General features: G+C 33.4%; 1 long non-coding RNA gene and 1 other non-coding gene across 2 annotated transcripts; both read left to right on the forward strand.

Moving 5' to 3' along the window:
* Nucleotides 1-9,617: 9,617 nt before the first annotated feature.
* On the forward strand, nucleotides 9,618-47,012 carry LOC143242775 (uncharacterized). The gene is made up of 3 exons (XR_013023226.1): nucleotides 9,618-10,475; nucleotides 20,325-20,493; nucleotides 45,067-47,012. It is a non-coding gene; the product is annotated as an uncharacterized LOC143242775 (long non-coding RNA).
* A 4,014-nt stretch (nucleotides 47,013-51,026) lies between these two features.
* On the forward strand, nucleotides 51,027-51,118 carry TRNAI-UAU (transfer RNA isoleucine (anticodon UAU)). Its single transcript is given in 2 exon segments — nucleotides 51,027-51,064; nucleotides 51,083-51,118. It is a non-coding gene; the product is annotated as a tRNA-Ile (tRNA).
* The last annotated feature ends 20,971 nt before the right edge of the window (nucleotides 51,119-72,089 follow it).

A 72,089-nucleotide genomic window follows, 5' to 3' on the forward strand; every position in this document is an offset into this window, starting at 1 on the left:
AGTAAATCGGGCATCTTTTATTGATTCTCTTTCTTTTGGCAGCAGCATCTATGCTGACAGTCAAACTTTCTAGTTTCTTAACAACACCATCTATAGAAGTTGCTATAGCAAGTTTATACTGAGATTTCTGCTGTTGCTTGTTAGTTATGGACTTCCATTCCTTCGCAACGTTAAATATTTTATAAATAACATTTCTTTACCCATTTGTCTGTTAACCCCATGTAACCTTTGGTAGACTCCTGTTTCTAGTCAACTACCAATTTTTGTTTTAAATAATAATCTCTTCAAAATGAGACAAACGTATGAACAAAAAATATTTACACCATGAAATATCACAGTTGTATCCAAAACTCTAAATAATTAATCTTTATTTTCAAATACCCACCTGGGCTGATTCAATTACTTAAGAATATAATTGACAATATAAACTATTTTTCACACAGTACTTTCTTTTACTCACAGTACTATTAGTAAATTATTCACTCAGTAAGTACCTCATGGGTTACAACAGTTATATCATAACTTTAAGAAAATTGTCTACTTCTCATCAAAATCCACAGAGAATGGTTCAATTAATATAGATCCCCTTTACAATACAAATTATTATATTTATTAAACTTTGAAACTAACTTTATCATATCGCCAGATATGGTTAATTATTCTCACACGAGCTAACTTCACGTTTTTTCTCATTGACTAATTATCTGAGAAAATTCGTAATCTGAGGGTCGCGGGTTTGCATCCCCGTTGCGCCAAACATGCTCGCCCTTTCAGTCGTGGGGGCGTTATAATGCGACGGTCAAACCCACTATTCATTGATAAAAGTGTAGCCCAAGAGTTGGCGGTGGGTGGTGATGACTAGCTGCCTTCCCTCTCGTCTTACACTACTAAAATAAGGGACGGCTAGCACAAAGCTACTCGAGGGCTATCAACGTGGTAAGTGTGTTTGTTTGCCACGTCATACAACTAAACTTAAATAATCACTGTTATTTTTTTTAAATCATTAAATATTAACTCACCAAATGAATTGAATAATAACTCTTAAACTAAACAGTTTTGTATATCCAAAAAATATTAATTACTAATTTGAAATCATTCTTTCCCCAACTTGTGTGTCTGTAGTGAAGTTATAATTTATAAAGCTTCTGTAATAAATAATCATTTTCTTTGAAACAAACGTGGATTTTAAAGCGATAAAACAGGCAATTTTAAATACTCTATAACTTTTATTTTCTATTTACATACATTTTATTTTAAATTTTTTATCGATGTTAAGTTTGTGAAAATTCGGGACAAGAAAATATAAATCGAGTTCCACTGTCTCTTATTAGTGAAGAAAATCGTACGATCACAGAAGTTCTTCTGTTGTTGTCTTGCATCTGGCTTTCTACTTCGGTTAAACACTAGTCAAAAAATTCTTGTGGATCTAAATATGTTTCAGGAGCTTACGTTTCTCAATTTTTCTATCTACTCTAGTCCTCTGAACATTCTGACTCTGATGATTTACTTTCCTGAAACAAATCTCGCAGTTCTTTGAAGTAAACAGGTCTCATTGATTTATATTTCGTAAATTTGTTGTGACGTCTACAATGTGAAGGTACCTTCTTCCTTACAGTTAACAGAGTTTCTGATATATATGAGATAATTGGTTTATATTTATGAGGCTGTGTTGGTATAAAATATTTGGCATGTGATCCTTCCAGACTTGTGATAATGTTTGTTATTTCACTTGAGGCATTGCAATTTTGGATGACCTTCCTATTGGTGAAAACATTCGCCTTTGTTTCTTTCTAAAAATAACAAGAATCAGGATAGGTTGATGTTAGTTATCATTATATCGAAATTACCTCTTGGAAATTAATACAACGAAACTATCGATAACTGGGCTATATAAATTTAGTGGATATCAATTAAAATACGTTTTCGAACAACACTAATTGACTCTATAAATTGATTTCTAATTAGTAAAAAGGGAAGGGTATGTTAATCTTATGCATATCGAAATATTTACAACTTTACTTTGGGGAAACACTCTGTAGAAAGTATCATATTTTTCTAGTACTAAACAGAATAAAATGTAAACAATTACTAACAAGCGTTATTAGAAAATTGAGAATTTCAAAAATAATCAAACTAAAAAAGAAATTGAAATAAAAAAACGTTGGTACTAACAACTATACTTTTGAGAATGATAAATTGCGTGATGAATATTTTAATTTAGTTGCTGCAATTATCGAGAATTTCACTCTACGTTGTTTTGTTGGTTTTTTTTTATCAGAAAACATCAAAACGGACTATCTGTGTCTGCTCACCAAGAACATTAATACCAGACTTTTAGAGTTATAAGTCTTCGGCCGTATTACTGAGCTCCACCAGATGTCCTTAATCTATGGGTGCCTTTGTACTTAAAATTCGAATATTTTAATATTTGTTTGGAAGCAGTTTAACATCGAGATGGCGCTGCGAAACTCATCAATATCGATTTGAACTAAAGCGCAAGGAGAATACAAACACGATAATAATGATGCTTCATAAAAAGTAAAATAAAATACATTTTAACTCTATGTGGTGCGTAAATGAGTTTTATTTTATACCTCTTTAAAATTAGCTTCAGTTTCTATATTTAAAAAATCGAAATTTTATTTTTGGAAACCAAGTTTCTTTCTCTACACTGTAAATTAGACATTTATTCACTTTCGAATGGAAACAAAAATTAGTAAATCGTAAATATCGCAAAAACGAAAGACAATTCCAGAATCATATTATACTGAAACTCTTCGCAATTTGATTGCAAGGAATAAAATAAGATAGAATACGGTATCAAAAGCTAAGACTAAATGTACTTTCCTTAATAAGAGAACTTCAAAAGTTTCCGATAGAGGGCAGCAGTCACTCTGGTCATATTCTAAAATATACGTTTGTTTGTTCGGAATTTCGCGCAAAACTACGCCAGTATTGTCTACGCTAGCTGTCCCTAATTTAGCAATGAAAGACAGCTACGGAAGGTAGATAGTTCTCACTACCCATCGCCAGCTTTGACTTACTTTTTTACCAACGAGTAATGAAATTGAGTACAACATTATAGCGTCCCCATTATAATGGCTGAAAAGGGCAAGCATGTTTGGCTGGGACAAGATTTGGAGCCCGTGACCTTCACATAAGGAGCCACGTGCCCTAACTACCTCGCCATCATTTTAATACATTTTACAATTATTAGACTCCATGACATGTTCCATACGGAAGTGAAAATGCACAACCTGTGTGTATGGTATTAAAAGTTTCGTTTTCAATTCTTGGGTACGAATACTTTTTTAAAATATCAGTTCCCATAAAACGTGATATTAATAACCAATGATTGAAATAGATAGCTCAGTAATTTTATTGTGTTCTTGGAGTTAGCTCAGAAGTTCTTTTGTAATCCTTCATGAAACTAAATGAAAAGTTTTGCTATATTCTCCAATTAGGTTTGCTTGTTTTGAATTTTCGCGCAAAGCTACACGAGGGCTATCTGCGCTAGTTATTCTTAATTTAGCAGCGTAAGACTAGAGGGAAGGCAGCTAGTCATCACCACCCACCGCCAACTCTTGGGCTACTCTTTTATCAACGAATAGTGGGATTGACCGTCACTTTATAACGCCCCCACGGGTGAAAGGGCGAGCATGTTTGGTACGACGGGGATGCGAACCCGCGACCCTCAGATTACGAGTCGAACGCCATAACCCGCCTGGCCATGCCGGGGCCCTCCAATCAGGTTAAACGCTTCTCTCTAAACAATGATATTAACTAATATTTACTGTCTACCCCAAAGTAAAACTCTACCAAACTGTATCTGAACTAATATGTCTAAATCATGTGGTAATGTTTATAATATCCACTGGTTCTGAAGAGTTTCATAACAATAAAGTTAAACGATATAGTGTTTTATTTCTCTGATATGACAGAAATAATTTAAATATTTTAAGACTATTTGTTTGTTGTGAGAATAAAGCCATATCGGTTTGTCGGCTGTGTTCACTAGGGAAAATACACCGGATTTTAATGTTCTAAGTACTTAAACCTATCTCTGTGCCATATGGGACTATGTGAAAGCGTTGAGTTGGCTGATTTAGAATTTAGCTCATGAATTAAAAAACAATAGTAAAGATAAAACGTTTGTGTTCAACCTTACCTTAACACTTAACGGCAATAGCAAAACTTAACGACTTGGAAATCAAAATGTTTGGATGAAGACAAAATGTTGATATAACGTTTTGTGTTTATCGAAGAAACACTAAAGTTAGTTCTCACCCTTCCTAATGTTTAATTACTGACGGGAATAAAGCCAGGCAGAAGCACCTTACATTCACACTGAATGATTGACTGTCATTCTCGTATGGCATTAATAACTTATAGAGACGAGGAATTAGAAATGTACGATCATTATATGTCACCCAACAGTGGAGAGTTTCTTTAATTTAAAAATAAAAGTTTTAGAGAAAGTCAAACTTTTCCAAGTCTTGGTTGCACTTAAAACTATATAAAATGTATATTTAAGCATGTTTTTCAGGATGTCTCTCATAGGATAAGTGGTGTAGCAGCTCTTGAAATTTTATTAGAAATATAAAATAATTTAAATATTTAATGTACTGGGTATGATTAGTCTCCGATTTGTGATTTATAAAAGAAAAGATATGTAAAACTTAAAATATAATGATATTTGTAGTATGAAAAATACACAAACATTCAATACGTTGAAAACAGTACTGGCAATCTGCCAAGAAACAAAGGGTTGAAAGACATGTGTTGTAAATGATATACCAGGAAGAAAAGCAATGTGTTGAAGAAAACAGATGAGGAACAATTGAAAGAATAATTACAATACGTATAAATAAAACAGTCGAATCGTATGAGTTAGATGTGCGTTTACATGTATTATTTTGGCTAACGCAAGAACTGATGAAACATTTATTTAAAAGTGTGGGTCAAACTGTAGGTTAAAAAATAAAATTAGAAGAACGAGATAGATTACACGTTGAATAATACAACAGTGGATCATATAGAGATAGTTAGATTACACATTGAGTTATACAACAGTGGATCATATAGAGATAGTTAGATTACACGTTGAGTTATACAACAGTGGATCATACAGAGATAGTTAGATTACACATTGAGTTATACAACAGTGGATCATATAGAGATAGTTAGATTACACGTTGAGTAATACAACAGTGGATCATATAGAGATAGTTAGATTACACGTTGAGTTATACAACAGTGGATCATATAGAGATAGTTAGATTACACGTTGAATAATACAACAGTGGATCATATAGAGATAGTTAGATTACACGTTGAGTTATACAACAGTGGATCATATAGAGATAGGATACATATAGAGATAGTTAGATTACACGTTGAATAATACAACAGTGGATCATATAGAGATAGTTAGATTACACATTGAGTTATACAACAGTGGATCATATAGAGATAGTTAGATTACACGTTGAATAATACAACAGTGGATCATATAGAGATAGTTAGATTACACGTTGAATAATACAACAGTGGATCATATAGAGATAGTTAGATTACACGTTGAGTAATACAACAGTGGATCATATAGAGATAGTTAGATTACACGTTGAGTAATACAACAGTGGATCATATAGAGATAGTTAGATTACACGTTGAGTAATACAACAGTGGATCATATAGAGATAGTTAGATTACATGTTGAGTAATACAACAGTGGATCATATAGAGATAGTTAGATTACATGTTGAGTAATACAACAGTGGATCATATAGAGATAGATTACATGTTGAGTTACACAACAGTGGATCATATAGAGATAGTTAGATTACATGTTGAGTAATACAACAGTGGATCATATAGAGATAATTAGATTACACGTTGAGTAATACAACAGTGGATCATATAGAGATGAGTAATACACAACAGTGGTGTTAGATCATATAGATATAGATTAGATTACACGTTGAGTAATACAACAGTGGATCATATAGAGATAGTTAGATTACACGTTGAGTAATACAACAGTGGATCATATAGAGATAGTTAGATTACACGTTGAGTAATACAACAGTGGATCATATAGAGATAGTTAGATTACACGTTGAATAATACAACAGTGGATCATATAGACGGTGAACCATCTCCAAGAACGATCATTGATTCCATTTATTAGGACCTGTTTAATACACTCAGAATTAATGAAACCGTAAATGATATGATGAAAAATGTCTGACAACGCTCGCTCTTCCCTAATACATATAACGTTGTGACTGATTGTCATTCAGAATCTGGTGACAGTCAAGAAGTGTTTTTCTGTTCTAAAAGCTGGATTCAATATCCATAGTTGGTACAGCTACAACAAAAATTAATTTCATAGAGTATGTAATTGTTTGTAATTAATACAGTACAGTTAATTACTTGTATTCTTTAAGTACAAACTGTACAATTTTAATTTTCGACAACCAATAGATTAATATGAGACAATGTTCTAAGGAAATTAATTTTGCTTGAACACTTGCATGAAGCTTTTGGACTGTGCTGCCCTCTACCCCTTAATACAATTTGTACTGTGACCTAAGGGATTTCCAGTAATTCCCAAGACTGTAAAATCTGGAATTGACTATTTATTAATGTGTTACGAACAACTTTTAAATTATATGAAATAAAATATTGTACACGAATTACTGTGTTATAAAATATAAACACACACGTAATAGGCAAGTAACCATCAACTCCATGATGATGTCTATCTTCATGTCAGTTCTATGTGGTAGTTCCTTCAGTTGTTTTGAAGTTGAAACATTTCAGCGACTCCTCGGTGGTGAAGGGACCTCCCAGGGAAAGTCCAGTTTTCAGTTTACCTCCTCTGGGATCTAAAAAGCCACCCACATGTTTGCTGCGTGTGTGGTGACACGTGAAGTGGAGGAGAGGATCTTGGGGGTTAAGTGGTCCAACATTAACATACCACTTGGTCTTGAATTCCTGTAGACGGGTGGCCTTGGGGTGCCCTCCCAAGGGTCAATCGGTTCGTCCACTTGGGCTAGTGTCAAACAACTACCAGTGTTGTATGTTCTCAACAGGTGTTGTGGACATTGTACTTGATGCTGATGTTTGGTAGTAGTGCTCACGAAACCTTGGCGTTGCTGCGGTGTCCTTGTTTGGCATTGTACTGCGTCCCCTAGTAGGGCTCCACGGTGGGTGGGGTAAGTGAGCACCGAAAAGTTTTTTTACTATTGATCCTCCAAATAATAATTAAATAAAATAGTGAGAAAACAGTTCAAAGGTAAACGACCATGACTTGTAGATTCTGAGAAGTAATCTTCAACATCTTTAACACCTGTACTTCATTTTCTTATATTACATTATATTTCAGATAAACGTTTCGGGCAAATGTCTTCTTTTTTATTTAAAAAGGACTATAGGGACTTGCTGGTCAGTCAAAAAGCGTCGCTATAATGACATATTGGTTGAAACATCCATATGAAAACACAGCAAACTCTTCTTACATTCAAAGGTGATTAGTAATATACCTATTGAGATTACGCCTCATGATACTTTGAATTCGTCATGAGCAGTTATTGTTAAGAGGGTTTGACGAACATTCCCAAGCCGGAGATTCTTGCTGGTTTCTCCCTCCAAGGGGTTTCGTCTCTCCACTCACAAAGACAGAATTATGAATCCAACCAATGTCCTCATTTTAACATTCACATCACCGTGGCCACCTGCCACCATCAAGGCAGGTTATCTTTATTGCAAGGTACGAACATACATTCCAAACCCTCTCAGATGTTTCCAGTGTCAATGGTTCGGTCACTCGAAGACATCATGTCGTGGTTCTTTGATGTGAGTTTGTTGTAGTGACAAGGAAAACGATGCCAATGAGTGTGAAACGGACCCATATTCTGTCATTTGCAATGGCTCTAACTTATCCTACTTCTGCTAAATGGTTGGAAGAAAAAAATCTTCCTTCAAAAAAAAAAAAAAGAATTGTTCGAAAACAGAAGGACTCTCCAACCAATTTGCCTAAACATAAATAAAACGGCCACGTTGATACAATGGAACTGTTGAGATTTATGTTCTGATCTGGATGACATCAAGGCATTAATTGCTTCCTACCATTTTGTATGTATTTCCTTACAGAAACAAATTCTGAAACCAGCAGATACATACATTTTTCGGCAGTTTTTCTTGTACAGAAATGACAGTTTGTGTGATGGACGAGTGCATTGAGGGATGGCACAGCTGGTTGATCAGCATGTGCCCACCCTATCTTTGTAATTCGATACACTCTTGAAGACCGTAACCCTCTGTTTTTCCTTTGGTCGTACCATCATTCTCTGTTCTCTTAACCTCTCGCCTGGAGATACCCATGATGAATCAGACCACGATACTTTTATTAAACAGTGGCCATCTCCCTTTTAATCCTGGGGAATTCAGTGGATATAGTCCCCTCTGATAAAGTGCTGATATATATGGAAGGGTTTGCTTTGTAGAGCTTGTGCTCTCATATCACTCCTTTTCTCTTTTCAATTCTGGTTCTTATATTTATTGTCATGCACCTAATCAGTCCTTTAGTGCTACTGATCTTACGATGTTTTCCTTTAACTGTTCCCCCACTTTTCATGGTAGGTTGACAATAATCCACAAGGCAGTAATCATTTTCCAATAATTCTGAGAGAGACTGGTCGTGTTCGATGCCACCCAACCCACGGGCTCCAGTGGAAGCTGGATAAAACCAATTGACTCTCTTTTACTGTTCTAGCAGAATTTGGTCATACCATTGTTTGTACGCCACCAATAGACGACTGTGTGGCAGCAGTGATTGACTGTATCATACAGACAGTTGCTCAATGTAAGCATAAATGGTCGAAACGTTTTTACGATATCCTAATCAGTGGTGGAATCTTGCCTACCACATGGAATGAAAGCTCAAAAACAGGCCTTGGTTATAACTACATTATATTGATAACTTCTTCATGTATAACATGTAAAGACTACATACTTTATTTTTCTCTAGACTTTCTGCAGATCAAGTAGATGTTTGTTAGGTATGACCTTACCATACATGGATGTAAAGAATAATTTTACAGTTATTGGTTATGAAGAGGTATCATACCAAAACCATGATTTTATTATCCATAGAAAATTATACAAGGCATATTTTTCTTCTTTTTTTATTTTTTGTTGCACTTTACATAATTTATCCTGCTTTTTATATAAACGTTTATTAGCTTATAACTTTTAGATATCTGACCTTTGACCTTATCATATGGTTGTTTCCACTGTTCTAAGGCTTGAATAAAGTTTATCCACAAAATGACAGACCACAGACAGTTTGTTCTTGAGTAGAGAAAGAAATGAAAATGATTCTCAACTGAGTGTCCTACAGACAAACAAGAAAGATAAAATACAAGGACCTACTTACTTTGTATTTCCACACTTATGTCTAAAGTTTATAAAACACTTTGAATCTGTTTAAGTAACTTCATTATCTCAATTAATTGATTCTAATTAAAAAGTCCAAAATAGAAATTTTACAATTAAGAAAAAAACTGTTTACTTAGTGTTGTCTCATAAAATGTTATGCCACATTGGCTGATATGGATTTACAATGGTTTTTGTCTGATGCCAGAAAGCAAAAGCAAAGAAACAAGGCTCATAAAAAAAACTAATATCACTGTAGATGACTGCTATAATATAAAGAAACACTGGATGTAGTTTTTAACACTCCAGAAATTTTAAAATGTATTCTGTTCCTGATATCCTATTAGTAAAAATAGGACAATAAAATATGTTAAATTCAAAATTCCATACAAAATATTGTTGGTTTACAGAATAATAATGATGATGCACAAGATAAAAGCAAATACTGAAATTAACAGTTCTGTAAATGTTAAATTAATTTACATGGCCTTGCATTAACTTCTAACCATTAATTTATAGACACAACAAAACTGACAGTACTTAATGTAAATTTCAGTGTACATTACATGTCCCTTGTAAACAAAACAAAAAATCCCAGTCACACCAAACATGCTCGTCCTCCCAGCCGTGGGGGCGTTATTATGTGACGGTCAATCCCACTATTCGTTGGTAAAGGAGTAACCCAAGAGTTGGCGGTGGGTGGTGATGATTAGCAGCTTTCCCTCTAGTCTTACACTGCTAAATCAAGGACGGCGAGCGCAGACAGCTCTCGAGTAGCTTTGCGCGGAATTCAGTAAGCAACCTACTCTTTCACGTACGTCATATATTTATAACAATTCATTGGTCCTACGCTTCTAACCAATACAAACTGAGAAAGACAACAATAAAATGGGACCATAATATTATAAAATATTTGCATATTAACTAAGGTGACAACGTATTAAAGTTGGAACCGAACTGTGCAAAGAAGAAGAACAATTTTATATTCGAACGTACCTTGCATTTCATGGGTATTTCGAACAGTACAATTTGTAAGTATAAAGCTTTATATAAATAATTTAAATGTATATTCACATAAGGTCATTATATAACTCTGAATTAAATTCTTGAATGAGAAACAAAAGTTAGAAAGTTTCTAAAAGTTAGACAAGTTTCTAACTTGAATGTCACGAGAAGTGACATTCATGTTACTCTACAACCTGAGAGAGGCTTAGCAATTAGGGTTAGCAAATATTGGGCTGTTTTAGATAACGCCGTGCTGGAAAATTTAGAAAAAATGAACATTTTCTACGAAAAAAAAAAGATTCTTTTAACGGCAAGTACAGCAAGGGAAAAGTGTTGGGACCGCGTTGATATAAACGGTCATTTTCTATCTATTAAACGTGCTACTGTTTATTGACAAAACGTTTTTTCCTTTTAAACTCCATTTCTTAAAACTATAAATTTCATCAATAAAGATACAATCAAACCTTTAGGTTCAGTCCTGGTGAAAGCTGGGTTCTTGTTGCAAGAAGAGTACTTAACATTATATATGTAAAAAAAAAGGAATGTTATACGTATCGTATTTATTTTTATAACTGTCTGAATCTAGAATACCAAAAGTGGGAATATTAAAATAGATTTTTGTTTGTGGTGTCATTTGATAGATATGCCATAATGTATTTATTGTTTCGGTAGATAGATACAGACACAAACGCCATATTATAGTTAGATTAGAAAATATGACGTAATTCTATATATTGGATTTTCCAAAAATATATATCTTCAACAATATATCATGCTACAATCGTTAATATATAGCCTATATTATGTTGTTATATTATTATTTAACTTTGCTTGTAGTTCCTGATTTTAATAAACTTTGATAATTATATAACCCACAATAACTTAATATACTGTGATGGTTCACCTGGTGTTGTATCATCATTACTATTGTTTGTTTTGTTTTTCTTATAGCAAAGCAACATCGGGCTATCTGCTCAGCCCACCGAGGGGAATCGAACTTCTGATTTTAGCGTTGTAAATCCGGAGACATACCGCTGTACTAGCGGGGTTCGTCATTACTCACAACAACTTAATATAGTGATGGTTCACCTGGTGTTGTATCATCATTACTAACAACAACTTAATATACTGTGATGGTTCACCTGGTGTTGTATCATCATTACAAACAACAACTTAATATACTGTGATGGTTCACCTGGTGTCGTATCATCATTACTAACAACAACTTAATATAGTGATGGTTTACCTGGTGTTGTATCATCATTACTAACAACAACTTAATATACTGTGATGGTTCACCTGGTGTTGTATCATCATTACTAACAACAACTTAATATACTGTGATGGTTCACCTGGTGTCGTATCATTGTTGAAACATTCAGTTAAAGTGAAAACCAACACTGCTGAAACATACCATGAAATTGATGACGTACTCTTGAAATAGTCGTTAAAAGTGAACACCAATTGTGTTAAAAGACAGTAAAAGTGAAAACCAACACTCTTCAATCAGACTGTGAAATTGAAGACAGACACTACTGAAACAGTCATTGAAAGTGAAGACCAATACTGCTGAAGCACAGTGAAATTCAACACCAACACTGTTCAAATCGTCAGTGAAACCAAGACCAATAGTTCTGATAATGTCAGTGAAATTGAAGACGTACACACACTATTGAAACATTCAATAAAGTTAAGACATTGAGTGAATGTGAAGACCAACACTGTTGACACAGATCGTAAAATTGAAGACCAATATTGAAACAGTCAATGAAAGTTAAAACCAGTAGTGTTAAAATTTAGAGTGAAAGTGAAGATCAACACTGTTGAAACTGACTGAAAATTAAGACAACAGTGTTGAAACAGTGAAATTGAAGATCATTAGTATTGAAACAAACACTGAAACAGAAAAATAATAATGTTGAGACAGACAGTGAAATTGAAGATCAATAATGTTGAAACAGCGAATGAAAGTGGATACCAACAGTGTGAAAACAATGGCTGAAACTGAGACCAGTAGTATTGAAAGAGAAGTGAAAGAAAATACCAACAACGTGAAAAGAGATTGATACTAAGAACCATTAGTGTTGAAACTCCGTGAAAGTGAAGACAAACACTGTTAAACCAGTCATTAATACTGCAGACCAATAGTTTTAAAACAGTCATTGCAATTGAATATAGAGTGAAACTGAAGACTAATAATGTTGAAACAGAGAGTGAAGTTGAAGAACAACAGTGTCGAAACAGTCAGTGAAAGTGAAGACAAATAGTACTGAAACAGAGAGTAAAATTGAAGACTAACATTTTGGAACAGTCAGTGAAAGTGAAGACCAATAGTGTTAAGGAAGTCTGTGAAACTGAATATAAAGTATTGAACATAGAGTGAAACTGAAGGCCAATAATGTTGAAACAGATGGTGAAATTGAAAATAAACAGTGTTGAAGTAGACAGTGAAAGTGAAGACCAACAGTGTTGGATCAGTCAATGAAAGTGAAGACCAACAGTGTGAAAACAGTGAAGAAAGATGGTGTTGATGCAGACTTTGTTTTGAATTTCGCACAGAGCTACTCGAGGGCTATCTGTGCTAGCCGTCCCTAATTTAGTAGTGTAAGACAAGAGGGAAGGCAGCTAGTCATCACCACCCACCGCCAACTCTTGGGCTACTCTTTTACCAACGAATAGTGGGATTGACCGTCACATATAACGCCCTCACCGCTGAAAGGGAGAGCATGTTTGGCGCGACGGGGATGCGAACCCACGACCATCAGATTACGAGTCGCACGCCTTAACACGCTTAGCCATGCCGGGCCTTGATGCAGACAGTGAAATTGAAGACCTACAGTGTTGAGGCATTCAGTAAAACTGAAGACAAACAGTGTTAAAGAGTCAGTGAACCTGAAGATCAACAGTGTTGAAACAGAAGTAAAAGTGAAGACCACTACTACTGAAACAGTGATATTGAATACAAACTGTTGAAACAGTCAGTGAATGTACAGACCAATAGTGTTGAAAGAGTGAAGTTGTAGACCAAGTGTGTTGAAACAGTCAGTCAGTGTGAAAACCAGAAATGTCGAAACAGTCAGTGATATTGAAAACAAATAGTGTGAAAATAGACAGAGGAAGACAACACCAATAGTATTGAAATGAAACTGAAGGCAAACAGTGTGAAAACAACAGTGGAACTGAAGACCCACAGTCTTGAAACAGTTAGTGAAGGTGAAGATCAACAGTGTTAAAACAGTCAATGAAAATGAAGATCAACAGTGTTTAAACAGTTAGTGAAATTGAATACTAATAGTGTGAAAACAGTTAAAATGAAGGTCAGCACTGAGGAAACAGTCATTGAAACTGAAGACAAGTAGTATTAAATATATTGTGAAAGTGACGGCCAACTCTGTTCATACAGTCAGTAAAATCGAAGACCAATAGCGTTGATACAGATTGCGAAATTGAAGACTTACAATGTTGAAATATTCGTCAAAGTGAAGACCAGCACTGCTGAAACAGACCGAGAAATTTATGACGTATTCTATTGGAACAGTTGTTGAAAGTGAAGACCAGTTGTGTTAAAAGAGGGTAAAAGTAAAGACACTTTATTGAAACAGTCAAATTACAGACCTACACTGTTAAAAAAGAATTGAAACTGAAATCCAACACTGCTGAAATTGACAGTGAAATAAATGATCTCCACTGTTGAAACATTCAGTGAAAGTGAAGACCAACACTGTTGAAACAGACCATGAAATTGACGACTGGCACTAATGAAAGACATTGAAACTGAAGACCACTAGTGTTAAATATGTAGTGAAAGTGAAGACCAACACTGTTGAAACAAAGTGATATTGAATACCAACACTGTTTAAACACTCAGTGTAATCGAAGACCAATATCGTTGATACAGATAGCGAAATTGAAGACTTACAATGTTGAAATATTCGTCAAAGTGAAGACCAGCACTGCTGAAACAGACCGAGAAATTTATGACGTATTCTATTGGAACAGTTGTTGAAAGTGAAGACCAGTTGTGTTAAAAGAGGGTAAAAGTAAAGACACTCACTACTGAAACAGAAGAACACTAATGTTGAAAGAGATAGTGAAATTGAAGATTAACAGTGTTGAAACAGTCAATGAAAGTGAAGACCAGTAGTGTTTAAACAGACAATAATCTTGATGGCCAACAGTGTTGAAACAGCCAATGAAAGTGAAGACAAATAGTGTGAAAAATTCGGTGGAAGTGACGACCAATAGTGTGAAACATTCAGTGGAAGTGAACGCCAATAGTGTTGAAATGGAAGTGAAAGTAAAGACCAATATAGTTAAAACAAAACATACCGTAAAAGCGAAGACGTACAGTGTGAAAACAGTCAGTAAAACTGATGATCAATTGTGTTGAAACAGACAGTGAAATTAAAGACTAATAATATGAAAACAGTTAAAATGAAGGTTAGTTCTGAAGAAACAGTCCTTGAAACTGAAGACAAGTAAAATTAAATATATAGTGAAAGTGAAGGTTAACACTGTTGAAACGTAGTGAAACTGAACAGCAACACTGTTCAAACAATCAGTGAATTCGAAGACCAATAGTGTTGATACAGACCGTGAAATTGTTGAAACATTTAGTTAAAGACCAACACTACTGAAACAAACCGTGAAATTGATGACGTACTCTTCTTAAACAGTCGTTGAATGTGAAGACCAGTTGTGTTAAAAGAGAGTAAAAGCGAAGACACTCACTGTTGAAACAGACAATTAAATTAAAACCAACACTGTTCAAAACAGACATTGAAACTGAGAAATAAAAGACCGACACCACTGAAAGTCATTAAAGGTGTAGACCAACACTGTTGAAACACAATGAAATTGAACGCCAACACTGTTCATGCCGTCTGTGAAACCGAAGGCTAATTGTGTTGATACAGTGAGTGAAACTGAAGACATACACTATTCAAACATTCACTGAATATGAAGACCAACACTGTTGACATATATTGTGAATTTCAAGACCAACACTATTGAAACAGTCGTTGAAATTGAAAACCAGTAGTGTTAAAATGTAGAATGAGAGTGAAGATCAACCCTGTTGAAACAGACCAAAAATTAAGACTATACTGTTGAAACAGTCAATGAAATTGAAGATCAAGAATGTTAAAACAGCCAGTGAAAGTGAAGACCAACAGTGTTTAAACAGCCAATGAAAGTGAAAACCAACAGTGTTTAAACATTCAATGAAAGTGAAGACCAACACTACTGAAACAAACCGTGAAATTGATGACGTACTCTATTGAAACAGTCATTGAAAGTTAAAACCAGTAGTGTTAAAATGTAGAGTAAAATTAATATAAGTACTGTTGAGACAGACAGTCAAATTAGAGACCAATGCTGTTCAAACAGACAGTGTGACTGAAAACCAACTCCATTGACACAGTCATTGAAATTGAAGACCAGTGGTGTTACAATGTAGAGTGAAAGTGTAGATCAACACTGTTGTAACAAACTGAAAATCAAGACAACATTGTTAAAAGAGAGTGAAATTTTAAACCATTAGTGTTGAAACAGTGAAACAGAAGAACAGTAATGTTGAAACAGATAGTGAAATTGAAGATCAAAAATGTTAAAACAGCCAGTGAAAGTGAAGACTAACAGTGTGTAAAGAGTGAATGAAACTGAGGACCAGTAGTACTGAAAGAGAAGATCAACAATATGAAAAGAGACAATGATACTCAAGACAGTTTGTGTTGAAACAGTCAGTGAAAATGAAGATCAACACTGTGAAAAGTTAGTTAAAGTAAACAACAAAAGTGATGAAAGAGACTGAAATTGATGTCGAACACTGTTGAAACAGTCATTGAAACTGTAACCAATAGTTTCAAAATAGACATTGAAATGGAATACCAATAGTGTTGAACATACAGTAAAACCAAAGACCAATAATGTTGAAACAGACAGTGAATTTGAAGACCAACAGTGTTGAAACAGTCAGTGAAAGTGAGGACCAACAGTGTGAAAACAGTAAGTGAAAGTGAAGAGGAATAGTGTGGAAATAGAAATGAACGTGAATACCATCAGTGTGGAAACAGACAATGGAAGTCAAGACTAGTAGTATTGAAATGGAAGTGAGTGTGAAAACCAAGATAATGAAAACAGGCAGTGAAATTGAAAACCACTAGTGTTGAAAGAGACAGTGAAATTGAAAACCAAGTGTTGGAGCATACAGTAAAAGTGAAGACCAAAAGTGTTGGAACAGTCAGTCAAAGTGAAGACCAACAGTGTTGGAACAGAAGCTAAAGTGAATACCAGAAGTGTTGAAACAGACAGTGAAATTGAAGATCAACAATGTGACTGTACAGTATCATGTGTGCTGATTAAGTTGTGTAGGCTCATACATTGGAAAATAATGTGTGTGTTTTAGTTTCTCTTTTAATGCTCAGCTAAGAAAATTTGTAATTCAATAACATAACTTTATCTTTACGATATAATATTTATTTTGCATGTAAAGTATATTTATTATAAAGAACAACACGAGCTACAAAATATATAAAACCGAAACTCATACTTCAGATAATACAGATCATAATGTTATGAAACCAAGCATACATAAAATATTACTGTACATTTCTCTGTAGATCACTAATAAACATGAGGCTCAGGAATCTGACTGTGTTATTTATTAGTAGCAGTTATTTTGATTGTTATTAGTTTTATATTTCTGTGGGTCTTATGATAGGCTTGTTCCCATTCCAAAATATTAGCTTGACCAATTGTTGGAAGAGTAAGTTACATCCATGTCACGTGAGATCTTATCAATGCAATAGAGATAGTACTGTACATAGGCTCCACCTTTTAACTGGATCATTCGACTGATCGCAATATAGCATATTAATGCTTTATTCCCATCTATTGGTGTGAATTAGTAATAATTGAAAGAAAACTTTAAGGGAAAATATGAATTTTAGTTTGCTTTATGATTTTAAACATTCAGTTAAGCTATACCTATGGATAATTTCATTAAATTTTTCTTGATTTCATCTTTTATATTGTTATTGTTAGTGTATTTCTATTCGTTATGCTCGTTCAAGTTGTTTTCAGAAGACACCAATGAAAGTGACTTAGGCGTATTGCCAATCATCGCCATTCGACTTATAGTTCATAATAGAAAATTGAAATAGATTGTATTTTAGAAAGTTGCAGACACCTACAAAACCTAACCTAACCTAAACCTAAACCTAAACCTAACCTAACCTAACCTAACCTAACCTAACCTAACCTAACCTAACCTAACCTAACCTAACCTAACCTAACCTAACCTAACCTAACCTAACCTAACCTAACCTAACCTAACCTAACCTAACCTAACCTAACCTAACCTAACCTAAACCTAACCTAACCTAACCTTACCCTAACCTAAACTAAACTAACCTAACCTAACATAACCTTACCCTAACCTGACCTAATCTTAACCTAACCTAAACCTGACCTGACCTGACCTAACCTAAACCTAACCTAACCTAAACCTAATCCTAACCTAACCTAAACCTGACTTGAAAGTTCTCAACAGGTGTTGTGGACTTTGTGTCTGATGCAGGTGTTTGGGTGTAGTGCTCACGAAACCCTGTCGTTGCTTGACATTGTAGTCCGTCTCCTCATAGGGCTCTATAGTGGGTGGGGTCAGAGGGCACCAACAAGTGGAAGGATGTAAATTTCATCACCCTATTCCTCATCAGAAAATAAGTAAAACATTTTGCAGAAGTATAATGTCTCAGTGCTGAAATAAAGTTGTTGAGCTTCGACCTGTAGTTTGTACGATCGATAGAACTGACATTTTAATATATTTAAATACTTTTATCAACTTGTTACGCTGTTAGCCCCACGTATAAACTAAAGAGTGCATCATTGCCAGTCCTCTCTTGTTCTGGCAGTATGTCTTGCTCCATTGCCCCAGGGTAGCATAACCTAATTCTTGTTTTCCCTATATAACCATAGACTATTCGATGCACTTGTGTCAAGGAATCATCTAAAACTATAACATCTTTAAGTTCATTATTCATTTACTTCTCTATTCCTTTTGCTTTTCTTCCCTCCAATAGCTCCTCTTCAGTACAACTCACAGGGTTGAATTTGCTGATCAATGGAGTCATTACAGTTAATTTCACTACCCTCAACCCTAATACTACAGTTTCTAATTTCCTGAATGTCATTGTTAACCTGAGCTGATTCCGCCGTAGGGGCGTTATAAGTGACGGCTAATCCCACTTTTCGTTGGTAAAAGAGTAGCCCAAGAGTTGGCGGTGGGTGGTGATGACTAGCTGCCTCGAGTTAATACGCTCGAGTTAATTTTGATAAAAGTTTAACAATGCAAATAGAAGGCCTCATTAACTGTTAGAGTGTAGAGTAATTGTGTGAGTAAACTTTTCCAACGCCAATAATAACCCATTATTTATGTTGAGTATTTCATAATATATGTGTAAGGCTTTATTAATTAATTCTTGTGTATTATTTAGAGAGATAATCAGTCCATCGTAGTAATAAAAACATGTAGATCAATCTGTTATCCGTTTTAACATTCTTTCGCTTTTTCAGCCGTGGGGGCGTTATAATGTGTTGGTTAATCCCACTATTCGTTGGTAAAAGAGTAGCCCAAGAGTTGGCTGTGGGTGGTGATGACTAGCTGCCTTCCCTCTAGTCTTCCCTCTAGTGCTAAATTAGAGACGGCTAGCACAGATAGCCCTCGACTAGCTTTGTGCGAAATTCCAAAACAAACAAACAAATAAAAATTCTACTTTGAGGTTTTTCGTCCAATAACAAAACGAAAAGAAGTTCGAGTTGCCAACAGAAGGGTAAATTATTATTATAGCGACGTGAAACGTACATAGAAAGACTTTAAACGAAATGCAAGTCTTTTTCTCTTCAGTTTTGGAATAAAAAAACTTGTTTCTAGCCCAAAGGAGTGTAATTACATATATAAATAAACAGGATATGGCCCCTATTTATCACGTGACTTGAAGGTAATATTAAGCTCCATCTGTCATTCTATTAAAACTCGAAAATAAAACACAAATTAGTATATACCATTTCATTTAGCTCCGTCATATTTTCTTTATAAGCTTGACATAATTTTTTATGCTGTTGTTTCTGTAAAGTTAACCTGATGATAAGAGCAAACTTTACTCATAAATTGCCGGACCAAAACTGTTGCCAAACGTACTCGTTCTTTTGGCAGTGAGGCGTTATAATATGACAGTCAGTATCGCTATTTGTTGGTAAATTCGAGTGACGATTGTTGCATTATCTTCCATATCAAATACCTTGGCTCAAAATTCAACAACCGATCTACCAAAACCATAAATGTTTTATTCATTACAACGTAAAACTTGTTTATGTTAGTTAGAATTCATTAATACATCCAATGCTCTATCATCATAAAATTATTTCACAGACAACTTGTCGAATTAATTAGCAAATATTTTCGTTTGAAAATTATGACATATTTTACTGTAGAACCATAGCCACACTTAAATTTGTGTTTCCAAAAATACGTTAGAGAACCATTTTCACCATTCTTTGTAATGTTAAGGTTTATTGTGTTTTAAATGCGAGACACGAAACCGCATTTTTTATTCTATGTTTCTCTTTTTAATTCATGTTATTAATCTTAATGTACAGAACTTGCTTAAAATGATATCCTTAGTTTATGTTTTTGTTAAGTTTTCTAATATCGCTTTGACATTAGTATACTTGAATTACATGACAAGGTAGGAATTATTTGGGTTCACGACATCTGGTGTTAATATTTGTAAACATCAAAGTAAAATTTGTTTAGTTTCACAAGAAATGAATTAAATACTAGGTATATATATATATATATTTGTTTTGATTTACAGGTGATGCTTAAAATTTACACTCGTGTTTTATGTGCCGATATGGAATACAAAACCCTGTGTATCACCCGTGACACTACGAACAAAGAAGTAGTGCGAGTGTGACATCGAATGAAACATCGAGATCCAAACTTATTTAATCTAACGATGGAAGTTTGGATGAGAAAAACAGGTAAGAAGTGTTTTTTTTGTTTTTTTATGTAACTTTAAACTATAGAAATAAAATAGTCTTGAAAATCAAAAAGAGTTTATTTGTGTTTTTAATTTCGTGCCTAGCTACACGAGAATTATCTGCGCCAGCCGCCCCTAATTTAGCAGTGTAAAACTACATGAAAGATAGCTAGTCATCATCACCCACCACCAACTCTTTTGCTACATTTTACCAACTTAGTTCAACTACCTGTTTAAGTAGTGAAACTTCTTCAAGAACTCGTTCTTAATCAGATTAAAACTCAGTTTGTTGTTTGTCAACAAACGATCGATCTCGAAAACACTTTCTTCTTTTAGACCATACATATATACAGTTCACTGTTATTGGATTATTTATTCATTAAATGCTGAAGAGAGGTGAGAAAAAAGGTTGTTCCAGAAATTCCTTACTTTCCATTATTTAATAACAATAAAACAATCTGTTGTTACTGAATTATTTATTTCTGATATTTTCTTAATATATAATTTCTGATATATAAAGTTTATTTTCTTTTCTTTGATGTTCGTGTGCTCACACAGAATATCTACCATCACAAACTAGCCTAGTTCGCGGTGCTGAGCCAATAGCTACTTTTGACAGATTATAGATATTATAGATTGTATAATAAACTAAGCTTTAACTACACACACACAAACACACATAATTTAACTGCATTTCTCATAAGTAAGAAATAATGCATTTTAATGTATGTACATTCAATTATTATACGGGATTAGTCACCTTAAATGCCTATCTATATGAGTGAAAACAAAGACATGTCGCTTTCCGACATGACCTACGTTTCACATGATTACATAGCTATAGTTTTAATGAAAACCAAATTTTAATCACAGACACACGAGAGGTGGTGATAAAAGGAATATCATCCAACAACAGTGTTTTATTTATGTATTTGTCATTGAAATATGGAGTATGTAATCCATAATATTCCCACCAAGATTAGTTTGGAATTCATACTTTTAGATTTTCAGGTGAAAATGTATTATTCCGCTACACAAGGGTTTACTCTACTTGGTAAAGAATGGGATATAAAAAGAAGAAGAAACGTATTTAAGATATTGTGTTCCAGTGTTTCGAAAGTTCGCCAATTAGAATAGAGGTTTTAGTATGGACTCTCATTTATTAGAAATTTCTAGAACATCCAGAACCTCAGTAGTAAAGTCAGCTGCTAATTTTATAGGAAATAAACAGCTTTGCTTGAAAACACTTGTTAACAGTTTTTATACACATCTGTTTCCTTTTCAGTAGCTCATCAGCTTCAGTAGTAGGTTAAACAGATCAGATTTTATCAACAAATCCTGTATTTTATTGTACTGTTTATTTGAGAATAAATGACGTGTTTGAATCTACAGAAAGCAACCCATTGAAAAACGTTGGTTATTAAAATCATAAAATAAAAGTTCCTTTAAGAGATAAAATTAAGAGATAAAATTAACTTCGCCGGAAAATATGCTGAAGGAGAAGAGTGAATTATTTAGTTAAATATACAGTTCCTTTTGTCCGCTTTGAAACTTGATAACAAAATCATAAAATTGAAACAAACATTAAACTCATGTCATGCTGAAGGAGTAGAGTGAATTATTTAGTTAAATCTACAGTTCCTTTTGTCCGCTTTGAAACTTGATAACAAAATCATAAAACTGAAACAAACATTAAACTCATGTCATGCTGAAGGAGTAGAGTGAATTATTTAGTTAAATCTACAGTTCCTTTTGTCCGCTTTGAAACTTGATAACAAAATCATAAAACTGAAACAAACATTAAACTCATGTCATACTGAAGGAGTAGAGTGAATTATTTAGTTAAATCTACAGTTCCTTTTGTCCGCTTTGAAACTTGATAACAAAATCATAAAATTGAAACAAACATTAAACTCATGTCATGCTGAAGGAGTAGAGTGAATTATTTAGTTAAATCTACAGTTCCTTTTGTCCGCTTTGAAACTTGATAACAAAATCATAAAACTGAAACAAACATTAAACTCATGTCATGCTGAAGGAGTAGAGTGAATTATTTAGTTAAATCTACAGTTCCTTTTGTCCGCTTTGAAACTTGATAACAAAATCATAAAATTGAAACAAACATTAAACTCATGTCATGCTGAAGGAGTAGAGTGAATTATTTAGTTAAATCTACAGTTCCTTTTGTCCGCTTTGAAACTTGATAACAAAATCATAAAACTGAAACAAACATTAAACTCATGTCATGCTGAAGGAGTAGAGTGAATTATTTAGTTAAATCTACAGTTCCTTTTGTCCGCTTTGAAACTTGATAACAAAATCATAAAACTGAAACAAACATTAAACTCATGTCATGCTGAAGGAGTAGAGTGAATTATTTAGTTAAATCTACAGTTCCTTTTGTCCGCTTTGAAACTTGATAACAAAATCATAAAACTGAAACAAACATTAAACTCATGTCATGCTGAAGGAGTAGAGTGAATTATTTAGTTAAATCTACAGTTCCTTTTGTCCGCTTTGAAACTTGATAACAAAATCATAAAACTGAAACAAACATTAAACTCATGTCATGCTGAAGGAGTAGAGTGAATTATTTAGTTAAATCTACAGTTCCTTTTGTCCGCTTTGAAACTTGATAACAAAATCATAAAACTGAAACAAACATTAAACTCATGTCATGCTGAAGGAGTAGAGTGAATTATTTAGTTAAATCTACAGTTCCTTTTGTCCGCTTTGAAACTTGATAACAAAATCATAAAACTGAAACAAACATTAAACTCATGTCATGCTGAAGGAGTAGAGTGAATTATTTAGTTAAATCTACAGTTCCTTTTGTCCGCTTTGAAACTTGATAACAAAATCATAAAACTGAAACAAACATTAAACTCATGTCATGCTGAAGGAGTAGAGTGAATTATTTAGTTAAATCTACAGTTCCTTTTGTCCGCTTTGAAACTTGATAACAAAATCATAAAACTGAAACAAACATTAAACTCATGTCATGCTGAAGGAGTAGAGTGAATTATTTAGTTAAATCTACAGTTCCTTTTGTCCGCTTTGAAACTTGATAACAAAATCATAAAACTGAAACAAACATTAAACTCATGTCATGCTGAAGGAGTAGAGTGAATTATTTAGTTAAATCTACAGTTCCTTTTGTCCGCTTTGAAACTTGATAACAAAATCATAAAACTGAAACAAACATTAAACTCATGTCATGCTGAAGGAGTAGAGTGAATTATTTAGTTAAATCTACAGTTCCTTTTGTCCGCTTTGAAACTTGATAACAAAATCATAAAACTGAAACAAACATTAAACTCATGTCATGCTGAAGGAGTAGAGTGAATTATTTAGTTAAATCTACAGTTCCTTTTGTCCGCTTTGAAACTTGATAACAAAATCATAAAACTGAAACAAACATTAAACTCATGTCATGCTGAAGGAGTAGAGTGAATTATTTAGTTAAATCTACAGTTCCTTTTGTCCGCTTTGAAACTTGATAACAAAATCATAAAACTGAAACAAACATTAAACTCATGTCATGCTGAAGGAGTAGAGTGAATTATTTAGTTAAATCTACAGTTCCTTTTGTCCGCTTTGAAACTTGATAACAAAATCATAAAACTGAAACAAACATTAAACTCATGTCATGCTGAAGGAGTAGAGTGAATTATTTAGTTAAATCTACAGTTCCTTTTGTCCGCTTTGAAACTTGATAACAAAATCATAAAACTGAAACAAACTTTAAACTCAAGTCAAATTCTATCTTGAGATCAAATATTCGTTATTTGAGAAAAAAAAAGCGTGCTAACAGTGACTGACAGACTCAGAAATTGTTAACATGATGAATCAGAATCATGTGATGTGTATCACACACATATATATAAAATAGTTAACATGATGCATCAGAATCATGTGATGATGCATCAGAATCATGTGATGTGTATCACACACACATATATAAAATTGTTAACATGATGCATCAGAATCATGTGATGTGTATCACACACATGTATATAAAATTGTTAACATGATGCATCAGAATCCTGTGATGTGTATCACACACATATATATAAAATTGTTAACATGATGCATCAGAATCATGTGATGTGTATCACACACATATATATAAAATTGTTAACATGATGCATCAGAATCATGTGATGTGTATCACACACATATATATAAAATTGTTAACATGATGCATCAGAATCCTGTGATGTGTATCACACACATATATATAAAATTGTTAACATGATGCATCAGAATCCTGTGATGTGTATCACACAGATATATATAAAATTCAACTGCGTTTTTAAAAATAAAAAACATTGCATTTTATTGTATGTACACTGAATTATTATATGGCATTATTTACCTTATATATTATATAATGTTCACTATCGATTATTGGCTGATTAAAAAAGTACAATATATTCCATTCTTGTAAAAAAATTAGTAATTATAGTGACAATTACTACCATTGATTCAAAAATGATGATATATGTCATACAAGTTTGCTGCTCTAGAAGAGTGTTTGTAAATAGTCTGTGGATGTATGATGAATGGAACGTTACTGAGCCATACATATCTGGTTTGCTGCGTATGTGAAGTGATAGCGCTAATGCAAGCGAACGTCGTCTTTACCCGGAAATGTTTCGTCAAATGAATTGACTCACTCAGGAAAGGAGTTTTGACTAGATTAGAGACGCGTCTCTCATTATTAGTTGTTTAATCAAAGTTTATGCGTAAAGGACACTTTATGAAAAACAATGGTCTTCTGTGCTCTACTAACTACAGTATCGAATCCCGATATTTAGCATTATAATTTTAAGACTTGCCTTCAAGCTATCAGGGACTTGAATATGCATCATTCTTAAACAATAAAACTATCATCTGAATTTTAGGTCAACTATAATGTTTATGTTGAATGCTGAATATTCATGTTGATTTATTAGAAAGGTTTATTTTATGACAACTTCGATGACATAACAGCAAAATAGTTTTTAATTTAGAAGTTTATGACACTGAGTTGTAGGAAAAAGCAAAATAAAGTTTGCAAAGTAGTTTTCAGCTAAGCCTTACGTTATGTTTTTGTACTAAACTAGAGGGGCCCGGCATGGCCAAGCGGGTTCGCATCCCCCTCGCGCCAAACATGCTCGCCCTTCAGCCGTGGGGGCATTATAATGTTACTATCAATCCCAAAAAATTTCCACCTGTAATTATTCTTAGATAGAATCTAAGTGTAAGAATTCTTGTTAACGCATTTTAATGTTTGAATTTATATTTTTACATGGAAGCGATTATCTGTATAATATGAATTTTTATGTTTGGATTCCTTTAATGAAGATTATAATTAAACTTCTATCATTACTTTGTATTGAAGTAAATACGTACTCATTTGCTTTCAACAACTTCATTAGCATTACTATTTCTATCATCAATACTTTTAAATTTCCTAATTTGGAATTCCTACTGTGCTCTATAAATGAACATATCCTGGTGTCACATTCTGAAGTTTCATTTCATGGAAGGGATCACTTCTTGTTAGGAGACTATTGATTCTTTTTGTATTTTTACATTTACTTTATTGATAAATATGCGATGCAAACAAATCTAAAGTGCACGTGTCTGTTCGGTGTGTATTTATTATTATTATTTTAATTTTTCGAGTTAAAGTTTCTTGTTTTTCCTGTAACCGGACTTTTGTTTTTTATACATTCATCTTCACTACTAATTTTCCAAGAAGTGAATTTCTGATTAAACTAATCCAAAAACTTCATCCCTCCTTTGTTTTATTGTAAAGTTATCTAAATTTATAATTTACAGATTTCTAAATTTGGTTTTCTGCTGCTCATTTAGTAAATATTCATTGTAAATCCAATCCAAATCTGTATCCATATTTTGGTTTTGGGTGAGCACGTGTTTTGTTTTTTGACAGTTTCATATACTTGAATTATTATATTAGTATCTATATTCTATATTAATTTGGGGTCTCAGTGTATGGTAAAAGAGTAACCCAAGAGTTGGAGGTGGATGGTGATGACTAGCTGCTTTCTCCCTAGGCTTACACTGCTAAATTAGGGATGGCTAGCGCAGATAACCCTCGTGTAGCTTTGCGCGAAATTTCATTATGAGTAACGGGAACTTCTCTTTCTGTAATGGAAGCCACTGAAGAATAATTCCTAATCTGATTCAAGGCAAGTAATCAATTGAGATGCAACTTTTGGTAAGTTATCGAGTTCGGGAAGTAATATAGAAAGGATCTAATTGATCGCTTTAAGAAGTATAATGCGAGTCTGGACCGTAGTGGAAACAGAAGCGGTTTTGAAAAACGATACTGAGAAAGATCCAGCATCATACATAACTCACTTATAAGCTAGCCAGACACACACGCCGTTCATGTTCCTTTTTGGAAAATCTCATTATGAATGAAAGTTTAATGGAATTATTTAGTTAATACTTTTCCTTCTTTAAAAAAGTAATTCCTTTTCAATTTTATGCTGATATTATGTACTTTGAAGTCAGTTTTATAGGTCTTTTCAATGTCATTTTATGACATCAAGGCAGGTTATGAGGTTACAGTTAAACACCGCATTAAGTCTGTGACAGTGACACCATTTCGATGTGACGAGCTTCACGCGCAGTCCACATTTAGAGATCTCACGGATATTATTTGTTTAATAAACAATGAAGTTACATATAACATGGCAAACAAAGTAAAATAGAACCGGGAATATAAATTTTCTCAACTGAAACTAAGAAACGTCAATCATGCTAAGTTTTTGTTCATCTAATAACACAGGTATTCCAATTTAAACTTCAAAAAAGTTGTTTTGTTTTAATAAGGGATTTTCAATGATTCAGTTCTGCAGACATCGATACTAATATCCATCTTTTCTATCACGAAAGTATTTTTAACAAATCAGGGAAAAACCCTCTTACTTAGATCACTTTTATACAAAAATAACAGAATATATTTAGATCATTAATAAAACCTCTTATTACCATAGCAACGAACATATAATATTGAAAACAACAACAACAAATACTATCCAGAAATGATACATCATGCGGCTTTTAACCGTTTATATACTAACTGTGTATTTCTCGTGAGTTTTAGAACGATCGATAAAACATTCACGTCGCAATCGGTGTAGAGAAATCTATAGTTTGTGGTTATCTACATTTCAAGCATAACAAAATGTGATCCGTTTACAATGAAAATGATTTACTTATGTAAAAGTGCATATGACGTTTTGTGAAGAACCTGTAGGTGATGGAGAAATAAAGGTATATTTTCGGATTCAGCGTACATAAGCTACTGTAAAGCATGTAAACATTCCACGACAATGAAACCAATGCAAGCCTGTGCAATCGATCTTATGCAACATAATGTGATTAAAAGTAACATAGCATTGGACATTAAATCAAATACTTGATAATAAACCAACTTATGTATTTAAGTGCCACGTATACGATACTTCCATGAACCTAAATCAAACAAAACAAGAATTGTTTATTTTTATTCTAGCTGGAGTGCCTGTCCTCTGGACGGAAGTTATGTAAATTAATGATTGATAAAAGGTTATTTATCTTAAGCACGAAAAAGACCCTCAGTAGCACAGTGGTACATCTGTGGACTTATACTGCTAGAAACTGGATTTCGATAACCGTGGTGGGCAGAGCACAGACAGACCTTTGTGTAGCTTTGCGCTTGAGAATAAACAACAACGACGTGAAAAGCTCCTTCCTTTTATACGTAATTGTAAAAATTAAAAGATTGGTTCGTTTTTAATTTCGTGCAAAGCTACACGAGGGCTATCTGTGCTAGCCGTTCCTAATTTAGCAGTGTAAGACTAGAGAGAAGGTAGCTAGTCATCATCACCCACCGCCAAATCTTGGGCTACTCTTTTACGAACAAATAGTGGGATTGACCGTCACTTTATAACGCCCCACGTTTGAAAGTGCGAGCATGTTTGGTGTGACGGGGATTCAAACTCGTGACCCTCGGATTACGAGGCGAGTGCTTTAACCACCTGGCCATGCCGAGCCAAAAGATCACAAATACTGCAAAACGTCGGAAAGTGTGTATCTCTATATAGACCCGACAAACCTTCATGTCACATGTTGTGATATCCATGCATGTGAGGTGAGGTAGTGGTAAAAATGCTGAAACATGAATGAAACCACAAAACGCTAAATGCAAAACTGACAATTATATACATGTATATCTCCCCATGGACTTTTATTATATTAGTCACACAAGCCGAAGATTCTTGCTGGTTTCTCCCTCCAAGGGGTTTTGTCTCTCTACTCACAAAGACAGAATTATGAATCCAGCCAATGTCCTCATTTTAACATTCACATCATCGTGGCCACCTGCCACCATCAAGGCAGGTTATCTTTATTGCAAGGTACAAACATACATTCCAAACCCTCTCAGATGTTTCCACTGTCAATGGTTCGGTCACTCGAAGACATCATGTCGTGGTTCTTTGATGTGAGTTTGTTGTAGTGACAAGGAAAACGATGCCAATGAGTGTGAAACGGACCCATATTCTGTCATTTGCAATGGCTCTAACTTATCCTACTTCTGCTAAATAATTGGAAGAAAAAAATGCAGCATTTCAAGAGGATTTAAAACATCACTTACTTTGAGCCTGGAAATTAATTGTTTATAATCTGAAGCTACAGACATCAGATAAGACATGTTAATAATCTGAAGCTACAGACATCAGATAAGACATGTTAATAATCTGAAGCTACAGACATCAAATAAGACATGTTAATAATCTGAAACTACAGACATCATGATAAGACATGTTAATAATCTGAAGCTACAGACAACAGATAAGACATGATAATAATCTGAAGCTACAGACATCAGATAAGACATGCTAATAATCTGAAGCTACAAACATCAGATAAGACATGTTAATAACCTGAAGCTACAGACATCAGATAAGACATATTAAGTCAAATATTGACCTTCACTTTGTTACAAATATGGTGAGTGAATTGGAGGAGAATAGAAAACTTATAGTTGGTGCTTGTAGTCAGTGTTACTACTTCATTCTTAGATCTAGTTGATTTACTTCTAGGAATAATACTTTCTTCAAAAGGTCATGGGTAACCAGTTAACCTTTACAGTTTGCTTGAATATTATGATATCACAGATCAGGTCATGACATTTTGTTGTGACACCGCTTTATCTGAAACAGGTCGAAGGTCCAACATGGCCAGGTGAGATAAGGCGTTTGACTTGTAATATCCAAACATCCTCGCCCTTTCAGCCGCGGGGGTGTTATAATGTTACGGTTAATACCGCTATTCGTTATTTAAAAAGTAGCCCAATAGTTGGCGGTGGGTGGTGATGACTAGCTGCCTTACATTTAGTCTTACACTCCTAAATTATGGACGTCTAGCGCAGATGGCCTTCGGGTAGCTTTGTGTGAAATTAAGAAATACAAAAACAAAACAAGAAAACAAACTGAAAGAGGTCAGGACAATAGAGCGATCGCCACTCTTGATTAGAATTTTGGAAAACCTTTACTGTGAGCTACACATTTCTCAAGTGATGGAGGCTTTGACAGAGCAAAAGAGTAAAGGTCTGAGGAGGAAAATGTAACAACTTTTGAAACAAATTTAGTCTGAAATGTGCCATGATGCAAATAAGATAAAAAATCTTATTAACTTTCTTTGGCACTTGATTCAAACAGGTTCTCAGATGTTTGAACTAGCACAAAATGTCTGAGATTATGTAAGCATGCACTCAGAGTAGACACATTTTATAGAAAAGATTACAAATATGTATGCCAACCTCCTTGTATACATTGTACCAACTGTGCACTAATACTTAAATCTATAGCAACAACATAAATTTCGCATTAAATTTTATATAATGATATACATATGAACTTCAGGAATACATTTTATTGAATAAACAAAGAACTGAACCACACACTACATCACACTTGTTCATACTTTGAAGTTTCAACTAAATACCAAATCCATATATATATCAGTATTTCGTGATAACAAATCAACTAACAAGTTATGTGTCCATATATTTATATATGTTAAGTCAAGTAAAATAAGAGTTTCTTAATGATTGTTTCACTATACAGAACAACAGTGTTTTGTATCGTTTTAATAATTATTTGTTTGATTTTGTTCACAGTGGACTCTTTTTATCTAACGGAAGAATTCTTTATCTTGTACACAGTCAGCTTAATGTTTGTTTTAAAGTAATCCTACATGATTTAAATATTGTCTATTATTCATTATAAACTAAATAAAATTTTTCCTGATTTATCAGGTCATCTCATAAGTGATGTCCGAAATTTCAATACAGAAAGTGCATCATTATTTCTGTCTTTGTAGAAGGCTTCAATGACTTAAATATGAACTAGGACGTGCATAAAAATGCTCAGACAAATAAAAGAAACTGTCCAAAATTTACTTTTTCAGATCATTTATCAAATAAACCCTCATGAAGATGGATGTGTCTGAGGAACACATCAGACATATTCATTTTAGACTTGATAGTAATTTTGGTTTTAAAGACCTTAGGGAGACCCCTGAGGAAAACCAGGGGCGTTCAGAAACTTTTGTTTCTCTTCAGCCCGACATTAGACATATTAATACTTTATGAGTTTAAAAAATGCAATAGTGCAGCAGAAACCACAAAACAACATTCAAGGTGTTTATGGTACGGATTCTCTAAATGAAAGTAAACGTCGAACGTAGTTTCAGAAGTTTATATCAGGTGATTACAGTTTAAGTTTAATGATGACTTGCTGCTGGCTGCACTTGATGAAGACTGTACTGCAGCATTTGAAGAACCAGCACAGAAGATTAATTCTACAGTTCACCGTCATCTGCAACAACTTGGAAATGTATCAAAACTTGAAAAATGGGTCTCTATGATTTGACAGAAGCCAACCTTAGAGCAAGAATGGACATTTGCACTTCTCTGCACTCGTGTGAACGTAACTCACCTTTTTTGGACAGGTTAGTGACTGGAGATGAAAAATGGATATGTTATAAAAATGTTAAGAGCCGCACACAATGACTCAGTTCAGGTAAACACCTACAGTTATGATCAAATCTTATTGCAAAAATATATACATTATTTCAATTATTCGTATCAATAAATAATCTGAACATGTGGATATAGTCTCTTTGAATCTCTTCTGAATATCATGTTTCAACAATATCCTTACCATAATTGATGTTTTGGACTACATGGAATCCGATATTACTGTTATATCATTTAAATGTGTCATTGTATCTGCGATCTGCCTTTACAGGTTAAACATACTGATAAGTTATGACGGTAAGTATTTTGCATAAAGAAAACCAAATAATTCTACTTTTGAACTTACAAACAAAAAGACCAATAAATACGTTTATTTATAGCTATTTATATATACACTAGATTATACACATAAAATTTGAATACAGTTTTGATAATGTCGATTTTGAGCTTTGTTTGACATGTGTAGTGTTTATATCTTTTAAAGAAAAAGTTATAGGACGTTGATTGTAAATTTATGAAAACTTAATATTCTCATACACCGTAAATATATTTCCGTTGGATACAACTTCTCATAAGATGGCTTTACCGTTCAGTTTCTGCCGCCACTAGTTCCACCTACCCAAGGTTTCAACAGGAACGTGACTACTTCTACTGTTGCAGCCGCTTCCGAGAAAAGAAATACCAGAAGTGAGAGTCGATATCACGACATCTTACCTTAACTCACACTGACTTGGTTGAGGAAACAGTGATGAGCACTCTTCGGAAAGTGTCCAAATGCATCTCTATTGGAGTGCAGCATCCCAACCTAGAGGAAAACACATGTGGAAGAACGCTCATAACCAGATACAGTCTTCGCCCACGTTGACAGTTCGTTTCACTAAACTGGGTGTCAAAAAGAGGATGACATCCTTAATTGTAGATATGATGGTTGGTCCACCTTTCCCATGGTAATGTGTGATATCCTAGCCAACACAGTGCATCTAGACCAGTCTGTCTCCTTTCTATACCAGACCACCTGAGAATTAACCTTTTGAAGAAGATATGACAGGGGTTTCTTAACCAACTAATACTATTTGGTTGGTCCAGTACTTTTCTAAAACCAGTTTTACCACAAACTAACCAGTAGGAGATTGTACATGTCAGTTATAACATTCTCTAGTATAGTATAGTATAGTATAGTATAGTATAGTATAGTATAGTATAGTATAGTATAGTATAGTATAGTATAGTATAGTATAGTATAGTATAGTATAGGAAAAATGATATATAGAAATGAAAAATAAAAGGGCTACATGTACAGTTAATCCAAAAGCCACGTTTCAAACCGGAGAGTGGTGATAGTTGGATGATAAGTTGATACTGAGTTTGATGAATGAGTGATATCTAAGGGGAAGTACTAAGAGGGGGTATTTAATGAAGAAGGATAAGGATCGGAAATTAAGTTTGAGCTGGCTATAAATGTGTTATTAAAAGGACAGATGCAGGTGTGGACTGAGTGAAGAATAAAACCTTGAGTAGGAAACATATATAGGTAACTTGGTCTAACTTAATAGAATTAATTTACCATCTAAGTAAAACGATGTGGTACTGGAGACCAAAAAGTTATGACTGTTCTTTCTGATATTGGTGATAAATGTGTACAGAGGTTGAGTAATTCACTGATTAGATAACTATCAGAACACTTGGGTCTTGAAAGAACACACTGTAGGATCTTATAGGTATTGAGTAATGGATACAAGGTTCCATTGATTCTGTTATACTCAGTAACAGATGTGAAAGTGAGTGTGACTCAAAGGTATAAGGACTTCCATTACTGCTATTACCTTTAGTAAAGAAATTACTTCACTAGTAGACAGATTAAGACTGCATCAATCTAAACGAAAAGAAAGAAAATTCAGACCGATTGAGAAATGTGTTGAAAAATATCCCAGGTGAAAAGTGTATGAACAGTAACACGAAATTTAAGATTCGTGTTTAAATTGAGTAAATTTTGAAACTAGTTACCCAATAACTGTACAAAATAAAAAGTAATAAACAGCATGAAAAACGTTAAAGTAAAACAAGAAGGAAAAATTTTTACACATCATAAAACTATTGTGTCAAATGTAGAGATGAAGATTGGAACCCCCATTTTATTATCTCCAACTGGTTAGTTCAGAAGACATCTGGTTTTGGAAAAAGTTAACATTTTCTTACATGAAAATGTGTTTCCATTAAACGCTTACCATTTCACACAGAGATTATATCTTCTGTGAACATCTGCCTTGAGTATCTGCGTGACACTAGTTTTTAGGCAACTTCAATCTGAACTCACGTGATTCTTATTAATGAATAATGATGTTATTGTTTAATCGCTCCCTCTATACTGCTCCACTCATGAAATTTCATTATTAAAGAGAATATAAGTCGTAATTACCCAAATGAACACATACGCATCAGAAAACTTGTGAGTGAAGCGGCTATTTGATAGGCAGATCATGATACAAATGATCTGTTTTCAAATTAATCGCTTCAAATACATGAGAATCTATACAGCAAATAACTTGGATGGATGCCGAATCATGATGGTCGAGTGTTTTAAAAAAGAATTAAAGATCGGATACCTGCTCTATGATTGATGTAAAAAATCACCACGAAATTATCAGAATGGATCATAATCAAACAATTCACTAGCAGTGGTACGGAATACGAACATGTCCAATAAACAGAACAGAGGTCGGGCACACTGATGTGGAGGAATTGCTTATGCGTATGTTTAAAATGAGATTGTTGTTCAATGATGTATCCAAACCAGTAAACATTAACATTTCTGAAGAGGTGTGAGTTTGGTACAATTCAAAGTGAAGGAACCAAAACAGTGGTAATAGATTATCTAGCCACAACGAGTTTCTCGAGCACAGTAGGAAACAGAGAAAATGGTTGAGTCAAGAGGATAAAGTATTGGGTTGGAGTGAGTAAGGATTTGAACATTTTGTCAATTCATTCAAAACGGGTTTCCACCATCAAAGATATGACTGGAGGACTCTTTCCATGAATATGAAAACAGAAGGCTATCTTGCATGTAATAATGAAACCACAGACAAAGCCAACGGAGATGTAGAGCAAACGATCTGACCACCTGACTGAAATTTGAAACAATAAAATATTACATCAGTGGATGAAGAAAAGGAAGCATCTAGAAAACTCTTCAATGGGAATAGGAAGAAAGGTGTTTGAGATATAGACCTGAATATGGAGAAGAGAAGTGAAGAGAACTTTTCTAAATGAAAACGTTGGACAGATTTGGACGGTTGTAATCCATTTGTTATTTGACATGTGGGATCAGAGGAGTAAAAATTGTATCGAACAAGAGAAAATGTGATGAAATAAAAAACATTCCAAAGGAACCAGCATCTCTATGAAATACTTCTGACATGAAATGAAGACGTAAAGTGCGAAAAGGCAAACAAAGAAGGTTCAGAAAAAGATGGGGGTAATTTTGTACTGGATAGGTGAACTGAACTAAATGGATCAGCTTTCCCAAAATTCAAATTTATACCACAGTTTGTGAATCTAGATGGTGCATTTAAAAATACCTATAATTCTTAATGTAGGAATAGTAAGACTACTAGGACCAGACATATGGTCCTGGAAATGTAGTTGGTCTGAAAAGAAATCAGTATGTATGCAAATGAAAGTAACTGATGAAAAACAAGCAATACATCAGGATTAGATTTATACAAACGGGATTATGAAAGAGGGAATAAGACCTGGAATGGAATATACATGAGAAATTAAACCCACAAAATGAGAGAATGGTCGAATACTGTCCTTAGTGTGAAGTTGACATAGCCTTAGAAATAAATCAACGTAAACAAACAAGCTGACCTCCTGTTAAATTTCATATTGAAATCGAAGGGATGAAAGAGAGTCAAATAGATGTGAATGAACTTACGGACTACATGGTGGTGTTCACTAATATATGAAAAGTGGCTGTCATGTCATGAACACGTGACTTTCATCTCCTCGCCACTGTTGAAATTTCACTTATGTGTAAACATTCTTCTCTCACAAAGGATAGAGAAATAGTAATATGAACCTCTACGTTAATAAATAGAAAAGAATGTGAATCGAGAAACAAAGCAAATCTATGTTATTAAAAACTAGTAAATCTACAAAACAATTTCTAAATACCCCAGAGAGAACTAGAAAATAGGTTAGTGTTTCTAAGATTGTTGGAAGACATATGCTGAATTATGAGAAATCTCATGAGCCAAGATGGCAATTGTCTAAAGAGCAAATCTCTAAGGCAAACGAACAGAGAAGACATCTTAACTGTGTTAAAAGGTTTATCTTGTTTCAGAAGGAACTGTAACAGCCAAAGAACATACCAGTCGGCCGAGAAACTCCATTCATACCATCTCCTGCAGGCTGGTTCTTTGAAGATCTGGTATGGAAAGGAGGTGGACCAGTTTAGATGTATTGTGTTGGCTAAGATGCCCCCCAACCAATCATGGGAAAGAGGGTGAACCACTTTAGATGTAATGTTTTAGCTCGGTTGTTTCCTACCCCATCATAGGAAAGGAGGTAGACCCGTTTAGATGTATCACGTTGGGAAGAATGCTCCCCACCCAATCACGGGGAAAAAGGTGGACTAATTTATATATATTGTGTTTACTAAGATGCTCCCCACTCTACCATGGGAAAGAAGGTGGACTAATTTATATGTATTGTGTTTACTAAGATGTTCCCCACTCTACCATGGGAAAAAAAAAGATGGACAACTTTATATGTACTGTATCTGCTAAGATGTCCCTCCCCCCAACATGGGAAAGAAGGTGGATCAGCCCGGATATCTACGGTTAAAAATGTCATTTTACACCCAGCGTCGTGACCCGTACTTTCAAGATGGGAAAAAGAGTGTACCTAGTTGTGTACGCGTTATCCCACAAGTGCGTTCCTCCAAGAAGAGAAGTCACACTCCGAGGGCATCTTGTGGACACTTTCCGAGGACTGCTCATCTAGGTTCCTCCACCAAGTCAATATGAGCTTCTCAATGTGATTCCTGTTATTTTAGGTAAGATATCGTGTCAAAGTTGATGTTTTCTTACACTGAAAATATATTTCCGATAGATACTTTACTCTCCTCACACTTCTGGTACTTCTTTTCTGTCAACTTTGAAGACTGTGTTCTACAGTAAATAGGAAGCCAGCTTCCAGCTTTGATAGTAGAGTATGTTTCAGTGAAGCGTTGTGCTTGTTTATTTACATGCTACAACGCAGATGAACCAAGTTGAAACGTGTGGTAGATGAGAATTTCAAGGTTAGTGGAACCAAAAATATTTTCGCATATTGAAGACTACACTGAACAATAATAGCTGTTATGTGAGAACAAAAAGATATTCTATCGAAAATAGTATGAAACTAGATATTTCAGACTACGTACAATAATCTGGTATAATCTTCTATGAGTATATAGTTTTAAACATTTTTCAAAACGATGCCAAACAAAACATTTTGCGAATCTTATTACATTGTCCTTCCAAAATAAAGTTTGTGTCTGTCAATCAAACATTTCTAATACTCTGAATTCAACCAATTAATGTGGCAGACAAACAGAAATATCTTTTCTCCTTCGTTTCTTCTTATAGTTTCCATTAACACTTGAACCAGTAATTTCAAGTTATCTCAGATAATTATGCTGCAGTATATTTGGTAGAATTCTGTAAATCAAAACAAACCATTAACTATGAATACAACTATCTAAACAAAACTCAACATTTTACATGACAAATAATAATGTAATAATATCTAAAATCAATATTTAAATAAAATCACGACTATTAACTTTATATCGAGTACAAAATATCTGAATAAAAATATTAGTCAATAATTTGTTGAAAAATATATTGTGAAATAAACATTTTTCCAAGTATAACATTAAATAAAATTAAATTATATTATGTGTGTGTTATTTCTCTAGTAAAGCCATATCTGGCTATCTGTTAACTGATAATAATTTAAACCATGATTTTAACGTTGTAACTCTGTACAATAAGTGCTGTACCATATGGGGAATGAATTATATTAAAATATATGAAGCATAGTATTTGTTATATAATGGTAACGAAATGCTAGGATTAAATGTGTTCAAATTATGTGTATGTAACTGGAACCTAAAGTTGGTAAACATCTCAGATAGAATACGAAACAGAATTTTTCAAACAATCCGTTTTAAAGTTCTCTTTATCTCTTTGCGTGTAGTGTTTCAACAAATGACTTTAATGTCCTTAAACATAAAATTAATTGTTCATTAGACAAAATTCTATATTAATTTGAATGATTGGTATATTTTGGTGTTATTAATCAAACTTTCTGAACCTATATTCCTTATACCAACAACTACAAGAAGTAACGATTGAGTATTTCAGTCATGTTAAGAACCACTCAACAATAACATACCGTTACGTCACGTGTTGATGTGTGAATCAGTGTTATTAATTCATAACACGTTGGTGTAGCTTTTCATTCTCAACATAAACAGGAGACAGATGAACGGATGGACAGACACCACGCTTCACAGTATGTTGTATAAAACGTAGTAGATAACGTTCTCTGTCCAATCTGAATTGGATTTCCTTTTTTCTTTGTGACTAAACACTGAATGGATGTCACAAAATTATAAATTACAAAGTATTTCTGAGTAAAACTGTTCATACAGACTTAGAATTATTTCTTGCTTACAGTTTAATATTTAATATAAAGGTGTGCACTCTACATCTGAAAGTTACTCACAAGTCGTGGTCGTTGTTCAGGTCAAATTCTGTAATATCATAAAAAAGGTAAGATAAAAAGATTGCAGTAAGTAAACCACTAAGAAAATTGTACGAAAAACAAGACATGAGTAATTAGTATGTGAAGAAATGATAATTAGTTAACAACTACAATCATATGATTTGAGTCAAAAATCAATAGGTAGGTTGTCTACTGGAGAAGCTCGTTCACATTTAAACAAACATGAAAGTCTGGATTGGTTTTAATTCTTGACATATACTGAATGAATGATTCATAATTATAAAGTCTAAAGTATTTATGAATAAAACTGTTGGTATACATTTATAATTATGTTTTACTTAAAGTTTAAAATATGATATGTGGGTGTGCACTCAACATGTGAAAGGTGCTTACAAGTTGGTGTTGGATAAAAAAAAAACAGTTAAGTTAAAAATAGGATAAAAAATACAGATCAATATGGTGATAAGTAACCGCTTTTTATTACTCACAAATTATGTTTGAGTTCCAGATTAAGTTTAACCCTATATCATACAGAAGGGAATTCTTCTGACTAAAGACATCCAAATTTATCTTTTTATATGTAAGATATTTTACGTTACACATTAACAATTGCAGCATTATATAACATTCAGAATATATATTTTAGGTAAATCCAATATAAACAATTAATGAAGTTATATTTTCTAATCTCACTATTACATAAACGACATGACGTGCATATCTGTGTCTATTTGACTGAAATAATAAATACAGTGTGTCACTATTTATCAAATGTCTCTATTAAGAAAAAAACTATAAAAAATTCCCACTTAAGCATTCTAAATTCGGATAATTTTAAAAGTAACTATGATACAAACAACAAGCGTTTGTTTTTCCATAGAAATGAATATTAAGTACTCTTCGTATAACAAGAGCCCGACTTTCACTAGGACTAAACCTGAAGATTTGATTATATCTTTTTTTATTGATATAATTTATATATACAGTTTTAAGAAATGGAGTTTAAAACTTATTTTTTCAATAAACGGTACCACATTTAACAGATAATAAAATATAGTGTATATTAGAACAGTCCAGAAACCTTTCCCATGCAGTACGTGTCGTAAAAAGATTCTCTCTTTTTTTATAGAAAATGTTTAATTTTTCTAAACTTTTCAACAAGACTTTATTGAAAACAAACAAATATTTGCTTACATTAATTACTAGGCTTCTCACTGGTTGTGGAGTAAAGTGAATGTTACTTACCAATTGTCTAACTTTTGTTTCTTATTTTAAGAATTTAATTCAGATGTATAAAATGTTTCCATGGGAATATACAATTAAAATATTTATAGAAAACTTTATACCTACAAATTGTGCTGGACGAAGTACCTATGAAATGCAGTGTTAGAAACTTCCATAAGATTTTGTTTTTTCTTCGCACAGTTCGATTCTCATTTTAATATCTTGTCTCTTTAGTTACTATTCGTGGCCGCTCTTTCAGCCGTTGAGGTGTCATTATGTGACCTTCAATAACACTATTCGTTAGTAAAGGAGTAGCCCAAGATTTGGCGATGGTTGGTGATAACCAGTTTAGATGTTACACTGAGTTAGTTTGTCGGTAAATAATTTGATTTAAGTTTAAGTAATGATAATTTCCCACTGTTGTTCTTTTAGTTAGTTCAGGAGGCTTAAGAATTATAGCCAGATAGTTGTAGTTATACATACATTGAGATGCCAGAGAAATGATTAATAAATATTCTGTCAGACAGTTTTCGAACTGTTCCTCCTCCGCTGGTACAGCGGTAAGTCTAGGATTTACAACGCTAAATTCAGGGATTCTATTCCCCTCGGCGGACTCAGCAGATAGCCCGATGTGGCTTTGCTATAAGAAAACACACACACAAACTTACGAACAGTGTAAGATACAGAAATAATAGTAACTGGACGGACCGTAAGGTTTAATATTCAGCACTGTCAAAGACTTGGAAGCGATGTGAAAATAACAGATTTATGGCCAGTAAGAACCACACCCACATTTTTCTGCTTTTCCCGTTCATATAAAATCAGACTTGAAATACTCACTTGGAGGACAACAACAAAGCGTTAGTTACCATGTACTCCCTCTCTTGGTGAGTATCGTCATGAGGACTGATGCAGAAAATAAGTGATTCCGAGTAAACGGAAAAGAAGCGCAGTAGCTTTGATAACTTTCCTATAAAAACAGTTATTTATTCTCTTCTGACATTTATTTTCCTATGGAAAGCTGTTTACATTTCTTTCCAATAAAATCCCAAATACGTTTCGTGGATTCTTTATTCTGGTGAGTCTGAGGCTGTGACTAATTTTTATTTTATATATTTTGAAAACTCCGGTAAATCCTTTAAGCTCTATCTATTTATTTTAATATTTAATCTTATATAACAGTCACAGCCTGACATAAATTTTATTGTAATGAGTTAATGTGTTTTTTTAAGAATACGCAGTTCTATAAATCACTCAACATCTGGGAATTCTGATGTATAGGAGTACATTAAAAGGTTAAGCTATTGGTTAAAATAAAACAAAACAAACCTGAAACTGTTTACAGTTTTATTATCAATGTTCAGGTGTGAAATATGTTGAGAAGTGGTAATTGAAGTAATCAATAAAAATCTAAACAATGCCAAACAGGACAAACACCGGAACATTTTGAATTTCTATGTCACTACTTTTAAAAGATAGAATTACTTATAAAGTAAAAAATACAACAAATACTTCACTAAATATACTGATATTTTCCTATAGGTTTCTAGATACTCATATGCTTATATTTCTTCAAATTTTAAAAGAGTTTTACCATCGCTGAGCTTGTTATTAAATCAGACAACCACTAATATCTACCTGACATGCGCAGTTTCTGAGGAATTGTCCATACGTAGCTTCGTCATCAACATTCGTACAACGTTGACTGAGAAGACAGTGTTACCCTAAAAAAATATCAACATTTCTATTTAAATTCTCGTCCGTCTACATCTATGTACATACGTATATATGTGTATATATAAATACAGTTATCATAGTAAATGGAGTGAGAAAGTGCATGAGAACCTACGTAAATTATTTATATATACATCAACTTGTAGTGATTTGAGTCGAGGAACCAAATGGTGATCCATGTTTGCATATGATGAGATATACACTAACAAATGGTACAAAAGGCCGGTGTACTTCTCCACGCCACACCAAACATGATCGACTTTTTAGCCATGTGGGCATTATAATATGACAGTCAATCCCACTATTCCTTGATAAAATAGTAGACCAAGTCTTGGCGGTTGGTAGCGATGTCTGGTCTTTCTGCTACATTATGGCCGACTAGCGCAAATAGCCCTCGTGTAGCAGTGACTAAAGACAAATTGTAAGATTGTATAATACTGTAGAGTAAGTGTGTTACATGAGTTTTGATTTTCTATGTTTGTATAGTAAGTGTTCTGCTAAGAACAATTTAACAATAACAAACCGTTATGTCACATTTTAAATTCTGATACATAGTGTTATTAATTCATAACAAGTTAGTGTAGAATATCCTGTTTGTTGTTAACATTATTCATACCTGTTCTACTGTTATGTTAATGTTGTACTTTGACTTCATCCATAGCTTTTCACACTCAATATGACAAGTGAAGCCGTTATAAACAGGAGACAGATGAACTGATGGGCAGACACCACGGTTCACAGTATGTATAAAACAAGTAGTACATGATGTTCTCTGTCCAATCACATTCAGATATTGTCCACAGCTGCTTTCAAAGTCGGTCTTCACTGATTGGTGTTAAGATCGAATTCTGTAACATCATAAAAGTGTGAGATAAAAAGTCTGTAGAAAGTAAACCTCTAAGAAAATTGTTCGAAAAACGAGGCTTGAATATTTACGATGTCAAGAAATAAGAATTAGATAACAAATACAACAGTAGAATTTGGGATTAGAAGTTAAAAAAACAATAGGTAAATTGTCTATTGTTAAAACACGTTTTTGCTCTTAGATTAAGGGTTAAAAAAATAGGTAAATTGTATAATGAAGAATCTCGTCAGACTTTACACATAAAAAAAACATGAAAGTCTCGATTGGTTTCTCACATCTTTGTATATCTGAGTAAAACTGTTCGTACAGATTTATAATTATTATTTAAAGTTGTATGTTGTACAGATGTACCAGTAAAGTAGTCAACTGGACATGTATGATGTTCAGTTGTACAGGGTAATTTAGTGAACCAGGTATCTATGTTGTTCAGTTGTACAGGGTAATTTAGTGAACTAGGTATGCTGTTCAGTTGTACAGGGTAATTTAGTGAACCAGGTATCTATGTTGTTCAGTTGTACAGGGTAATTTAGTGAACCAGGTATCTATGTTGTTCAGTTGTACAGGGTAATTTAGTGAACCAGGTATCTATGTTGTTCAGTTGTACAGGGTAATTTAGTGAACCAGGTATCTATGTTGTTCAGTTGTACAGGGTAATTTAGTGAACCAGGTATCTATGTTGTTCAGTTGTACAGGGTAATTTAGTGAACCAGATATCTATCTATGTTGTTCAGTTGTACAGGGTAATTTAGTGAAACAGGTATCTTTGTTGTTTAGTTGTACAGGGTAATTTAGTGAACCAGGCATCTATGTTGTTCAGTTGTACAGGGTAATTTAGTGAACCAGATATCTATGTTGCGCAGTTGTACAGGGTAATTTAGTGAAACAGGTATACAGGGTAATTTAGTGAACCAGGCATCTATGTTGTTCAGTTGTACAGGGTAATTTTTGTTATTTAGTTGTACAGGGTAATTTAGTGAACCAGGCATCTATGTTGTTCAGTTGTACAGGGTAATTTTGTGAACCAGGTATCTATGATGTTCAGTTGTACAGGGTAATTTAGTAAACCATGTATCTATGTTGTTTAGTTGTACAGGGTAATTTAGTGAACCAGGTATTTATGTTGTTCAGTTGTACAGGGTAATTTAGTGAACCAAGTATCTATGTTGTTCAGTTGTACAGGGTAATTTAGTGAACTAGATATCTATGTTGTTAAGTTGTACAGCGTAATTTAGTGAACCAGGCATCTGTGTTGTTCAGTTGTACAGGGTAAATTAGTGAACCAGATATCTATGTTGTTCGGTTTTACAGGGTAATTTAGTGAACCATGTATCTATGTTGTTTAGTTGTACAGGGTAATTTAGTGAACTAGGTATCTATTTTGTTCAGTTGTACAGGGTAATTTAGTGAACCAGGTATGTATGTTGTTAAGTTGTACAGGGTAATTTAGTGCACCAGGCATCCATGTTGTTCAGTTGTACAGGGTAATTTAGTGAACCAGATATCTATGTTGTTCAGTTGTACAGGGTAATTTAGTGAACAGGTATCTATGTTGTTAAGTTGTACAGGGTAATTTAGTGAACCAGATATCTATGTTGTTCAGTTGTACAGGGTAATTTAGTGAACCAGGTATCTATGTTGTTCAGTTGTACAGGGTAATTTAGTGAACCATGTATCTGTGTTGTTCAGTTGTACAGGGTAATTTAGTGAACCAGGCATGTATGTTATTGAGTGGTATCAGTAATGTATGTTTTACAGATGCTTAAGTGGTCAATCAGACATGTATGTTGTACAGATGTACCAGGGGCGGAGACCTTCTCATGGTTTATGACGCTTCCACACACGACACTGCAGATAGCTTTTTTTCCCTAATTTTGACAGTAAAATAAGTATGTTTTGTTTCATCAATGGTTGAATAACTTTCCTTGTCTGTTTCTGTATTTAATTAATTCAAACCCTAAATATTAAAAATGTGTTGGTAAAAGAGTAACATGCGAGTACGTACCATGAAGAGCTCGAGAGGACTGTATCAATACGATTTGTGTATCTGTATGAAATGTGACAAACTTTCAGTGTATATAATATATATTTGTGCTGGCATTTAGTGATTCAATAAAGAGGAACATTGAGTAGTACATGTTGTCTTCATTTGTTTGATAAACATGTTACCTGCAAAGTAAAACTTACTTTGTTAGTAATGCTATTAAACAACATAACAAATTAACAATGACAGAATGGAGAGACAAATATTACGACTGTGGTTTTGAAGCGTGTGTCGTGGACACCTGTGAACATCGATTAAGCAAGCTCTCTAGGGGTGTGATTTGTCCAGCAGTGTCCAGCACAAGCAATACATTCCCGATACTTGATCACAGGATTGATTGCCCCAAATAAAAATTTCAGTCTGCCGGCGAGTGCAGTTCAGGGTGTAAATTAGGCTTTTCTGCTAGCTATAGGTCAACTAAAATTGGGGGAAGACCTTATCGTGGTTTATGTTGTTTCTATACACGACACTGCAGATAGCAGTTTGCCCTTGTTTTGACAGTAAAATAACCATGTTCTATTACACCAATGGTTCAATAACTTTCCGTACCTGTTTCTCCCGTATCCGTGTTTTCTCCCGTCCAAAAGACATGTGTCCGGCAACGGTCACTTACAAATTCTCTTTCTTAACCTGCAGATGACGTATGAAGGTCGAAACGTTTTTCTCTCCTTCTCAATAAAAGTGTTAGTATCCAAACCAGCCATTCTGATATACACTTTTATTTCAAGTGGATTTTTTGTCATCAATAATTTTTGTTTTATTTTGCTTTAAATACTGAAGATGGAATCTGTAAAATATTGAAAACTTTATCTCTGTTCATTTCTGTTGTATGAATCTATTTCCTCATCTTCAATGTAGTTATACTATTAATCGTCAATTTGTTTTCTTTCAGAATGAATTCTTCTACAGGTGATTCCAAAGTTTATCCACTTAAAAGAACCAAATCGAAATGTTCAAAAGTCGATAGATTATCAGATTTGTCTGAAGATACTATTGTTTTGTTTTACATTTCGCTTTAAACTGCACGAGGGCTATTCTCACGAGGGTGAGAATGTTTAGTGGATGAAAAGTTGGATCAAGAATTTCGAACAAAACATCAACAGAACATAAATTTTACTGGAAAATTCTAAGTGTACTGTACTAACCATAGAATTGTTGATACCATAGTAGATTTCACCATTGTGCTAAACAAGTGGAACCAGTGGAACGAAGACAAATTGTTCAGTGTAAACATGTCCAAAATTTGAGGATGAATTGACTGATTAACAGCATTCATTCCTAGTTTCATCCTGACGACCAGATTGTTAACCTAGGTAATTATAACATAAATAATCACTGTAAATCAGTGATAGCTAAAGGTCTTCAGTTCTCTCTTCCACCACGTAAACTCTATGTACCTAATTTAGTTTACACTTTCAAATCACAATACAGACACTAAAAGGACCTTGTTATGAAAGATAAAATAACTCTTTATCGACTCAGTAACTTTTTCATGACGAAAATAAAGAAATCTGCCTTTTTTACTTTTTATAAGTTTATGTCTTATATTCGTCCTTACTGTTTAAGCCCTGAATAAATCTTTTAAAAGAACTACTATTAAATAAAAATATTTGTGTTACATCGTCCGTCAGTTATTCTGACGTCAGTTATTTACTGAAATAATTACTTGATCAAAATGGTGGTTATTCTTGAGAAGTCTACCACATTTAAAATCCTTATCAATGCTTATTCATTGTCATCCAGCGTAAAGAAACATTCCAAAGATGCCTGATGGAGCTTAGAAAGAAAATTGCCGTAGACATTTGACTGATGATGAGACGACACCTGGTGAACCATCACAGTATATTAATTTGTTATTTTGAGTTATATAGGTGTAATTATCATAAATTTACTAAAATAACGAAATAAAAGCACAGTTAATTAACAATACAGCAACATAATATTGGCTATCTATTAAGAATTGCTGCATTATATTATGTTGAAAATAAATATTTTAGTAAATCGAATACAAAGAATTACGTTATATTTTCTAATCTTACTATTACCTAAAGTACATGACGTGCATATTTGTGTCTATGTGTCCGAAATAATAAATACATTATGTCAATATTTATTAAATGGCACCACACACAAAAATCTATAAAAAAAACTCCCACTTTGGTATTCTAAATTCAAACAATTATGATACGTACAGCGTTTGTTTATGAAAGAACAGAATTTTAAAGTACTGTCCTCGTAAGAAAAACCCGACTTTCACTAGGACTAAATCTGAAGGTTTGATTATATCTTTGTTGATGAAATTTATAGATATACTTTTAAGGAGCGGAGTTAAAAATCTGTTAGCTTTTAAATAAACGATAACAAACTTAATACGCCAAAAAATAATGTTTGCTTAGCACAATGAGAACAGTTTTCCACTGCATTAATTTTTCAGTTCGATGTTATGTAAAACAGCGCAGTGTTTGCTAATCCTAATTGTTAAGCCTCTCGAAGTTTGCAGAATAAAGTGAATGATACTATTTGTCTGACTTTTGTTTCTTATTTCAAGAATTTAATTGAAAATTATAGGATCATCTTATGTTAATATACAATTAAAATATTTATACAAACCTTTATACCTACAAATTGTGCTGGTCGAAATGTCCCTGGAATATAAGTTGGGTAATTTTTTGCAATAAAATTTTGTTCTTTCTTCTCAATGTTCGGCTTTTATTTTAATGTCTGGTCTCCATGGTTACTATATGCAAATATTCAGTGATATTGTGGTTTAACATTATTGTTGTTTTTCTTCACAGTTTGTATTGATTGCAAGTGTAACGATACTCTTGAATCAGTTGTTGTGACGAAGTGGCGTCAGCCAAAAGGAAATGATATAAAAATAAAACTGATAAGTGAGGAGGTTGCAATGGGAAAACTGAGATATTCAAAGTTGAGTGATGAAAACGAAATCTTATCATTTAAATCTAATAAAGAAATTGTACTTAGATTATAAATAAAGGGTTTTCTCACGATCACGTGTATGACGATTTGTCGCTGTAGATCTCAGAGCAACAAGTCTTAAATGTGACAAGTTTTTTTGTCGTCTGTAGATTTATTCTCTACATACGACTTTAACCTTTTATATAAATTTATTTATATTCATTATATGCATGTATTATATAAAATATAAAAACTAGAGAGAACCACAAATATTTTAAGATTATATTAAAGTAAACAAATAGATGCTACTTAGAAACAAACGTTTGAAGTTGAAAGGTATACAGAGTTTACTAACAATGATAAAAACAAAATGTAAGATTGTGAGTTACTCATGGTTTTTAAACTGTACTTCATGGAGACCTTGAAATCAATGTATTTCTCATTTACTTTCTATATTTTAAGAAATATAACTAAAATGTAAACATTAATGAATATATAGTGATATGCATGTGTTTATTACACAGTAACGTACGGTAGCCGAAGTAGTATAGTTTTGTAGGCAAATACGTAGTTAGGCCTACTGCATTTGTGTTATTGTTTGAACTGAGATAAATTTAACACCACATTATACCACATTCAAAACTTGACAACTTTATAACAAGAGAACAGTAAATTTTATGAGCAAGTGCACAAATAACACCTTCATACACATATGCTGCGAAATTCGACAGAGATAAAATAGATGAGCAGTAGCACTGAAACACCAGCTTCCTCAGATCCTACAGCAGTTGTTCCCAGCCTTTTTTATGCCCCGCACCCCTCACAGTAATTATTTATTTAAGAATAAAGGTGAAGGTGGCCAAAACAAATTTTATAATTAGTTTTTTAATAATGTGAAAACAAAAACAAAACATTTGGAAAAGAAATTTTACAACAAACTAAAGGTTACATAAACCCCACATGTCTTACAAAAAATATGTTATCTCTGGTTGGGAACCACTTTCCTACAGTGTTTACTAAACCGGCGAAACTTTGAACGATATAATAAATATTTTCACACATTTTAATTACAATTTTATTATCATTGGAAATTTCGTTTGTGAGTGTTGTAAGAAACACAAGCCGCTGAGTTCAATATTCGACTTTTCACTGAGACTGAACCTAAAAATGTGATTATATCTTTAATGGTGTAATTTATATAGTTTTAAGGAATGGAGTTTTTTTTAAATTATTTTTTCAACAAATGATACCGGATTTAATAGATAAAAAATACAGTGTATATCAGTACAATCCGAACACTTTTCGCCTTTAGTACTTGCTGTAAAATAGAATCTTTTTTCTTATAAAATATTCACTTTCACTAGTTTTCAGTATGACGCTATCTAAACCACCCTAATGTTTGCTAACCCTAATTACTTATCTTCACACAGGTTATATAGTGACGTAAATGTTACTTACTAGTTGTCTAACTTTTGTTTCTTACTACAAGAATTTAATTCAGATTTATACAAAGAACTTACGAGAATATACAATTAAAATATTTATACAAAACGTTATACCTACAAATTGTACTGGCTGAAGTACCCATGAAATGCAAAGTGAGAAATTTATGAAGATAAAATTTAGTTTTTTTCTTCGCGCAGTTCGATTCTTACTTTAAGATTTCGTCTCCTTAGTTATGTATGCAAATATTCAATAATATTATGCTTTCATTTTATTGCGGCCCTGTATGGTCAAGTGTGTTAAGGCGTGCGACTGGTAATATGAGGGTTGTGAGTTCGCATCCCCGTCGCACTAAACATGCTCGCCCTTTCAGCCGTGGGGGCGTTATAAAGTAACGATCAATCCCACTATTCGCGCCGCCAGTGGCTCAGCGGTATGTCTGCGGACTTACACGCTAAAATCCAGGTTTCGATACCCGTGGTGGGCAGAGCACAGATAGCCCATTGTGTAGCTTTGTGCTTAATTCAAAACAACAACAACCCACTATTCGTTGGTAAAAGAGTAGCCCACGAGTTGGCGGTGGGTGGTGATGACTAGCTGCCATCCCTCTCGTCTTACACCGCTAAATTAGGGACGGTTAGCACAGATAGCCCTTGAGGAGCTTTGTGCGAAATTCAAAGGAAACAATCATTTTATTGTTGTCTTTCTCAATTTGTATTGGTTAGAAATCAAGCAATACTTGTCAATCAATTGTTATAAAGATATGACGTAAGTGAAAGAAAATGAAACTAAAGACATGTATAAAACAGATAAGCGTGAGGTAGCACTGGGAAAAGACAGAGAATGTTCAAAGTTGAGTTATAAAGAAAGACAATTTCCTCCTTAAAGGTAGTTAACAAATTGTACCTAGGTTATAAATAAAGGGTTGTTCTTCGCGATCACGTGTATAACGGCTTGTTAGTGTAGATTTCAAAACAAGAAGTTTTAGATGTGACAAGTTTTATTTGTCGTCTTTAACCTTATGCATATTATATGTTTGTATTATATGAAATAAAATTATACAGAGAACCACAAAATGTTTTATGATCAAATTAAAGTACACAAATAGATAGTAATAAGAAAGAAAGATTTAATATTGAAAGGATGTACAATTTACTAGCAGTGATAAAACAAATTGTAAGATTGTGTGTGACACTTTAGAGCAGGAACGGCCAACATTGCTTAGTGTAAGAGCCACATACGATAAACTTCAGATGTTTGAGAACGTAATCAAATATTACACACACGTTTTTATGGTACATACACATTGTGTTATATAAACTATATATAAGTATTAATAAATACATGTATGTAATGATATTTATTAATGTGTATAGTTTTCAAACTGTCAGTTTGTATCAGTTTCAATAACCACAAAGTACACACACACATACATATATATATATATATATACCAAATGTTTTCAAAATTCTGGCTGATAATTACTTCAACTATATTGAACGTAATTAACACGGAAGCATCCAAGAACAATATCCAAATTTGCAATAAGAGATATTTTTATCAGATACCACCTTACAAAATTTTAGTCTTGTCATAATATTTTACTGACATAGACATTCACACAATTATCAGGCTATTCACTGCTAGTAGAGGTCTTGTGAGTCGTTGAAATTCTGATTGATATGTTGTCAAAGCTGTAAGCTCTGGCAGGTGTTAATTTATAAGTACTGCACGATGCTTTAACTTCACAAACTTCATTACAGAGTACAGTATTTCACAGTAGTATGTTGTGCTGAAAATTGAGATGCGTCGCACACTGGCTTTCTTCAGGTCAGAATATTTTATTTCTGGAATTGGCTTCCAGAACTCAATTGTAGAAAGGGATTTATGGATCATATTTAGACCTATGTCCTCCAGTAGTTCTATTAGTTCCATTTTCACAATAGATGATTCTGTAACCAGTTCGAGAATTGGATAACCATCATTGATCACATCAACTATGAATGGAGGTACAAGAAAGGAGAAGCAGGGCTTCAACTTCTGCAAGTCCTCAAACTTGTGTAAGATATTATCAAGCAGTCCTTGTAATTTATCTTTAAATTCTTCCAATTTCTGTTTTTTTATTTAAAAATCAAAGAATGTATTTACTCTCCTTTTGAGATTGGGAATGTGAATTTTCCAGAACTCTCTTAGGGTTAACTCTGTATCAGAGATCACTTCAAAGCACCTTTGAAACAGTGCTGTAGTGTAGAGTTTCTTAAAGTTCGATATGACCTTCTGGTCCATGGGCTGTCGTATCCTGAGTAGTCCAAGATTCGGCGATGGGTGGGGATGACTAGCTGGCTTCTTTGTAATCTTACACTAGTGCAAATAGTTCTAATGCAGCTTTTTATGAAATTCAGAAATCAAATAAACAAACTCTTGTCTATCATTTCAAAATTATGGGTGGCTATGCATAGAAACTTATTTTATTAGACATAAGCGTGCAAATCCCCAGTGGCGCAATTGGTTAGCGCACGGTACTTATAAGACAGTACTTGTGGGATATGCCGGGGTTGTGAGTTCGAGCCTCACCTGGGGAAAGTATCTTTTGCCCCCAGGGGCTCAGCGGGGTGTCTGCGGACCAACCACGCTAAAAACCGTGTTTCTGGTAGGCATATCACAAATACCCCATTGTGAAGATTTCTACTTAATTTAAAACAACAACAGCTTTGCGTGAAACCTTCTGAAACAAACGAAATTTTAAATTTTGTGTGTGTACGTGCATGTATCAAAGTTTGAAAATGAAAAACAATTCTATAATTATTAATTGTTTTCAAATCACATAGTTTTTACAGATAAGTTTATTCAAAAGAAACACATTTATTAATTTGTTTTTGATGCTTCTTTAAAATGTTGTCTATGTGGAGTCGTCACAAAAGCTACTTGACTGTCATTGGCCAAACTGATTCAAAGGTGAAAGTTGTGAAAATCAGGAGGCATGCTTGAGTTAGGATACAATTTGTAAGTGTGGTCATTGAAATTTGTAATTAGCGTTAATCATTTGATTCTTGTTAATTAATTTTTTTTATGAATAACCACAATAATATATTATTAATCTGCTATTACTAGAATATCTTCATTATGCGGACATATTTAACACTTAAACTTTGAAGAAAATATAGATTATAACTCAGAATCCAATTCAAACTGAATGAAATTGGATGTCTTATTCGATTTCGAGTCAAATTTAGCTATCTGGAAACAGAAGTGACACACCAGCTTGTTATGTATATGTAGGCCTCTTGTATCCAGGCTTAGATTTAATTATAATTTTAAGTTGTAAATGTACAAATTGTAAGTTATTAGTAATAAAGCGCGAAGGAAGTTGTAGAGTAATAAAGCGGAAGGAACATTGTGATAAAAATGTAGTAATCATTAAGAGTATGTTTGTTTTGAATTTCGCGCCAAGCTACTCGAGGGCTATGCGCTCGTCGCCCCTACTATAGCAGTGTAAGACTAGAGGGAAGGCAACTAGTGATCACCACCGACCGCCAACTCTTAGGCTTATCTTTTACCAACGAATAGTGAGATTAACCGTTACGTTATAACGCCCCACGGCTGAAAGGGCGAGCATGTTTAGCGCAACTGGGATGCAAACCCGCGACCCTCAGATTACGAGTCGAAGGCCTTAACCCACCTGACCATGCCAAGGCACTAAGTGAGAGTAAGACTTAAGATAATTTGAATTAGGTTGGTTAAGAATCCTAGTGGTAGTGATACTATATTAACAATAATCTGAGTAAATGAATACATGTATTGTCTATAATATTTACAGAACCATTTTTCTACAGTTTTATTGTTTGAATTTTGTTAGTTTAGTACTTGTAATTAAACCATGAATTATGATGTTCTTGCTTCATGCTTGAGGTCTAACAAATAGCTTAATATTTAGTATTAAATATTTATACTGACAGTACAATAATGTTTGATACTTAGAAGTTTTTACAAAGTTAATAAAATGTTTATTTTCTTACTAACTTACTAACGCGGCATCCAGATCCTTATTTTTCACCTACCTTTTAACTGTTTCACATCCATATCTTCATTCCCTTACTTAATTAATGTTTGAGATCCAAATTTTTATCCATACCTTTTATAAGTATTTATTCCTCAAATCTCCATTTTGCATTATCTTTCCCACCACTAGACTTGCAGGTCTATATTTTTCATCATCTTTCTCATCTCTAATCACAGTGAAATCTCTATTCTTGCCATTCTATATACCTAACACTCAAATCTCTATTCTTCGTTGTAATACCCACCACTTCCCACCGTCATCTCCATTCTTTTTCGTGTTGCTATTTGAAATTCATGTCTCTATTCTTCATATTTTATAAAAAATCTAGCATCAAGATCTCTATTTCTCATCTACCTTTCAACTGTTTCATATCTCTATTCTTCTTCGTCTTGCTATGTATTTGACATCGTAATCTCTATTCTTACCTTTTTTTCTAAGCATATATTCTTCAGATCTCCATTTTGCATTATCTTACCTACCGCATGATATCCAGGTTTCTATTTTTCAACCTTGCAATTTGATATTCATATGTCTATTATTCATATCTTTATAACTAACTATCTGGCTTCAATATCTTTATTCTTCACCTCTTTTCTAACTATTAATTCTTTAGATCTCCATTTTGCATTATCTTAACGACTGTTTGACATCGTCTTGCCATTTGAACGTCACAAATCTACGCTTCATAATTTTATTACTATCTGACATACAACTTTTTAATTATTTGATATGCAGATCTCTATTCTTCCTAACTATTTGACACTGAAATGTTTATTCTTGTCCTTTTATGTGTTTAATACCCAGATCTCTATTATTTGTTATGTTACTCACAACTTCCCATCCACATCTCTATTGTTCTTCGTTTTGCTATATCAAATTAATATATCTATTATTCATATCTTTATAACTATCTAGATTCTATATTTTTATTCTTCAACTCCGTTTTAACTGTTTGACATCCATATTTCTATTATTTATCGTCTTGTTAACTATTTGACACACAAATCTCTATTTTTGTCCTTCTTTCTATACAACACCCAAATCCCTATTATACATTGTATTAAAGACCACAGTACTGTATTTTTCATCGTCTTGCTATTTGAACTTCATATATCTATTCTTCATATTGTTATAACTATCTGATTTCCATATCATTATTCTAACTTTCTAACTGTTTGACATCCACATCTTTATTCTTCATCGTCTCACTAACTATCTGGCAACCAAATATTTATTGTTCACCTCTTTTCTAACTATCAGATCTCCATTTTGCGTTGTCTTACCGACTGCTTGACATCCACGTCTCTATTTTTAATCGTCTTGCTAACTATTTGACACCCAAATCCCTATTATTCATTGTATTACCGACCACTTCTCACCAAGATCTATATTCTTCATCGTCTGGCTATTTGAACTTCATATATCCATTCTTTATAATTTTTATATATCTGACATCCATATCGTTATTCTTAACCAACTTAACAATTGAGACTAAATCTTTTATTCTCAGGTTGGAAAGAAATGGTATAGTCAAGGCTTCGTGTTATAAACAAAACATGATCATGAAAGAAATGGTATAGTCAAGGTTTCTTATTATAAACAAAACATTATCATGAAAGAAATGGTATAGTCAAGGCTTCTTGTTATAAACAAAACATTATCATGCTTGTACAAAAAATAACTCACAAACTAAATATTTAGTTTACTGTTTTATATTGATCCCGACAAGTTGGTAAGTTTCCATGTTTTGTATTGTTTAGAAACAGGTTTGTTTAAACAACGTTATTGTTGAAAGACCTCATTCAACCAAGTGCTAACAATGTTACTAACTCGGTACAGGATGTTTTAAAGTGAAACAAAAGGATGGCGTTAAATTTATCAGTAATCAAGTGCATTCTAAACTACGATATTTTGTAACCTGCTCAACGCAATACCTTTAACTCAGTCAATAATAAAACAATAATATTGATTTTTTAAATAATAATACCAGTACCTGAATGGCGTTGACCATATTTAATCCTTGAAACATTTGAAAATGTGTCTGAATGTTTGTCGTTTTCAACACCAATAAGTAATGATATTCTACATGATTACAAAGTTTCAACAAATCGGTTCGTTTTGAATAAGATATAAAACAAATGTAGTGTACAAAATCGGTCTCCATGGTGTCAAGTGTGATTATTTTTCGTGAATTCGTTGTAATCTTTGACATCGGCCCTCCAAATAGTCATAGTCCAAATGTATACTAACTTTCGTTCAAATCTACCCAAATGTTTTCGAGAAATATTGCTGATAAACACACACACACACATGGATGCAAACATAACCTCAGTTTACCTTTGGTTTCGGTAATAATAATGATGTTGAAACTGCTTGAACAATAGCAGTATGATGTTTAAGCTCCATGTAACAAGAGCTAAATTGAGTAATTTATATAGTACTACTTAATTAAAGACGTCAACAGCTAAGGTTTAAAACTAAACCCATCGTAACAAGGCACAACAAATAAATAAAATAAGATTCGTATTATTCTCAAATACTTACCTCAACCTATCAAGTAGTAAAGTTTGAGTGGGGCATCCTTACTGAAAACAGAGACTGTGATCCTGGAATGTAGCAGGAGACATTCTATGAACATCCAGTTTTTGCTCGTACATTTTGAGGAATAATATAGTTTTACATAACCAGTCCTGTAAATAAAATAACTCAAGACTCAAAATGCTTACAAATTAGACATACTTTGAATGACGATGAAAATATTTTAGTAAGACACTAGAAATCAAAACGCATCCTTCAGAATTGTGTTGTTCTTTGTGTATCTTAAGGTATTTTAAAATAATACTTTGAAAGATTAGATAAATGAATTAATGGCTGTATTTTCATTCCTTATATTAAATACAAGTGGGTAATAACAATTTTCTTTTAAATTCTACAAAGTTTAAAATATTCTTAGATTACTACTTACACCTATCACACAAATTTGATAAGTAGTAAACATCTTCAACTTGGAAGGTATACGTAAGTGATTAAATTATTATAAATTACACAAAGTCATTGTATTTAATTTACACACGAGCAGTTAAACCACTTAAATGGACTAGACGTAAGGTATTAATTAAACTACAGAATAACTTGCACATAATGTGAAATGTAACTTTAAAAAGTACATCAAGAGCTACACACAAGCTAATAGTTATTAATAATACATACAATAGCTTTGTTGTACAAATTACATTAATATTGACTTAAGATCAAAGCAAGCTACCTACTTAGAGTGATTCTAAAAAAACAACAAATAAACCTTTTAATAAGTATAGATAATTAAATATCTTTTTTTAACGTTTTTTTTTTATAAAAAGTATTATTTTCGGCCTTAATCTCAATAACATCTCAAGAGGCTAGACCAGCCTAGGAGATTCAGGTTAGTCCTAAATACGTATATTAAGTTGATAATGCGAAACAAAATCTATAACTTTTATTTACTAATAAATAAATATTTTAAAAGTAATATAATTAGATACTATAGCTAATATTATTAACGAAACTACCAGTACAGAGACGAAAGAGGGTACGTTATCTATGCAACACGAAACGTACCAACTGTTGTCTCTAGGCGCTCTCCGTTTCACCAAACTTTTACTACACGTTTAAAATATATTAATGAAATCTCATATAATCCTAAACTCCACGAAGGTGCAGTTCATAAAACTTCAAATACAGTACATAATTTATATGACCAGAATTACTGTTACGAAATATTTGAATGTATGTAGCCAAAATTACCGTTTCGTAATATTTGAATTTACATGGCCAACATGACCATTAATAACGTTACGTTAGGTGTCATACTTACCTAAACTACACTCTTGTACACGTGTAGTGCAGTCGTTCAGAAACCACCTTCTGGTTCTACATAACTCGCGTTCGCAGAAGAATCAGGGTTAGGGTAGTAGTATTATCAAATAAATCTGTGGAACAAATTAAAGTTTGTTTATTTTGGAATTTCGCACAAAGCTACTCGAGGGCTATCTGTGCTAGCCGTCCCTAATTTAGCAGTGTAAGACTAGAGGGAAGGCAGCTAGTCATCACCACCCACCGCCAACTCTTGGACTACTCTTTTAGCAACGAATAGTGGGATTGACCGTAACATTATACACCCCCACGGCTGGGAGAGTGAGCATGTTTAGCGCGACGCGGGCGCGAACCCGCGACCCTCGAATTACAAGTCACACGCCTTACGCGCTTGGCCATGCCGGGCCTTTACAAATTAAAGATTAGAAGCATAACTTTACCGATAAAAGATGTGTCGTTAACTACAATTAAGATTTAGAGAGATAACAGAGGTGTTACAACTCTCAACTCTCGTCGATTTGTTTTAACTTCAGAGACAACAGAGATGGTCTTTATGACGCCATTTGTCATCAGTTGTTCTCACTTTAAAGAGTCAATTTAGATCACTTTATAATGGTCTTTGTCATCAATTTAAGTTTAAAGAGACAATTTAGATTACTTTGGTTTAACTTTAAACAAAAACCAATGAAAAATTTCCACTTTGGTATTCAAAATTGAGACAATTGTCAAAATAACTACAATACATACAAAAAAAATTTTGGTTATCATAGAGCAGAATTTTTAGTTCTGTCCTTGTAACAAGCACCCAACTTTCACGAGGGCTAAATCTGAAGGTTTGATGTAATTTATAAATAGAGCTTTAAGAAATGGAGTTTTAAAAACTGTTGTTTATTCAAACATTAGCACATTTAATAAATAAAAAAATGATTGTTTGTATTAGCACAATCCGAAAACTTTTCCCCTGCAGTAGCTGCCGTAAAAGAATCTTTTTCTTATAAAATGTTCACTTTTTCTAAATCTTTCAGTGCCACACTATCAAAAACAACCCCATGTTTGCTAACCCTAATTACTAAACTTCTCACAGGTTGTAGAGTAGCACGAATGTTCCCTACATGTTGTTTAACTTTTGTTTTTCATTTTAAGAATTTAATTCAGATTTATAGAATGACCTCATGTGAATATACAATTAAAATATTTATACAAAACTTTATATCTGCAAATTGTACTGGCCGAAGTACCCATGATATGTAAGGTGAAAAACTTTCGACTACAAAAGTTTGATTTTTCTTCGCAGAGTTCGGTTTCTACTTTAACATCTTGTCTCCTTAGTTACTTTTGCAAATATTCAATAACATAATGGTTCCATTCTATTGTTGGCTTTAACAGTCTGTATTGGTTAAAAGCGTAACAATACTCGTCAATCAATTGTTGTAAATATGTGACGTAATCGAAAGAGAACGTGTGTATGTTTTCTTATAGCAAAGCCGCACCAAACTGTCTGCTGAGTCCACAGAGGAGAATCGAACGCGTGATTTTAGTGTTGTAGATCCGTAAACTTACCGCTGTACCAGCGGGGGACCGAACGAAAAGGAAAATGAAGACAGAAATATAAAACAGATAAGTGAGAGATAGTAGTGGGAAAAATCAGAAGATGTTCAAAGTTGAGTTATAAAAAGACAAATTCTCCTTTAAAGGTAGTTAACAAATTATACCTAGGTTATAAATAAAGGGTAGTTTTAGAGTAGGTGTGTCAAAACAGTTTTAGTTTACTATGTTTGATGTTCCATGTTTGTGTAGGAAGTGTTCTGTTAAGAACCACTCAATAATAACATACCATTACGTCACAGTTTAGCTTATCAGATTTGTCTAAAGACTCTGTTGGTTTGTTTGAATTTGGCTAAATGCTACACGAGGGCTATCTGCTATAGCCGTCGATAATTTAGCAGTGAAAGAAAAGAGGAAAGGTACCAAGTGATCACTACTCACGAAACACTGTTTTACAAGGAAATAATTGGATTGACCGCTACTGCATACCGCCCAGTCACGAGTCATAGCCCATTGTATAGCTTTGTGCTTAATTCAAAACAACAACATCCTACCTAAAATTGTTATTTTAACTAAAATAACTACCTGATCAAAATATTGCTTGTTGTTGTAAACTCTACCACATTATCAATGCCCCATAACTGAGTGTCACCCAACGTGAGAAAATGTTCCATACACAGCTGAGAAAACTTAAGACTCCTACGAAAATTAGGGCCTAATAGGCCCCAGAGCAACTTGAAAGGTTATTAATATTAGGCTAATAATTTTGTATTTAAATGAAATTGCCATTAACTGACCCTATCCCTTTGTATTTTAAGGAGCAATAAAATTTTGACTTTTCAGACATTTGCGAAATAATATTTAAAAAAATTTTTAAACATCCACTAAGGGTATTTTGGGGCCTATTAGGCCCCAGATCGAAAAACATAAAAATAACTTTATTTATTTCCTGAATAATTCTAGAACAGGCCTGGGCAACCGAAAAAAGCAAATTATATTATTATTTTACAACTTCTTTTCAAAAGATTGATATTTAGGATAATAACTCTACTCCAACAATAATTTTAGACGGTCCTGATTATTGCCTAGTTTGCCCACGCCTGTTCTAGAACATTCTAGAAACTTTACAGAAGCATTTAGAATAATCTAGAATATTCTAGAAGAATCCACAAATCCTATATATGTAGGAGCTGAAATCTTCAAACCGTGTCAAAAATGATATTTCTTGATGAAGCTGTACATTTACTGACAAAACCTTTTGACGATGAAAGTGAACATGATAGTCGAAGACTACTCTGAAAGTTGTGATGATGATACTTCTGAAGCCGAAAATGATGAACAAATCGCTCCGTACCCTTCTGAAAGTGAAGAAAGTAACCAAGAAGATCTTACTACGATGCAAGTGAACGAACTTTTGTCCAAAGATAAGAATTTTAGTTATTCAACAACACCTTCAAGGATCAACAGGAGAACCGCAGCTCTCAATATATTCAATGGTAACCCAGGCATTACAAGGCAAGCTGCTCCAAGAGTCTCTACACCATTCAAAACATTCAAAATTTTTATTTCTGATAATATGATGGAACAGATCATTCACTCAACAAACACCGTCATGAAAGAACCAATTTTTGAAGAAGACCTCTGGAAATGGATCGCAGCTAATCTTTTCCTTGGAATAAGCAAATCCAAAAATGCATCGATAGACGAAATGTTTTCAACCGAATTCGGTTTGCCATTTTTGCGAACACTGATTACACAAGACAAATTCAAAAAAATGTGCTCAAAAGTCAGATTTGACATCCACTCTCAAAGAAATAGAGAAATCAAAGATGCCGCCATCTCTGGAGTCTGGAAGTTTTTCATTGAAAATTGCAAAAACTGTTACAACCCAAGCGAATACCTGACAGTGGATGAACAACTATGTAACTTCAAAGGAAGAGTTAGCTTCAGAACATACATTCCGACAAAGCCATGCAAATACGGAATAAAGATTTGGTGCCTAACAGATGCAAAGATGTTACCTCCTCAACGCTCAAATTTATATTGGAAAGGTTGGAAATACGGCAGAAACAAATCAAGGAGAAAGAATAGTCAGATAATTGAGTCTTGGAAAAGGAAGGACAATAACGACAGATAATTTCTTCACAACAATGACACTTGCCAAGTACCTACGAACAAAAGAACAGGACTTGTTGGAATCATACGGAAAATAAGAACCTTCCTGCCTCCTGAAATAAATGCAAAATCTAGAGAGTTATCACCAAAGTTTTTCTACCATGACGACATCACTCTTCTCAGGCACTCAGACAAACCAGGAAAATATGTGCTACTACTGAGTTCTCAGCATCAGTCTGGTGAAGTAGAAGAGAATGGAAAGCCCGAAATCGTCAATCTTTACAATGCAACAAAGGCAGGTGTCGACACTCTCGATCAACTGGTGAGGTATTATACAACAAAGAGGCGATCAAAGCGCTGGTCAGTCTGCATATTCTATAACATTCTAGATCTTGCTGCGTACAATGCTTTCATTCTATACGAAAGAAGAGAATTTATACGGCAATTGGTGCTTGAAATCAAAGAAATTTACTGCAAAGATAATGACAAAACAACCTCATGTGAACCGCCTGCAAAAAGGGCAAAAAGAGGACGATGCCATTTGTGCGGCAGATCAAAAGATAGACAGTCGAAAATTGTTTGCTCAAATTGTAAAAAAAATGTTTGTCAGAGCCATTCTAAAGTTGTTTGCAATGAATGTTGCTAAATCACTGTGTTTCTATTGGGAAAATATATGGGGCCTGATAGGCCCCAAAACCACTTTATTGGATGTAAATATTTTTTTCGTAGGAGTGTTAAAAATTGAAATGTCGTAAACATTTTAGTAATGATAATACGATACTAGGTGAGCCATCACAGTGTATTAAGTTGTTGTGGGTTACATAATTATAATTATCAAACTTTACTAAAATCACGAACAAAAAGCAAAGTTAATTAATAATACAACAACATAGTATAGGCTGTATATTAACAACTGTAGCATGTTACAATATTGAATAAAAATATTTTTGGTAAATTCAATATATAGAATTACGTCATATTTTTTAATTTTACTATAAGATGGTGTTTATATCTGTATTCTGTAACTATCTACAGAAACAATAAATACATTAGGGTATATCTATCAAATGGCACCACAAACCAAAATCTATTTAAAAATTCCCACATTTGGTATTCTATATTCATACAATTATAACACTAAATACGATACGTATAACATTCCTTTGTTTAAGCTCGATAGAATGTTAAGTACCCTCCTTGTGACAAGAACCCAGCTTTCACTTGGACTAAACCTGAAAGTTTGATTGTATCTTTATTGATGTAACTTATAGTTATAAGAAATGGTGTGTGCTTTCTTACAGTGAAGCCAAAGGGAATCCAACCCCTAATTTAAGCGTTGTAAATCCGGAGACATACCACTGTACTAGCGGGGTGCTTTAAGAAACGCAGTTAAAAAAATAAAACAAACTTGTTTTTATCAATAAACAGTAGCAAGTTTAACAGATAGAAAATGACCGTTTCTATCAACAGACTCCCAACAATTTCATTATTGTCTTTCTCAGTTTGTATTGAGCAATACTTGTCAATCAATTGTTGTATATATATGACGTAAGGAAAATAAAGACAGAAATATAAAACAGACAAGTGAGGGATAGCAGTTGGAAAAGACAGAAGATGTTCAAAGTTGAGTTATAAAAAAACAATTTCTCCTTTAAACTTTTTCAACAAATTGTACCTAGAGCATGAATAAAGGGTCGCCCTTCGCGATTACGTGTATAACCGTTTGTTGGTGTATATCTCAGAGGAAAAAGTTTGAGATGTGACAAGTCATACATGTCGTCTGTAGATTTATATATATGTGTGTGTATACATATATATATATATGTATTATCCAGTCGTAATATGTGAAAAATAAAAATAGAAAGAACCACAAAATGTTTTATGATTAGATTAAAATACATAAATAGGTACTATTAAGAAACAAACATATAAAGTTGAAAGAATACACAAGTTACTACCAGTGACAAAAACAAATTGAGTTATTTTGCAATACTCTAGAAAATTTGTTAGGGGTGCGGGGCACAAAAAAGGTTGGGAATCACTGCTCTAAAGTAAGTGTGTCAAAAGGATGTCAGTTTTCCATGTTTTATGTTCCAAGTTTGTGTAGGAAGTGTTCTGTTAAAAGCCACTCAACAATAACATACCGTTATGTCACATTTTAAAATGTGAATGACAGTGTAATTAATTCCTAACAAGCTAGTGTAGAATATTCTGTTTGTTGTTAACATTATTCATACCTGTTATTTCGTTATTTAAAAAATGTTGAGCTCTGTCTTCGTCCGAGGTTTTCAAACTTAGCGCGAGAAAAAGATACCATAAACAGGAGACAAGGATAAACTGTTGGAAAGACACTACGGCTCACGATATATATATATAATAGTAGTATATAATGTCCAATCATATTCAGATGTTGATGACGGCTACTTTCAAAGTCGATCTTCATTGGTTGTTGTTCAGATCGAAGTCTGTAATATCATAGAGTTGTAAAATATAAAGTTTATAGCAAATAAACCACAAAGAAAACTGTAAGAAAACCAAAAGATGAGTAATTAGTATGTGAAGTAATAAACATTTATTAACAAATACAATCATAGGATTTGGTATTATGATTTAAAAATTAATAGGTAAATTGTCTACTGGAGAAACACGTTATAGTTTAGATATTAAACAGTCCCCCGCAAGTACAGCAGCAAGTATACAGACTTACAACGCTAAAATCAGGCGTTTGATTCCCCTCGGTGGACTCAGCAGATAGCCCAATGTGGCTTTGTTCTAAGAAAATACACATACGTGCATGTTAACAAACATGAAAGTCTGGATTGGTTTATTACTTCTTTGTGACTTACACTCACTAAATGTTACAAAATTATAATGTATGTCTGAGTAAAACTGTTCATACAGATTTATAATTATTTTTTACTTAAAGTTTAAAATATGATATGTTGATGCGCACTCAAAACCTGAAAGATGCTCACAAGTTGTGGAAGGATAAAAATCAGGTGTAGTAAAAGATCAAAAGGTTAAAAAAGATACATTGCAGTAGATGATTAGTAATGGTTATTTTATAACTCACAAATTACGTTTTAGTTCCAGATTAGTTTTAACCCCATATCATACACACAAGATTTCTTCTGACTAAAGTCATCCGAATTTCTCTTAACTCGAAGCTTGTATATATTTTATACGTATGAAGACCGTATGGTCTGCTATACTGACGAAACCAAACCAAATAGTAAGAGCTATTAAACATTTGGAACTTTCCAAGAAAACAATAAAAAAGTTGTCTACCCCTATTCTTCCTTGACAGAAAATTCTACCTTTTCTACTTTTTATAAATTTATGTTTAGATTCATCCTAACCTTCTGAGCCCTAAAGAAATATTTTAAAAGAACTATCACTGAATAAAAATATTCAGGTTATATCATCCAATAGTACCATTGTTATTCTTACCCGAAATGACCACTTAACCAAAAAGTGGTTATTCTTGACCACTTTACCAAATTTAATATCCTTATCAATGATCCTTAAATTATTACTTAAGGAAACATTCCAAAGATGACCAGATGATTAAGGCGCTTGATTCGTAATCTGAGGGTCACAGGTACAAATCCCATCACACCAACCATGCTCGTCCTTTCTCCCGTGGGTTCGTGATAATGTTACGGTCAATACTATTATTTGTTGTTAAAAGAGTAACCGAAGAATTGGTAGTGGGTGGTGATGACTGGTTGCTTTCTCTTTCGTCTAACACTGCTAAATTGAGGACGGCTATCGAATATAACCTTCATGTATCTTTGTGTGAAATTTCAAAATCAACAAAAATGCTTGAGAAAACTTAGTAACAAAAGTGTTGTAGACATTTGTCTGATGATGAGAAGACACCGTGTAAACCATCACAGTATATTAAGTTGTTAGCATAATTGTTGTAAAAATAATTATTATAAATTTACTAAGTAAATGCAAAGTTAATTAATAATACAAGAACATAGTATCGGCTATGTATTACCAATTGGAGCATTATATAGTGTTGAAGATATATATGTTTGGTAAGTCCAATATAAAGAATTAATAACGTCACATTTTCTAATCTTACTATAATATGGCATGTATATCTGTATCTATCAGTGTATGTGACCGAAACAATAAATAAGTTATGGCATATCTATCAAATGGCACCACAAACAAATATCTATTTAAAATTTCCACTTTTGGTATTCTAGATTTAGACAATTACAAAAATAAGTAGGATACGTATAAAATTCCTTTGTTTGTCACAAATATAATTTTAAGTATTCTTCTTGTAACAAGAACCTGGACTGAACCTGAAGGTTTGATTATATTTTAATGATGTAATTTATAAGTATAGTTTTAAGAAAAGAAAAACTGGTGGGTTTTCTTTAACAAAGTGTAGCACATTTAAGAGATACAAAATGACTGTTTGAATCAGCACAACCTGAACACTTTTCCCCTGCAGTATTTGCTGTAAACTGAATCTTTTTTTCAGAAAATTTTACTTTTTCAAAGTTTTCCAGTACGACGTGATGTAAAACAGCCCAGTAATCGCTAACCTTCTCATAGGTTGTAGAGTAAAGTAAATGTTACCAGTTGTCTAACTTTTGTTTCTCATTTCAAGAATTTAATTCACATTTAAAATATTTATGCAAAACATTATACCTACAAACTGTAATGGCCGAAGAACATGGGGAATACGTGGTGAGCAACCTTTGACCATAAAGATTTTGTTCTTTCTTCGCACAGTTCGGTTTATATTTTAATATTTCGTCTCCATAGTTACTACATACAGATATTTAATAGTATCGTGGTTCAACTTTATTGTTTTGTCTCACAATTTATATTGGTTAGAAGTGAAACAATACTACTCAATCAATTATTATAAATTACGTAATGAAAGAAAGGGAAAATGAAAGAGAAATATAAAACTGAAAAGTGAAGATTTTAAAAGTAGAGTTATACAAAAGACAGTTTCTCTTAAACTTAGTTAACAATTTGTACCTAGAGTGTAAATAAAAGGGTCGTTCTTCATGCTCACGAATGTAACGATATGTTGGTGTAAATCACAGAGAAACAAGTTTAAGATGTTTCTCGTCTGTAGATTTATTCTGCATATACAAGTTTAAACGTATATATATGTTTGTATTACATGAAATATAAAAATAAAGAGAACCACGATTGTTTTCTGATTAGTTTGTTTTTAGCAGCATCTATTTCTGTGTTTTAAAGTTGAAAGGATACACAATTTTCTAGTTATGATAAAAACAAACTGTAATATTGTGTGATACTTTAAGTGTTAAAGTAAAAGAAACAATATCAAATGTATTGTTATTGTGTGTTGTTTTTATGTTTTTGAACATCGGTTTAATTACATGTACCGTCCATTGTATCTGTTTGTTTTTGTATTTATTTCGTTAACGGGTATAGCTTCCATTGTATTTATCTTTTTTAAGATCTTTTGTTTACTGTAAGATAGAAACTTTAAATTGTTTTAGTTTTTTATGTTTTATGTTTCGTTTCAGTATATTAAATGTTCTGCTCGGGTGGTTTTGTGTTGTCCATACGTGTATAATGAACTGATGTGTTCTGAGATGTGAAAAGGTCTTCATACGTACACAGACACACATAAACTGGGTTTCATGTATTTAGTTACGTGTTATTGGGGAAAAACAAACACATTTTTTTAAATCCGTGATGACGAGAAAAACAACTTGTAGAGAAAAGTACATATTTTAAAATGGCTGGTATTGGTTGATAAATTTAGTTATGTAGAGGAGCGAACAACTTTTCGACCTTTTTTCGGTCATCGTCAGGTTCACAAAGAAGAAAAAAGAAGTAACTGACCAATAGCTGACCACATGTTTGAAGGGGGTTGTGTAAATATAATCAAACATCTAAGCATGCCCTCTACAGAAATAGATGCTACTAAAAAACAAACTAATAAAAATTTTGTGGTTCTCTTTATATTTATAATCAAACATCTAAGCACGCTCTTTACATTCCTACACTCAATTACACAACACTTGTAGCACTTGTAAGTACTTAGGGTGCTCAACTAGCAACCTATGGGTCACGTGCTGTAGTGTGAGTTTTGATATATAAGTGTAACATTAAATACTACATACATACCATTAGTCGGTCTTTGAAAGTGAATTAACCTATTAACGACTCAATGTATCCCAAATTAAAACGGGCCCGGCATAGCCAGGTGCATAAGGGTAATCTGAGGATCGCGAGTCCGGATCCCCGTCACACCAAACATGCTCGCCCTTTTAGCCGTTGATACGGTACGTGATGATTTACTGTACTATTGACTATTTGATAGCATTTGTTTGAAATATAAAATGTTAAACTGCAGATGGAGATTTGTTTGAGAATATATTGAACATTAATAGCTGCCGTGTAACGACATTATGTATGTATAGTAAAGTAAAACTATATACAAGACACAACTTCCTTTACGTGAGTATAACAAGTACGACAGCAGTCTTTCAAATGAAACATGTAAGACTAAAATGTCACTATAAATATTTCTTCGTGTATTTTAAAGTAATTATTATACGATGTGTGTAATAAATTTGATATTATGTGTATTGATTTATTTACTACTTCTCTTCATATATAATATAGGGGGTTGGCTACTTGAAAACACCGTTTGTTTAGAATTAAACACAAAATTACATGGGGACCACGGGTATCGAAACTAGGTTTCTAGCGTTATAAATTCATAGATGCACCGCTGTGCCACTAGAGGTGACCGAGTGTATAATGTAGAAAGAATTTCAGTATCTATATGTTACATATAAATATATTTATGTGTTATGGGCTGATAATTCTTCTTTCACCTCATATTTAACATTTTTAAATGGGTCGTTTTGTACTGCTTTTATTTTTACATATTTTTATATGTGTATAGTCTTAGTAATAAACAAACAAAGGGTTTAAAGTGTTTTAACTGACTTGAATATTTACTATTTAAGGTGTTTTTCGTCGTCACATTCTATACGGTTTTGTTGTGATCCATTTTATGAAACACTTCTGTGGTTCATGATAAAATTTGTTTATTATGATTTTGTTGGCTCTCTTTATTTATACTGGTTTCTATTTCTCTCTTAATCCAATAATATAAAATTAAAAATCTCCCATTATGCACCATATCTTCATTGTCACTCAAATCAGAAATCAGTACAATATAAAAATACAATACTAGAAACATTGCTTTACGTGTATCATTTATGCAGCTGACCAACTGTAGTACAATTAGAAGTAATGTATTGCCGTCTTTTCTTTCCCTCCGTAGCTTCCTGGTTTATCAACACATACTTGATTATTCTATTATTCTCCGTGAAGAAGACACTATATGTATTATTTTTACACTGTTCTGTCTGAAGAAGTACAGAATTTTATTAAAGTTTCATTTTTCAAATGAATTTAAGATTGTATATGTTTTAGTATGTGTGTTACTAAAATAAAGTCTCGTCCTCTAATTGGAATAAAGCTTCTTGGTGTGGTAATTTTACTTTTATGTAACATTATCTGTCGTACGTTATGCAGGTGCTCTACAAACTTCACCCCTACATCACTTACTAGTAAGGTTGGTATTGAACCCTGGATACCCTGTACAATGGTCAAGTGGTTTGCTTACTGAGATAACGTACTGGATATTCAATAACTAAATACAAAGTCATTGGACAGTTTCCTATTCTATGTTATGTATCTATAAATTGTATATTAGTTGTCTTCTACTCGTTATGGTACGTCAACCTATATCCATACAGGATTTTAAAATATTTAGCGTTTCCGCTATTAATTTATCTTTCTTAATTACTCAGTAGATAAATCGTTTAAAATACTAAAAACAAATATCGAGTCCAATCTATCGGTTAGTTCGTCAACTGTATTTGATAAATGTCAGTTTTGGAAGATTATTCCCCCATCAGCTACCTTGAAAATACATCAGCGATATATCTTTAATACCTTTGAAATTCAAACTGTACTTATATTCAACATCAATGGTTTCAAGCTCTTGAGTAACAATAATTTATCTTTATTAACCATTTTATGATAACTAATTCTGATGTTCTATCGACGTGGTTTGGTTTGAATTTCACGTAAAGCTAAAGGTGGGCTATCTGCGCTACCCGTCCCTAATTTTGCAGTGTAAGACAAGAGGTAAGACAGTTAGTATCTGTTTGCTCCATTCACCCACTACATCCTCACTTAAAATAAATAAGTCGTGTAACAACACGTACTGTCAGTCGAAGTTCCAACAGTTGAGCTAAACCAACCACTCGGCCTGCCTTCTCACCGTTACGTGATTGGTGAAGTCTTGGAGGATATTGTTGGAGTAACTAACAACAGGTGGGTTAAAATAAAGAAAGAATTTGAGGTAGAGAAGTTAGTTTAAGGTTCTATAGGTAGGGTAAGTAGAAAATAAAATTAAATAAGTAACTGTGGCTACTGCTGGCATAGACACCACTACTACTAGAAGGGCTGATGATAATGTGGAAGCTGTGTCAGATCCACTTACTCAAGTAGGTTGTGAGGCACTGGACACTACTACTACCAGAAGGGCTGATGATTATGTGGAAGCTGTTTCAGATACACCCACTCAAGTAGGTTTGTAAGGCACTACACACTTAACGGCACGATACCTTTTTTCACTGTAAGCTCGACGAGGATGTCGAAAGTTTTATAGATGCATTAAATGAAGCTGTTAGAATATCAGGTTAGACTGATGCACAGAAATCAGACATTTTGTGACTGAGAACAGCAGGAAAAGCAAAACGTTTCATTGAGGCATTGTGTGAAACTGTAGATTTTCAGTTTTTAATACGTATGCTGACAGAGGAATATGGTAAACGAGAAACGCCAAGCACAATCATGGCACAATTACGAAATATGAATCAAGAAAAGGCGAGTCTGTTCGAGTGTTTGGACATAAGCTACAAGAGCAAGGTAATAGATTACATAGAACTTAAATTATATGATGATCCAAGATACACTAAAGTCTGAGTATGAGCGAAGGTCGCTTAGCGATAGAGCTCGGAGTGATGTTAATGAATCCAATACCCAACGAGCAACCTTATTAGATTTAATCGAGAAAACAAGAGAGCAACAGATATACAAACACAAGCAGTCTGTAATAAGTATGATAAGTAAGAGTATGAATGAAACAGTAAACTGGCGAAACGGACAAAATAAGTGCGAGGACTTGCAGTGTTTTAAGTGTGGTAAGGTTAGCCACATAGCAAAAAAATTGTTTAATAAAACAAACTGAGCCTGTAAGTTGTTTAACTGTTGTATTTTAGTAAGGATTTTACAGCAAGGGTTAATTCAGAAGTATAAGATCTTAGTTAGACGACATCTTGTTAAGATAGAAGATTTGTTATCAAGATTAAAGGATATTAAAGATAACGTTTAGATTTCAGATCTGACTCAGCAGAAACGTAATTTAATAGATGCAGGTGGAAATGTTCTGAAAGTTTTGTTTTGAACCACAACCACAGATGATTTACGTGAATTAAACAAGAAAGTAGACCATCAAAGACAAGTATCCAGAGAAATGATTCATTTAATAGGTGGACAGATGACTATAATGAATTCATTAAACCAGACACTTGAATTACATGAACAGGAAATTAAAAGCGTGTCTAGATAGAGCATTAGTAAATATTACAAACAGTTTGATACATACTAGAATAAGACAGACTGAGTTTCATAAGGCAGGAATTGTAATGTTAGTTTTCAATTCTAGAATTAATAATTTCAGTTGAAAATAGTGGGACTGAGTTAGCTAAGTCAGTACAAGCATTGTGTGTAACTGTAGACAGAAAGTTGAGTTCATACTTTATAGCTCCAAGTATATTATAAAAAGTATTAGACGATATTGAAAGTGAGTTACCTCCGTACTTACAATCTGTAATTCCTACACATAGTAAAGAGATTTACATGTATTATAGTTAAGCTGATGTAAAAATAGCCGCAGTAAAGTATACGTAAAGAATGTTCATAGAGATACCTTTGAAAACAAACGATAGAATGTTTAAATTATATAAAATTATACCCTAATCATTAGCATTAAGCCATTCATTAGCTCTAACTTCTATGTTGACCCAACTTCAGTAATTTATTTAGTACCCGTTATGACTTGAAGTTATGCAATATTAACAAGACTTTTCAAGGGTGGAGGTCCATTTTGGGCTGTAGTTTAGCCAGTTTACCTGAACTGAGTCATTGTTTGTGGCTCTTAACATTTTTATAATATATCCATTTTTCATCTCCAGTCACTAACATGTCCAAAAAGGTGAGTTACGTTCACACGAGTGCAGAGAAGTGCAAATGTTCATTCATGCTCTAAGGTTGGCTTCCAAGTTGTTGCAGATGATAGTGAACTGTTGAATTAATCTTCTGTGCTAGTTCTTCAAATGCTACAGTACAGTCTTCATCAAGTGCAGCCAGCAGCAAATCATCATTAAACTTAAGCTGTAGTCACCTGATATAAACTTCTGAAACTACGTTCAACGTTTACTTTCATTGAGAGAATCCGCACTATAAACACCTTGAATGTTGTTTTGTGGTTTCTGCTGCCTTTTTTTTAAACTCATAAAACATCGTATACCTCCTCAGACACATCCATTTTCGTAAGGGTTTATTTGATTAATGATCTGAAACAGTAGCGTTGGGATAGTTTCTTTTATTTGTCTGAACATTTTCATACACGTTCTACTACATATTTTAGTAATTAAAACCTTCTACAAAGACAGAAATTATGATGCACTTTCTGTATTGAAATTTCGGGCATCACTTATGAGATGACCTGATAAATTATGAATAATTTTATTTAGTTCATAATGAATAACAGACAATATGTAAATCATGTAGGATTACTTCAAAACAAACATTAAGCTGACTGTGTACAAGATAAAAAGTTTTTCCGTTAGATTAAAAAGAGTCCACTGTGAACAAAATCAAACAAATAATTATTAAAACGATACAAAACACTGTTGTTTTGTATAGTGAAACAATCATTAAGAAACTCTTACTTTACCTGACTTAACATATATAAATATATGGATACATAACTTGTTAGTTGATTTGTTATCTAGAGATACTTATATGTATGTGAATTTGGTATTTAGTTGAAACTTCAAAGTATAAACAAGTGTGATGTAGTGTGTGGTTCAGTTCTTTGTTTATTCAATAAAATGTATTCCTGAAGTTCATATGTATATCATTATATAAAATTTAATGCGAAATTTATGTTGTTGCTATAGATTTAAGTATTAGTGCACAGTTGGTACAATGTATACAAGGAGGTTGACATACATATTTGTAATCTTTTCTATAAAATGTGTCTACTCTGAGTGCATGCTTACATAATCTCAGACATTTTGTGCTAGTTCAAACATCTGAGAACCTGTTTGAATCAAGTGCCAAAGAAATTTAATAAGATTTTTTATCTTATTTGCATCATGGCACATTTCAGGCTAAATTTGTTTCAAAAGTTGTTACATTTTCCTCCTCAGACCTTTGCTCTTTTGCTCTGTCAAAGCCTCCATCACTTGAAAAATTCTAATCAAGAGTGGCGATCGCTCTATTGTCCTGACCTCTTTCAGTTTATTTTCTTGTTTTGTTTTTGTATTTTTTAATTTCGCGTAAAGTTTTGTTTGAATTTCGCACAAAGCTTCGAGGGCTTTTGGAATTTCGCACAAAGCTACTCGAGGGCTATCTGCGCTAGCCTTCCCTAATTTAGTAGTGTAAGACCAGAGGAAAGGCAGTTAGTCATCACCACTCACCACCCACTATTGGGCTACTCTTTTACCATCGAATAGAGGGATTGATCATACCATTATAACACCCCTGCGGCTGAAAGGGCGAACATGTTTAGTGCAACGAGGATTCGAACCCGCGATCTTCAGATTATGAGTCGAACGCCTTATCTCATCTGGCCATGCCGGGCCTCCGAC

The sequence above is a fragment of the Tachypleus tridentatus genome, unplaced genomic scaffold (assembly GCF_004210375.1).
Source record: "Tachypleus tridentatus isolate NWPU-2018 unplaced genomic scaffold, ASM421037v1 Hic_cluster_2, whole genome shotgun sequence".
In the NCBI taxonomy this organism is placed as follows: Eukaryota; Metazoa; Arthropoda; class Merostomata; order Xiphosura; family Limulidae; genus Tachypleus; species Tachypleus tridentatus.